Here is a 72,089-nt window from a genome sequence, read left to right as displayed (position 1 = left end):
TTGATGTTCATTTGTTACTAATTAGCTCCACTATGTCCTCCTCAGCCAAAGGTGCTATGTCTTTCATTTAGTTAATATGATGTATTTTCTTAGGCCAAACAGTATGCGTAATGCATGTGGTAAGAGTAGAATAACTGTTCACTGTTGTTAGGGAACATGATCTTTGAGGATGTCTGGAAATCAGATCTTCCTTCAGAATTTGACAAATCATTTAACAAATCATGATTGACAAATAATTTGAACTAAAGCGAGTACTATTTAAATGTAAATAACATGGAAACTCTATGTATTTGGCAAATTTCTCTATGCTATGACTAAAGGTGTATGTAGCTATTTAACTTGTTAATATTTGACCATATCATTGGTCAACATTGAGGCTTAAATTTCAGGCCCCTGACACTCTAAACACTTGGTAAGTGAGTGTTCTCCATCTTGCTTCCAGACCCCTACTTACATCACTAAAGAAATACCTTAATCTTTCATCTAGTATTCTTCTCTCTGCCTTCCTCCTTTCTCTCAAGAGTCCCCAGTGACTTCTTGGGAGATAATTATTCCTGTAGCTCAGGGATCTAAAGTAATCACCAGGCTTGGCATGAAAGGATGTTGGAATGCAAACTGAAGTGCCAGCAACAAAGACTCAGTACAGATATTATGAAAGGGGAGTGCATTACAGCAATTACTCAGTTGGCCTGAATTCTGCCAGCCTACAGGATGCAGCAAAGAGGCGAAAGCATAAACACCACCTAGTATTACTCATAATGACTCATTGAAATGTGCTATTCAGGACCCAGTGGAAGTCCTTGCACAAAGATCTGTGCTGTGGTAACAAAGCTTCCAGAAAAGAAAAACAAACCTTGCAGACTTTTTGGCTCTTATTCAGTACATGATCAACTCCTCTCTGTCTTCCTTTCAAGTTTGATGTTACTGTGAGAATCTCTGTTTAGAGAAGCTGAGTCATAAAGTATCATGTAAAGTCATGAAGTGCTGTTAGGATGAACAGTTAGCTCAGTTGATTAGAGTCTAATGCAGCTGAGAATGAGATTGCGAGTGTGATTGCTGAATGAGATTCTGGCATTCAGACTGTCACAGTCTATAACCCAAATCCCCACCAGCCACCTATTAATGTTTGCTCTTTATCACAGGAGCCAAATGAAATAGCACAGAATCATCAACATAACTTGAGTAATAATTCTAAATGCTCTAATAAGACAAAAACTGTCATAAAAATGCAGAATACATCATCAATAAGATTTGACAAAGGGGAAAAGAGGCAAAATTAAATTCTTTGAAGCAAGTTCCAGATTTCACAGGACTGTCCCCATTTGCCTAGAAAGGAGATGTACTATGCATTTCCCCCTCAGGTAAGTATTAATTTTGCTCTAAAATGTAAATAGTTTAGACAATAAATGATAGACTCATCCTTGCATTAATCCATTTGCATGACTCAAAAGTATCAGAAAGCAGATGCATTTTGAGCTTCCTTGATTCCTCTTGTAGTCCTACATGTGCTACTTACAGTATAAGCTGAATTATTTAAACAAAAGAATGCAGACATGTTGTATTGGATGCTGTCAATACACAGCAATGAATGTGCTTCATTACATGAAAGATTATTTGTAACTATTTTAATTCTAATTTTTAGTATGTTTCTAGAAATGTTTCATAAGATATACAAAGTTTATGGAAAAAGAGTTTTAGAAAGGAAACTTAGGGAATTTAAAAAAATCCTAAACTCTAAATGGGCCAAGTTGTTCCACTTGCTCCAATACTTAACATTCAGATGGATGAATGATGATCACCAAAATTATGAGATGAAGTGCCCATGTCCCAGTTGGCAACTTAAGGCACTGAATAATGGACTCCATTGAGTGCTAAATATATCAATTATCCAGTTAATTTAGGAAATTCATAGTCTATTATAATTGTTCTGAATTCAGGCAACTTCAACTCGAGAGCAAAGTTGTAGTATTAGCTAAGGTTATGAATTAAAAGACAATTGTTTCTGTTTTTTTTTTCCCGATAATATTGTGTGTGTGTGTGTGTGTGTGTGTGTGTGTGTGTGTGTGTGCTAGACATAGCATACATTTTGCTTGAGATGGTCTCCTTGGATAAGAAATTTAGTCAGACTCACTCATGGTTGCCAAATGTGACCAAAATATGTCATCTTCTCACTGATTACCAATTGTGAACAATCTGCATCTTAAGTGAAGTTAGGGACACATATTGGGGGGCAGTTTTTGGAGACAGAAACTTAAACCCTAAATAATTATTGTAATTAACACTTCCACTGCTGGTAATATCGGGTAATAAATCATTTGAAGAAACATGTAAATAGTTTTTCTTTACTTTCTATTGAACAATTCAGATTGGGACCAAGGGGTCTAGATTGCTAGTCTTCTTGGTTTAACCAATTACTCCATAAGAAACTAAATACGTTTGTACTTTGTATTCTCTATGTTAAGGTTGTTTATTATTAAATAACATTTAGCATGATCTGGAGCCATAAACCACCCAATTTAAATGAATGTGGTGTTTTGTTTTGTTTGTTTGTTTTTGCAATATGCAATAGTGTTGGTAACCTGTTACCACTCTGAACTTTTACTAAAGACAAACTCACTGGAGAAAAACTGAAATAACTTTCTTTGATTTGATTTACAGCTGGAGATCCTAATATATAAGAGAAGTGACTAAGATAAAATTTTTTCAATTATTTTTATTTTGAAACTTAAAATAAGCTGTTACAATGATTTTAAAACTGTTTTCTTCAAAACAAATGTAATCTTTGATTCAATTGGGCCAATTAGAAGCATTCTACAGGACTGGAAAATTAGGTCAGTTGAATGGTCCAATGGTGATAGTACTATATCATCCATGAATATTTTCAGTTACTTACTGTAATAATTTTCCACATAAATGAAACCCATGAAATAAACCTGAGAGCTGCTTGCATACTAAGTTATTTCACTTGCTACATATGGATATGGACTAAGGCAGCTTTACTATACATTTCAATGAAGAGGAAAGATCCAGACTTTATTCTAAAACACTTTTGATACTAATTAGGCCAATGAAGTCAATTGGGCACTCAATTCAGCAAGAAACATCATTCAAATTAAGAAATAAACTAACTGATGGTGCCCATAGACATTCAAGTCAAAACTAAATTAATGTTAATATTTCTAATATCACTTCATAACTTTTCAATATATCCAAATACATACATCAATTTTGATAATTTAGGCTTGAAATGTTAGTGTTTTTTTTTTAATGCTAATGTTCTTTTTCTTGTATATAATAATCATCCTATCCTCTATTTTATGTTATGTAGGCCCAGCATACTTTTATCAATAAAACAATAATTAATTCTCATATTTTAACATTTATGTAATATTTATTTATTTATTTATTTATTCATCAAAGGTTAATCAAGTGTCTACTGTATATTATCCCCAGCTTAGGGACTGAAGATAAAATGATGGACAGGATAAATCAAGATCCTGCACTGAATGTTTAGTCAGGCCAGGAAAATTGGCAGTTAAGGAAGGTGTAACATTAACTTCAAAGGCATTTTAACAATGGATGTCAAGGTTACATTGGGAGCACTAAGGGGCATCTCACCTAGTCTGGCTGGGGGAATTGGTAAGAGAAGGTTTCCTGGAGGAAATGACATTGAAGAGAGACTTGAAGGAGCTTGTCAGGGAATGTGAATGGAACAGAGCGGTACCTTGACACGGCTCCTCAATCGTTTATCTTAGATGGCCGCTCCCTCATCCCAGTTTCCTACATGCCAGGAATAACTTAAAAAAGAGTAAAACCTGGTATTCTCAAGTCAGGTCCAGCCTTGGTATAGGTGTGCTAGCCTATAGTATTGTTAATAATTAGATCAACTGCAATATTAAAAACTAGAAACAACTTTGGTTTCTCTTGAAAAAAATTGGAAACTCTGGCAATAGTGGGCTTGCCTTCCTCAGTAGCATTTAATCTCTTTAGACCAAATTTGAGCCACTCAGTACACCATAGGCCCTGTCATTGCTTACTAATCTCAGAATTGAGAGTGAGTGTCAACTAATATTTCGATTTTATCTAGTAACATAGGCTTAACATTACTACAGGTTCTGAGTCAAAGAAACACCTGCTATTTCATAGTCTTTTGGGTATTTGGTTAAGCTGGTCCTTCTTTACTGTGAGAGTATGTGTATGGATGTTGCCCATAATGTTTAACATTTAATTCACATTGCTAATATGCAGGAAACATCACCCTGGATATTTGTGCAGTTATTCTGTCTTTCTTGTTCAATCCTTGCCCATATATGCATTTATATACAATTCTGTTATTGTTCTCAATTGAACCACACACACTCAAGTATACAGTATTGTTTTTGTGTAAAGGAATATGCATGAGCAATAATGAAAGTAATACTTTAAAAAAGAATTTAATATATACTCAAACTTCACATATTTGTACTTTGTGAAGTACAAACCCAACTAAGCAAGTGAATTCATTGAAGAATTTGTTGAAGCAGATAGTAGAAACTCTCCTACTTGGATATGCAAATGACCAACATGAAGGACACTGCAAAAAAAACAGAACAATTTGGTAAAGGCATCTGGACAACACTTGGGGGTACATTCATATACAACTGAGAAAATAATAATAAGACAGTCTTAATGATCTCATTCACCATGCAGTATACTCTTTAGTGTCTTTTTGTGAGCCCTTACACTGCATATCAGACATTTGGAATTAAATTGAGAATCATGGTGTGAGAGAAGAGGGACTTTTAAAGCTTGCACTTTTTCTTGATTGTTTAATAAAAATGGAATAAGCAAGTGCTATCCAAGGGAGAACTATTTTCCTGTTGTCCAGGAACTCTGAGTTTGTTATCAAAGCTTTCCCTGCTTAGGTATCATGGAAGATATTTGACTTGACTGAAGTATGAAGCAGTAAATAAAGTAGGAGACAGTAACTGGGCAGCAAAGAGGAGTGTGTTGAAATTCAGGGTAAGGATGGGTGGAGGATGTACTTCCACCAGAATATGGTTCAGAGAAGGGTGGTTTTATAAATAGAGCACTTGGTTCAGGGAGGAGAGAGAAGTGAAGAAGAGAAGAAGCCCTCTCTTAGGTCCATGGGCTGGACATGGTTGTTGACATTTGGAATTTATTCCTACCTCCTTTCTAATTTCCTCCAACTTCTACAGAACTGGAAAGTTAAAATCTGCATTTCCTAGGCTCTCTACTAGTTTCTGGACAGGAGTAAGGTCTCCCTAATTTAATGCACCTTCAGAAGCTCTGAAAGATAAAGGTGAGAAAGAGGCTCTCTTCCTGGAGTTGATCAGGACACTCAGAAAGATCCTGGAACATTAGTGTTGAGGGGCATTTGCAAAGGGCAGCCTCAGCACTGCCCTGGCTTCCTGATGCCTGCATCACATCTATTAGGTCTGAAACCAAATAGTTTTAGAGCTGCTAATCTTGCTTCATGCTCTTCTATACTATTTCTGTAAGCCTCTTTTTGCTTAAAATACCTAATCTCTATTTTCTGTCCTGAACTTAGACAAATATGGTTTTATTTCCAGATTTTTCAGATAACAGATAGAAACATTCTAATTGGATAGTTGCCAAGAGGAGTTAGGATGATTTTAGTCATCCTATCTAATAAAAGAGTAATATGCAAATTGGCCGCACCTCTGCTACACTCACAAGCCACGCCCACCAGCCAATCAGGAGTGAGTATGCAAATTAACCCAACCAAGATGATTAAGGCCACAGAGAGCAGAAGGCTTGGTTTTCCCTGGTAATGGAGGAAGCCAAACTTTCCGCCTGCCCTAGTGGGCCCACGCCTCCACTCAAGGCTACAAAGTTTCAATTATAGAAGATAAACAAATCCCAGATGCCAGGGCCTCCACTTGGGTCACCAGGGGGCGTGGCCAGCCTGCAAACCACCACAAGTCCCTAGCCCAGGCAGCCCCACACCCCAAGGGAACCCCCACCCTGATCCGGGACACCCTTCAAGGCAAACCAGCCGGACCCCACCCATGGACCAGGCCTCTATCCTATCTAATAAAATAATAACATGCAAATTGACCGTCACTCCAACACACAAGATGGCTGCCCCATGTGGTCAAAGATGACTGCCCCCATGTGGACACAAGATGGCCATCACAAGATGGCCAGCAGGGGAGGGCTGTTGGGAGGGACCAGGCCTGCAAGGGAGGGCAGTTGGGGGTGTCCAGGCCGGCAGAGGAGGGAAGTTGGGGGTGACCGGGCCTGCAGGGAAAGGTAGTTGGGGGGGACCCAGGCCTGCAGGGGAGGCCAGTTAGAGGCAAACAGGCTGGCAGGGGAGCAGTTAGGCATTAATCAAGCTGGCAGGGGAGTGTTTAGGGGGTGATCAGTCTGGCAGGCAGAAACAGTTAGGGGCAATGGAGGAAGCCAAACTTTCCACTTGCCCTGGTGGGCCCAGGCCTCCACTCAAGGCTACAAAGTTTCAATTATAGAAGATAAATAAATCCCAACAAAAATGGCTGTGGCCACCGAGCGAGCAGGAGTCTTGGCTCCGCTCCAGGCTACAAAGTTTCTATTATAGAAGATAAACAAATCCCAGGAGAGGGTGCAGGCTGGGCTGAGGGACAACCCCCCCCCCATGCACGAATTTCATGCACTGGGCCTCTAGTTCTTTATAAAGATCTATCTGTAAACAGCATAATCCAGGCCATTGCTTTAGAGAAAGCTTCAGAGGAAGGGGCTGACAAAATAACGAAATATTGAAAGTTGTATCAGGAAAACATATAGATAGTTAAATAAATAAATAAATAAATAAATAAATAAATATAGGAAAAATTAGAATAAAGCATTATTCCCTTGCCTTAAATAATGGGTTGGCATTAAGATAAAGGGAAATTTATAATTTAGAAGCTTAGAACACAAACAAAGCTCTAGGTAGTACCTAGCATAAGATATTAGGGGACTCAATACAGTTGTCCTCCTTTATCTATGGTTATGCTTTCTGTAGTATCAGTTACCTGCTGCCAACCATAACCTGGAAATAGTAAGTGGAGAATTCTGGAGAAATGTAATTCATAAGTTTTAAACTGCATGCTGTTCTGAGTAACGTGATGACATTTCACACCCTCCTGCTTCATCCCACCCAGACATAAATCATCCCTTTGACCAGTGTCTCCACACTGAATATATTATCCCCCCAGTAGCCATTGTGGTTATCATTTCAATGAGTGTAGTATCACAGTGCTTGTGTTCAAGTAACTTACTTAATAATGTCTCATTCACCTCGCTTCATCTCATCACATAGACATTGTATCATCTCACATCATCACAAAAGTGTGAGCACAGTACAATAAGATATTTTGAGAGAGATCACATTCACATTAATTTTCTTATAATACATTATTATAATTGTTCTATTTATTATTAGTTATTGTTGTTAATACCCTCACTGTTCCTAATTTATAAATTAAATTTTATCATAGGTATATATGTATAGGAAAAAAACATAGTATATGTAAGGTTCACTGTTATCTGTCTTTACAGGCATTCACTGAAGGTCTTGAAACATATCCACCACAGATAAGGAGGGTAAAACCTATTTATACTGCTAGGCTCCAGATTACATATGTAGAAGCATGCCATAACTCCAGAAAAGTGAGCAACATATGACCTGACAAAAATAGGAGTGCTCAAGAATTAGAGCAGTACTAAGATTACAGTTAGAAAAAGCAATTTAGGAGGCTGCTTCTTAACCTTGCATACTCTATCCTATCTATAATGATAAAAGCATAATATGCAAATTGACCAAATGGCCAAACAATGGAATGACCTTCCAGACAACCTTCCAGATGAAGCTGGGGTTGCGGGGGCTGAGGCAGCAGCCGGGGCGGCTCCAAGGGCCGAGGCAGCCAGGGCTGCGAAGGCCTACACTTGTGTGAATTTCGTACATTGGGCCTCTAGTCCTATATAATAAAAAGGTAATATGCAAATTGACCCTAACAATGGAATGACCGGGAACGACCAGTTGCTATGAGGCACACTGACCACCAGGGGCAGACACTCAATGCAGGAACTTCCCCCTGGTGTTCAGTGCACTTCCACAGGGGGAGCACCACTCAGCCAGAAGCCAGCTCATGGCTGGCCAGATCAGCAGCAGTGGCGGGAGCCTCTCCTGCCTCCGTGGCAGTGCTAAGGATGTCCAACTAATGGCTTAGGCCTGCTCCATTCACCGAGGGCTCCTGGGCTGCCAGAGGGAAGTCTGACTGCCAGCTTAGGCCTGATCCCCTGGGAAGCGGGCTTAAGTCGGAAGGTGGACATCCCTTGAGGGCTCCTGGACTGTGAGAGGGCCCAGGCCAGGCTGAGGGACACCCCCCTAGTCACAAATTTTCATGCATCGGGCCTCTAGTTACAGTGATAAATCTGAAGAGACAGTGTGCAAGTCTGATATTTTAGAACAGTTAGAGTGGAATGGGCAAAGCAAGAGGTAAGGGATTACTGAAAGGAGAGGAACACTGGGAGAGGCTCTGGGGAGTAGGAAGAGGAGAAGATAGTATGGGAGGGCAAAGAAGATTACAATTTTTATTTTAAGAGAATCATTCAATTTTACAGCCAGAAGTCAACTGAAAAATTAAAAAATTGAGTGGCCCTACTCTCTATAACAAGAAAGAATGTCCTCCCAATTATTTATAAAGAACTGTGGTAAATATTTTGAAAGGATAAGTGTCTAAATTATAACCATCTGCAGAACAATTTTGCCTAAAATCTTTAAATATTATTATCATGTTACTTCCAACTTTAATAATTTACTAGAGACCCAGTGCATCGATTCGTGCAGTGGTGGGGTCCCTTGGCCTGGCCTTCACCCTCTCGCAATCCAGGACCCCTTGTGGGATGTTGGACTGACGGTTTTGAGCCGATCTCCGCAGGCCAGGCCAAGGGACCCCACCGATGCACCAATCCGTGCACCAGGTCTCTAGTATGCATATAAGATCTTTGGTTAATCTCTTCCTGCCCCCCTCCCTCACTCTTCCCTCTGAGATTCATCAGTCTTGTTCCATGTTTCCATGCCTGTGCATTGAGCATTGGCCCCCTGGTGGTCATTACATGTGATAGCTACTGGCCAGTAGGCCGGTCGGCTGGTCGCTTAGGCTTTTATATATATATAGATTATTTTGGAAGACATGACAAAAGAAGTTTTCAAGTACTGGGCATAAGCAGATAAAACTTCAAATTGAGGAAGCATGATGCAAGAAAAGATCCCAATAGAAAAATTAGTCTCTAGGCATTGTCACTATTAGTTTTGAATATTTGGACAATCAATTAAAGTTTTATGGCCTCTGAAATTTCTGATGCATAAGGAAGAGAGCTGGGATACATTACCTCTAAGATTAAATAAAGGTTGATTGTAAATTATATCTTTTAAATTTCTTTTTAAGTAAGCAACAAAATATATTAAATGATAATATTCATTTTTCTCAATGGTGCTAAGAAACTTACTCATATATTGTGATTGGTAATATAAATTTGTTCAAACTCTCTGGAAATCATTTACAATATATTCCAGGAGCCTTAAAAATGTATAATTTAAATAAGTGATGCTATATTGTGGAACTTACAGTAAGAACACCATATGATAAAAGTAGCCATCACATCATCCTATCTAATAATAGAGTAGTATGCAAATTAACCGTACCTCCGCGACAAAAATGGCGGCCCCCATAGCCACAAGATGGCGGCGACCAGTACGCTCATCCCGCCGGAGTTCCCCAGTCCAGGGAGGACTGCCGCTGAGAGCCGAGCAGCTCGGGGTGTCCGGCTGGGAGGCGTCTGCGCCCCCACGCCGCCAACCCCTCCGGGAGGCCGCCCGGAGACCGCCCGGAGTGTCCGGCTGGGAGGCGTCCGCGCCCCCACGCCGCCATCGCCGCCCGGAGGCCGCCCGGGGTGTCCGGATGGGAGGCGTCCGCGCCCCCAAGCCGCCATCGCCGCCCGGGGTGTCCGGATGGGAGGTGTCCGCGCCCCCACGCCGCCAACCCCTCCGGGAGGCCGCCCGGGGTGTCCGGATGGGAGGCGTTCGCGCCCCCAAGCCGCCATCGCCGCCCGGAGACCGCCCGGGGTGTCCGGATGGGAGGCGTCCGCGCCCCCACGCCGCCAACCCCTCCGGGAGGCCGCCCGGAGACCGCCCGGGGTGTCCGGCTGGGAGGCGTCCGCGCCCCCACGCCGCCATCGCCGCCCGGAGGCCGCCCGGGGTGTCCGGCTGGGAGGCGTCCGCGCCCCCAAGCCGCCATCGCCGCCCGGAGGCCGCCCGGGGTGTCCGGATGGGAGGCGTCCGCGCCCCCACGCCGCCATCGCCGCCCGGAGGCCGCCCGGGGTGTCCGGCTGGGAGGCGTCCGCACCCCCACGCCGCCAACCCCTCCGGGAGGCCGCCCGGGGTGTCCGGCTGGGAGGCTTCCCGACCCCACGCCTCCAAAGCCTCCCATAGGCAGCCTGGGGTGTCCTGATAGGAGGCGCCCAGGACCCCACGCTGCCATCCCCTCCCAGAGGCAGCACGGGGTGTCTGGATAGGAGGCGCCCAGGACCCCACACTGCCATCCCCTCCTGGAGGCAGCCGGGTGTGTCTGGCTGGGAGGCGTCCGCGACCCCACACCACCAACGCCTCCCAGAGGCAGCCTGGGGTGTCTGGATAGGAGGCGCCCAGGACCCCACACTGCCATCCCCTCCTGGAGGCAACCCGGGGTGTCTGGATGGGAGGCGCCCATGATCCCACACTGCCATCCCCTCCCAGAGGCAGCCAGGGGTGTCTGGATGGGAGGCGCCCTCAACCCCACCCCGCCAACCCCTCCCAGAGGCAGCCCGAGGTATCTGGCTGGGAGGCACCCGCGCCCCCCAGGGAGCGAGTCAAGTACTGATGATTCTTCCAAAGGAAAAGTTTAGAGAAAGAGAGGATAGAAAAGGAATAGAAGGAGAAAAGTAAGAAAGGACAAAAGATGAAACATCAAGAAAAAGAAAGAGAAGAAAAAAAGGAAGAAACAACCACAGGATATCACCTTTCCAAGTCTCATGAAATTCCTGTTGAAGGAGTTTATTTTATGATTCTTTTAGTCTGGGTTTACATTTTTACTGTTTTGTCAAGACCACAGCAGGTACACTGTCCAATATGTTTTTTTAAAATAAATTTTATTGATTTTTTACAGAGAGGAAGGGAAAAGGATAGAGACTAGAAACATCTATGAGAGAGAAACATCGATCAGCTGCCTCCTGCAGTATGTGCCCCCAACCAAGGTACATGCCCTTGACCAGAATCGAACCCAGGACCCTGAGTCTGCAGGCTGACACTCCATCCACTGAGCCAAACCAGTTAGAGCAGTCCAATATGTTAAAGAAAAAACCCTATCTAATAAAGAGAGAATATGCAGGGGAGGGCATTTGGGGGTGACCGGGCTGTCAGGGGAAAACAGTTGGAGATGATCTGGCTGGCAGGGGAGCAGTTAGGCGTCGATCAGGCTGGCAGGGGAGTGGTTAGGGCAGTGATGGCGAACCTATGACATGCGTGTCAGCACTGACACACGTAGCCATTTCTGATGACATGCGGCAGCATGTCGAGGATGAAACATTTGCTGCTCCTGAGGATGAAACATTTGCGACTAGAGTCTTGGAGTTAGTTTTTTCCTCAAAGTGACACGCTACCCGAGTTATGCTCAGTTTTTTGGCGAAGTTTGACACACTAAGCTCTAAAGGTTGCCCATCACTGGGTTAGGGGGTGATCAGGCTGGCAGGCAGAAGTGGTTAGGGGCAATCAGGCAGGCAGGCGAGCAGTTGGGAGCCAGCAGTCCCGGATTGTGAAAGGGATGTCTGACTGCCTCTTTAGGCCCGATCCCTGTCGGGCCTAAAGAGGCAGTCAGACATCCCCCGAGGGGTCCCAGATTGGAGACTGTGCAGGTTGGGCTGAGGGACACCCTCCCCCAGTGCACGAATTTCGTGCACCGGGCCTCTAGTTTTTAATATTAGAAAATACTAAATACAATTTAACTATTAAAAATACCAGGAGGCGACCAACTGATATTTTGCTCTCAACATTGATGTTTCTCTCTCTCTCCCTGTTCCTGCTGGTATATATTACCTAAGACCTATGAATAATTTGGTGAATACTCTTTACTGGAACATACTTCCCTACTTAATTCATGTTGAGAACTGATTCCAGTTATTGCTCTAGAATGAATAAAAGAAGATGGGGACAGGTCTTGATGACAAAGAGCAGTATTTGTGAGGCATCTACTCTTTGTGAGCTCTTTGTATCACTTCCCCGCAGAGTATGTCATTTCTATGATTCAGGTAATTCTGGGTATACACGATTCTCAAGTGCACTACCCAGTGTCTTTATCTTAGGTCTCAAGGTCCCTTTTCTTCCCCATTAGACTTGACTTTAATATGGTAAACCTGCTGGGATTATAAATTGAGTATACTTGTTAACACCACCATTGTAATGCTCAAATCTTGGCCCTGATTTCATTGTAGTCTGTTTTATAGGTTCAGGGTGAAGGTATCTTTAAACCTTGCCATGATGTCTTTTAAATTTCACAGTGTATTCTGAGCTAATAGTTAGACAAGCCTATTATTATTTGTATTAATATTTTTATTGCAATTAATAGAAGTCATGAACTCCATGTTTCTTATAATGACCATTTGTTACTGTTGTCCAAGTGCTGATTTATCCCCTTCACCTATACCCCATTGCATTTCAGCATACATGAGAGTTAGTAATTGTGACACAAGAGTTATCACCACCATAATTACCACAAGGATGAGTCACTTGCTGCCATCCTGTCCATGAGTGATTCAACTCCAAAATTTTAAATGTGAGAGTCTGATTTCTAGGGTACTAATATAAAGACTACCTTGTTTGTGTTTCCTCAACAGCAGATGTTAAGATAGGATTTTTTTCTCTGCAGTTTATTTAGGAAGTGCCACAGGAGGCATGGTGATGTAGCAAAAAAGTCAGGAAAGGAATGATGTGAGAATAAGGGGGTGATGCCTGGCCTGCATGGCTCAGTGATTGAGTATAGATCTATGAACCAGGAGTTCTCAGTTCCATTCCCAGTCAGGGCACATGCCCGGGTTGTGGGCTCAATCTCCAGTGTGGGGTGTGCAGGAGACAGTAAATCAATGATTCTCTCTCGTCATTGATGTCTCTATCTCTCTCTCCGTTTCCCTTCCTTTCTGAAATAAATAAAAATATATTTAAAAAAAGAATCAGAGGGTTACAACTATTGGAAACTAGACAACAACACAAAGACATTTTAAAAGGCTACATCTCAGATTCATCTCATGGAAGTCAAGGGAGCTGGCATGTTTATGTAGATGATCTCTCATTTGCTGAAGGCCACTCCTGGGGACATTGTGTTTCTGAAGCTTCTGGTTGCTTCCATGGCCAGAGAATGCTCTGGGATAGAAAAATGTAGGGAGCCATTGGCTTTGAATAGGACTGCCTGCAAGTGCCTTTGGGGGTTACCTAGAGGGAAATGGGTGGGGTATTAATAATGTCTTCTACAGCCAGGAATCTAATCATCAATGAAGAAAAATTACAGTCAACTATTATATATATAGAGAATTCTGTGGTGCTTCACAATATTTGACAATATAAAAGTTGCTTAGCTGATAAACTAAAGATATTTGGCATAATTCTAGCAATCCCTCCAAGGTTTTTCTTCATAATATGAACAACTTGAAGTATGGGGGAAATGAACGATAGTAAGAAGGTATTGAATTGGATCTTTGAATCACAGGATGTGAGGATGGGCTCTCGCTTAGAGACTATAGAATCACTGAGAAATGGATTAACTAAAAAGAGAGAAAGACAGGTAAATTCTGGTGGCAAAAAGAATGAATAAAAGTAGAGAAAATGAAGCCTTTTAATATGCTGTTTAAAATCCTACTTTTGCTGTTTTATATACATATCTCTAGTGTTTTTATGTGTATGTCAAACATATAAAACTGTACATGCATACATAATGCACATCTTTATTATAAAATCATTGATATATGTGTATTTCTTTACTTTTTATAAAAATTAATTTGTGTGTGCTTCTTATGAAACTCAGCCCAAACATGGTCTCAACTTTCCTTCCTTCTGATTTATGATCTGCTAAAGAAAATGGGATGAATAGGTGGATAGTTGGATAGATAAGCAGATACAAAAATGGAAGTTTTATAGTTATATATATCATTAAAATATAAAAAGGTCTTATGGCACTTCAGAAGGTAGTGAGATCACATGAATTTTAGCTGAGCATTGAAAGAACAATTAGAATTTAGCATGCAGAGATGGAAAAGATTGGGGAGGAGATACAGACTAGAAACTTCTTGTGCAGAAAGCAGCTTAAGCAATGAATTCAAAGAATATGCTAAGTAAAATATAACAATAACAACAACAAGCAGCTTTGTATTTCAAAACTGTTTACTTAAGAATTATTGTACAAAGTTGTAGCTGAAAGATGTCCCATGGTCAAATGCGTACTTCTGCTATTTCTTTGAGGCTCGGATGAGATAACAGATAATGTGTATAATTGTACATAATTACAGTAAAGTTTAGTGCTGGTGAAATGGCCACAAGGGGTATTAAAATAACAAATGGCTAAGTAATGTTTCCTTGCTCCTTCTGCCTGGTATACCTAGTTAGCTTTGGGGGTAAAAATAATCAGAGGCAAAGTGTTGTCTATTGCTGGTTGATGTCCCCTTCTGGCTGATTTCCCTTTTAGCCTTCTGGGGTTCAGACTGTTCCCAGGCTTCATTTGCACACCCTTTTCTGCTCTCTCCCTGGCTAAGCACTCAGTACTTCCACAGCAGATTAATGACAGCTAATAATATCTGATATATCTGGACATTGCCACATAATGAGTTGCAGTCCCACTGGGTCCCAGAAGTGTCACCACTAACAAATTCACCAGACCTGCACATAATTAGCATGTAAAGGGAGTGATCACACAGTAAATCTGTAGAGGAAGATGGATAGCCCAGGAGAGAAAATATAAGGAGAAAGAAACCCCTCTTTATCATGCCTTTCTAAATATATGTTTCTTGGCAAGAATATTTTCTTGATAACAAACTGTGGACAGGTTACCTTTACAGTAACATTATTCCTTCCATGGCTGATAGGCAGAATTTCATTATGTCACTGCTAATGTTTCAATATTTCTGCAAAATGTCACCATATGTAAATTAGGAGAGGTTAGGGTTTCCCTTGCAGTTTTCTTTAAAGATCCATGGTCCCCTTTCCATGGCGCCCTTGGAGCTCACTTGCACACTCTTTGACAGATGGGAATTTAGTGATGAAATGCACAGAAACTTTGCCTTTACCTTACCAAGACAAAACAAAAAGGCATATGTATTCATAGTCATTGCCCTAAATTAATGCAAGGTAAACTAAGAAGGGGGAGTAGAGGGGAGGAATCCAGAAATCCACAGCGTACCTAGTATAATTACCCAACTCAGAGCTGTATTTCTCACATGATAATGAGCATTTAAATCCACGAGGTCATTTTAGGATGTGTCTCATACAATCAAACACAAAATGGAAATGTTTCTGATTACCTTTGGCATGGCTTCAGGGCTTTGCCCTTGATCCTTCAACTCCAGCACACAAGTCCACACTGGAGTAAAGAATGCTACTTGAAGCTAACAAAAATATGGCTATGGAAATTAACCAATCAAGAGAGACACTTCTGAATTTTAGTCAGCATTTTCTTACAAGAATATTGTTATGACACCTTGATTTTTGAAAAACAAGCTAAAAAAAGAGCATCCGCACACAAAGCCTCAGGGAAAAGTGCACATGGAGGCTGTTTCCCTCCCGCTTACCTGTGATTTGGGGTGGGTGGGGGTGTCAGTCCTTGTATGTTGTATCTCACAATGCTTCCAGCAGCCTTAGGGGTGGGGGAAAGGAATCGTTTCTCAAACTGGCATTCTGGAAAGACAGTCTCAGGTGCTCAGGACAACATTGTAGGCAATCAGCAACATAATCTGATAATTACCCTGCAAGGTGATCAATAGGACCCTGAAGGCCAAGGCTCTTCTTTACCCCTCAACCCACTGTACTCAGGCTTGTGCCACTTACCTCACTGAAGTGTGATGTCGGTGACCTCCACAGTGGTGACTTTTAGTCTTTTTTTTTTTTAAATCTTCATCTTTATCTTCAATGAGGCAATGCCAATTGTGTACATGGCTTCAACTATCCTTATCCCTGTTAATTCCCCAAATGCACACTTTCAATCCATATCTTTCTCCTGAACTCAGACCCCTTTAACCATGGAACATTTACTCCTGAATGGCTCAAAGGCTTCTCAACCTTCACAAGTCTAAATTTAACATGTGCCAACCAGCACAGTCCAAGTCCAAGCCCTGCTCCTCTTATACTGAAAAATGTGATAGTACCTCAGAGTATCCAGTGTCCAAACCTGTTTTCTGTGTCATTCTCTCCCTCACCCTTGTTTCAATCAGGGACATATATGTATAATTTTTTAATTCCTTCTATTCTACATCCATCCCCTTTTCTTCAGGAATTTACTTTATTTCCCTTCATTTCTCTCCTGGAGTATAGAACATCAGCAGAATGGGTCCTTAATTCAAGTCTTATCTTTTACTCATCTTTCTCCACTTGCTATCAGAAAGAGCTTTCTAAACACAAACACAATAATGTTATTTATTTATTGTAAATTCTTCAGTGTCTCCCCATTGTCAAAATAATCAAACTAAAATCCTTAAAATAGCATGCACAGTTCTTCTAAGTGCAGAATCTTGGGTAGTAAGTACTTCATTGCTACTGCCTCAGAAGCTGCATTTGTAGAAGCTCTGAGGATGATTTGAGTTCATATTTAAAATCTGAGAAGCATTGATACAGTGCACTGGTTCTCAAACTTGGCTGAACACTGAAATTAAATGGGGATCGTTAAAAAAATAATGATGCTTAAGTTCTACTTCCAAAGACCCTAATTTAATGATTTCTTAGATAGGACACAAAAAAACATAACCATTAAGAAAAAAATTGACAATATTGCACTTTATCAAAATTAAAAACATTCGCTCTTTGAAAGACACTATTAAGAGAATAAAGACAAGTCACAGACTGGGAGAAAATATTTGTATATCACATATCTGATTTAATACTTGCATATTAGAATATGTAAAGGAGGTACAAAATCCAAAATCAAGTAGACAATATAATTTTAAAATATGGGCACATGGATGGACCTGGAGAACATTATGCAAGTGAAATAAGCCAGTCAGAGGAAGACAAATACTATATGATTTCACTTATATGTGGAATTTAATGAGCAACCTGAACTAACAGGCAAAACAGAGATGGACTCATAGACAGAGAGCAGGCAGACAGCTCTAGTGGAGGGGTGTTATAGAGTAGAGGCATTGAGCAAAAAAAAAAAAGAGAGAGAGAGAGAAAGAACTCATGATCAGAGACAGCAGTGTGGTGATTGTGGGGAGTAAGTGGGTGGGTGGAGGTAGAAGAGGGTAGAGGGGTGAAAAAGGGTGATTAAAAAATAAAATAAATGGAAAAATTAAGTGAATAAATGCAAAAAATAAAATCAATGTATATGAACTTATTGGATAATATATATATATATATATATATATATATATATATATATATATATATAGGCAAAAGATCTCCAGCAGACACTTCACCAAAATGACATATGAATGGCCAATAAGAACATAAAATGATGATCTTTGAGGAGCTTGGAGGGCTCTCTTCTTTATATCCTCCTATATGTATAATGCTAATGCCACGTCATTGAAGCCTTCATGCATCTGCCTCCTTTATTAGATGGTGAGCTTATTCTGGGAAGGAACTTGGCATGCTCAATTTAGGAGCTTATATTTGGCAGGTGCTATAAATGTCACTGAACAGAAATAAGTGGATTACATTAGCCTGAGCCACACCACTGTAAGTAAATAAACTGATAATGGCAACTGATGTGGGGTTGATGGTTAGGTTTCAGGATACCATAGGGTTCCCTTAAGTACTGACAGGCATTAAGAAGGGATGTTTTTGTGTTTCCTAGAACGTTTCTTGCCTCAAATCACTGAATAATAATCACTAAGTAATAACCACTTTTATACCCAATTCCCTTCTGCATCAAGTGCCCCCATCACTATGCATAAACACTAAGATAGGCAGCCTTTACAGCAAATATAATGCTCTGTACAGCCAATTTGATGTTTCTCTCTTATCTATGTTTCTATCTCTCTCTTCCTCTTCCTTTCTCAAATAAATAAATAAATAAGTAAATAAATAAATAAATAAATAACACACTGATGTTATGATGTCTGTTTCTCTTATTTTTCAAACAGAATACTCTACTCAAATGTCTCTGCATATGTAAATCTTAGATATATTTCAGGGCACAAAGCAAAGCCTACCTATTCCATAGAGCTCCCCTCTCTACTACTACCCATAATGATTTCTTCCTTCTCTTGGTTCTTTTGAGAAGTAATTACTAAAGAGCTTGATACATACAAATATCCTAATATATAAAAAGCCAGGGGCTGTCGTGACCTAAACAACCAGTCGTAAGACCAAACAGCAGGCGCGTGGGGTGATCAGACTGACAGGGGTGGTTAGTGAGGGATGACCAAATGGCTGAACAGCAGACTGCATGGGGTGACCAGGCCAGCAGGGGGGTTAGTGAGAGATGACCAAACGACTGAACAGCAGGCTGTGTGGGGCAACCAGGCTGGCAGGGGGGACAGTTGGGGGTGACCAGGCTGGCAGGGAGGGGCAGTTAGGAGCAATCAGGCAGGCAGGCAGATGAGCAGTTAGGAGTCAGCAGTCTCAGATTGTGAGAGGGATGTCCGACTGCCCTGGGATTGGGCCTAAACTGGCAGTCAGACAACCCCCGAGGGGTCCCGGATTGAAGAGGGTGCAGGCTGGGCTGAGGGGACCCCCTGTGCACAAAATTTGTGCACCAGGCCTGTAGTACAACTATATAAACAGCAATAGGAGACTAAATAGTTTCTCTAGCAAGATTGTAAGCTATTGATGTCAGGAGATATTTGTTTGTATTTTATCAAGCCATGACAGCACCAACTGCAATGCCTTGTACATAGCATTTTTGAAAAAATATAAAGGCAATAGTTTTTTGAAAATGTGTTCCTCTTTTAGTGTCATGTTAAAAAATACCTGATGTTGCTCAACCAGTATGGCTCAGTGGTTGAGTGTCTACCTATAACCAGGAGGTCACAATTAGATTCCTGGTCAGGGCATATGCCCCAGTTGTGAGCTCGATCCCCAGTAGGGGGCATGCAGGAGGCAGCCAATCAATGATTCTTTCTCATCGTTGATATTTCTATATCTCTCTCTGTAGGGGAGCACAGGAAACTTGGTTGGAAAGTTTGTAAGGAGGAAATTCTGACCTAGGGGAGTTGGCTGAGGTGGCTGCCCCTAATTGTTCCTTGACCTTTCCAAACAAGTCTGTGAATGCGCAGATCCTCGGGTGTTAACCAGAATCTTTATGCTGAATCTTTAGACGTCTTTGCTTAAAGGACACTGCAGATACATGTGTCCTCCCAAGAATGCTTACCCTACTGATTGTATCTAAAAGTTAAATCTTATCTGAAACTGCTGTTACAATAAAAGCCTGAAGAGGCAGGCAAATGAGGCTGTCTGGTTCCTATGGCCAAGCAGTCCCTTAGCTCTCTCTTTCACAGAAATGTGTGTCAGAGTAATCATTTATCCATTGCTCAGGGTCTGCTGGTCAGTCCCAGCATCTCTACCTCTTCTATCCTCTCTGAAAATCAATTTTATGATGCCTAAAATTGTTCAAGGAAAACAAGAACTTTTGAAAAATTCTAGATTAAAAAAAAAAAAGAATTTATACCCTTACTGTAAACAATAAGGGTGGCAGATAGATATATAAGCCATTTAGTAAATGCAACAATTGTAAGGTAAGATCATCTTTTTATTAGCCTGAATTCAGAAAAATAAACATGTAAACACCATAGTCTTTCTGGTATAGAAGAGAAACATTCACAGGAAGTTAATGAATTAGATAAATTTGCAGCTCTTGAGGTTATTTTGAATTATTTGTAAATTATCACCTTCAACCTATTATTGTTATTTTATAATACTAGTTATAATTTATTGAATGCTTATTTGTGTCAAATGTTATCATCACTTCTCCAAGATGGAAATTTGGGGTCAAACTTGACATCCTCCTCTATCTCATAAGTTAGTCCATTGCAAAGTCCTCTCATTTATACTTGCTATTTCCAATCTCTCTCTAGAATGTTCACTCCCCTCCCCCCATCTCTACACACCACCTCCCTAAGCCAGGCTGCCACTGGGACTCGGGATAGCCTCTCCTAAGTGTCATTTTCTTACACACTGTTCACCACTCTTCAGTCAGGTCTCAAAACAGCATCTTAAGTAGCCGTTTGTTCCCCAAATCACAAACATGACCACATTGTCTCTACTCAGCAGGGTGATGAACGATTGGAATTGGGAAAATATCCAGCAGTTTGCATAAAGGTCATTATCTTCATCATGTTGTTGGCAATGGCCTCAAAAAGGCTGCATTACAGAGATCATTTTGAAGCAACAAACAAAATGGTAAAGAAAAAGTGAACAGTACCATTCATCTCAGCAAATAATGAATAAACATTCCCATGATGGACATAATTATAGTTAATGTTTGCTGAGCACCAACAATGAATCAAGGCTTTCTTGAATTCACTTGTCAACAACCACATAATGCAGGTTCTCTTATTAACCTTATTTTATAGGTGAGGCCATTGTAGCTCTGATTTGTTAAGGGACTTGTCTAGGTTATATAGCTACCAAGAACTAAATTAAAACCCAGAAATAACATTCATTCCAAAACCTGCATGTATAGACCACAAGATGAGTGGTTCTCATCACCCCCTGATTCACACTCTATTTAATAATGGATGGCCCTAGCCAGTTTTGCTCAGTGGATAGTGCATCAGATAGCTCAGTGGATAGTGCAGACTGAAGGGTGCCATTTTTATTCCGGTCAAGGGCACATACCTTGGTTGCAGGCTCCTCTCTGGCCTGGACCCTGGTAGGGGTGCATGCAGGAGGCAACCAATCAACATGTCTATCTCACATCGATGTTTTTTTTTTCTCTCTGTCTCTCCCCCTCCCACTCTCTCTAAAAATCAATGGAAAAATATCCTTGGATGAGGATTTAAATAAATAAATAAGCAAATAATAATGGATATTTTTTAAATTTCTCTTTTACCATCTTGAAATAAAATTTATAGATAATGTAAGCTGCCTAAAATTGTAATGTGACAATTAGTCCAAAGCTAAAAGGAGTATAAAAATAAAGGAGAATTAAAATAAAATATTACAAATACAATTTGAAAGTGTATATTTTATTATGTAAATATTTGGGCACAGTGATGCCAAAAGACATAACAAAAAGTCAGATGTTTACAGCTGAAATGCCATAAATGCGACAGCTTTACCTATAGAACAATACAGATGGGCTATCTTGGTGCTGGGTGATGAAGAGTAGTAATGCAGTCAGTGACATGCTTTTCCAAAATGGTGAACAAATCATGGTGATTTCCAAACGAAGTGAAGTAACATCTTTGTCAATTTATGTGACAGTTGTATTTCTAGAACATTCAATGTAGATTGAAATTAAGTAAAAATAAATAAATAAAACAACACTGGCAACAGCTTTTTATTCCTAAGTGTTCTGATTTAGGCTCTACGTTCAGATAAACAGAACTTTATCTACAAGAAATTCCAGCAAGGTGAACAGAAGTCATGTGATGCATGGCAACTCCTTGTAGACCAGGACCACACCATGTAGTGATGTCTAAGTCCTCTGGCTTCTGCCCCTGGTGCTACCATCACCCTTCCCATCATCGTGGCAATCAGCAGTGCCCCCACAGCTATCCGAAACATCTCAAGGTGTTGAGTTGCTCCACTGAGAACCATTGCATTCCACAACATTCACTTTCATATACACTGGTGGAACATGTGCCTCTCTTGATAAACAAGAAACAAATTTCTTACTTTCAACTTGGAATCGTCGGCTCATTAATCATACAAACACAAGTATCATATTATTTGAATTTGAAGAGACTTTGCCTGTGTCCTAATATGTGATCTATCTTTGAAAATGTCCTGGGTGCACTTGAGAAGAATGTATATTCTGTAGCTATGGGGTGAAATGTTCTGAAGATGTCAATTAAATCCATCTGATCTAGTGAATCATTTAGGATTGCTGTTTCTTTGCTGATTTTTTGTTTAAAGGATTATCCAGTGGTGTCAAGGGGTATTAAAGTCCCCTACTATGATTGTATCCCTCCCTTGATATCTTCCAGACATTCTGTGTGTGTTTTCTTAATGTATTTAGGTGCTCCTGTATTGGGTGCATATGTGTTTACCAGAGTTATATCCACTTGTTGAATTGCTCACTTTGGTATTATGAAGTGGTCCGCCTTATCTCTTGTTATTGCCTTCACTTTGAGGTCTATTTTGTCAGATATAAATATTGTTACCCCAGCTTTTTTCTCATTTCTATTTGCCTGAAAAGTTTTTTCCATCCCTTAACTATCAGTCTGTGTGAGTCCTTTGTTCTGAGGTGGGTCTCTTGTGGACAGCAAATATATGGGTCATGTTTTCTTATCCATTCAGCTATCCTATGTCTTTTGATTGGAGCACTTAATCCATTTACCTTTAAGGTTATTATTGATAGGTATTTGTTTGTCACCATTTTTATTCTTTATGCCTGTACGCCTTCTTCCCTTTCTATTTCTTATTTCTACAGCAGTCTCTTTAGCATTTCTTATGATTTCACCTTCAGTTTTGAATGATAGCCTTGTTAGATATAGTATTCTTTAATTCAGTTCCTTGCTTTACATCACTTTGTATATTTCATTTCATTCCCTTCTGGCCTGATGTGTTTCTGTTGGGAAATCAGTTGATATTCTAATGGGAGACAATGAACAGCTACTGAATAAATAAAACTAACATCTACTGTATAAATGGAACTAACTAGAAATTGATACTATAAAAAAAAGTACCTCCACTACATTTGGGTTCCAAGAGGCTTCTTTGAAATAGAATTGATAACATCTAATAATCAACAGATATAAACAGCTAACAAGGATGGACAGGGTACTTGAAACTTTTTGGATGTCTTATGTATCCTATTAAATATAATTTTTGAACAAATGTGTAACTTTAAAAGGTTAATTATTTGAGGGTACTCTGCCATGCTTGACTGAACCAATATCATTTGGTGTTAGATCCACAGAAAATTTCATTTAGAAAAGTCATTTTTTCACAGGTCACATTTCTATATTTTCTAGCCTGAAAAGACATGTATCTACTGCTTTGAAAAGTAATGTTGTCTATTGTTTCTGTTTCATATTTATAAACACACGTGTATTTGTGTATATACTTATGTGTGTGTGTGTGTGTGTGTGTGTGTGTGTGTGTGTGTTTGTGTATGTAAGTATAACAAAAAGCCTTTGTAAATAATTCTGATTTTAGTGTACAGGAAAGGAATGCTAAAACCTATTAAATGCCAAGGAATTTTTTGTAATTGCTTCTTTTGATCTTTTTAACAGCCCTAAAACATGAATATTAGTCACTTCATTCCACAGAGGAAGGAACTGATACTTAGAGAAAGTAGATGGTTCTTCCAAGACCATGAAACAGGCAAATTCTAGTGCCAAGCCAGGCCTGGCTGACTTTAGAGCTTGTACCCTTTGTCCTAGGCCCTGTTGTTGCAAGCGTATCCAATAATGCTTAATTGGACTTGAAATATTAACTCAGCTCACCAAAGGCAACATTGTAAGAAATAGAACCATTACAGTGAACCCAAAACCCCATAAAAACAAAGGTGCTTGGATGGTGTCTAGCATCTACTATGTTCCAGCCTCTGTTCATACATCAAAACTGACTTACATCTCAGAAGAATGCTCAGAAGTTAGTGCTACTTTATTCATTTTGCAGATCCAGAATTGAGGCTTAATGTGGCTAATTATTTGCTGAAGGTAGCACAGCATAACAGAACTAGGGCCTGAATCCAACTCTGTTACTCCAAAGCTAATACTGAAAACCAGTTGAATTGCGGGCAATTCTCTTTCTCTGCACTACTATCTTGGTTTTAAAGAAAATTATATTACATTTCTAATTGAAGATGATTTATAACTAATGTTTTTTTTTTCATGTAAAGTAAAAAGAAACTATAACACCATACTTGACTTATAAGTCAATTACTTAGTTTCTACATGAAATCTAAAATAGAAGAATGCTATTGAATTTGTTTTATGCAGAAAGTTTATTCTCATTATTCTTAAAAAAAAAGTGGAATGGAAATCTGAATTTTTAAGTTGGCTAATAAAAAACAAATTTGTTTTACAAATGCTAATTAATAAATTCTCAATACTTAGAATAGTGCCTAGCTCATCATATGTACTTATAACTGCTAACTATACTATTTTGTAATTATGTAATGGGAGCTTAATTCGTTCTTCTTTTGGAGGATGACTTTCCTTAGTTGTTGGCTATTTCTTTTAATTTGAAGAAACCCTCTATGTCCTAAATATAACAATGATCCTTTAACAAATCCTAAATAGTCATATACTTTTAAGCTCAAAAGACAAACTCATGGGAAAATTATACCAAAAGCTTAATTTGTATTCTAGAAACAAAATGACCAGCTGGTTACGAGGCTATTTCAGAAAATTTTGGCAAGTAGCAAATTCTTTGGAAATAATTTTAAGATGGCTCTGTGATCACATAGTCCTGAAATACAAAAGCGCACAAAGTGGGTCTTTCTTCTGGGAAAAGCCACACATAAGAAATAGACACATGATAATATGCTTGGAATGTGACCCCATAGTGAAAATGCCTTCTTTCTATCTCCAGTTTGTAATTTTGAAAACAAAATGCATTATTTCACAACAGGAAACCACTAGGGATGATGATGGGCATAAAATATGCTCAGACAAATTAAGCTGGTTTAATATGTTTTGACTCTGCCATCTTTGTTTTCTTCTCTTGAACATGTATTCCTTTGTTTATAGCTGTTGCACATGAGAAAACTAGTTCCTTACATGCATGAGAGATCCATCATATGGTTTACCTGGAGGAAATTTAAATGATACGCAGTGTAATAAGGCAAATAGAATGTTAGGAAATTATTCAGCAAATCTGATTGGCCAACATTCAGGGCAGTAATTCCTTAGACATTCCATTCTCAGTATGATCTTGCACTACCCTCAGAGACACGAAAAAATATGCCCTTGTCTGTAGAACCCCCATGGGAAGTAAATGCAAATCAGTGCACTTCCTCTTGTTCTTGCTCTGCATAAAGAGCCGGAAGGGCAAAGAACAGGTGTCACAAAAGCACCTCAGGAGCATATCTCTATTATTACTAATAAGAATGAAATGCAACCTTTGCATTTATAAGTAAATCATCGGAGGTACGTATTTTTTTCCCAGCTTTTAAAATCAATAATACTGGTATGTATTATGGTACTTTCTTGGGATTAATCACTAGCTGAAGTTTTGTTACTTGGATATGAAACAAAGTTCAGTCATCAATCCTGAAGAAATTCTCTGCCTCTCAGTCCCTGATACGGACCACCCTTTGCATGGTTGCTCCCTCTCAAACTCAGGGGCGGTGCTACAAAGGCGCCACTCTAGGCAGAGTTTAAAGTACCAACAAAACAAAACGGGTGGAGGCCTCCTAGCCTTTCCTGGATTATTTATTAAAGTCAGAATTTAAACAGAATTTACCAAGTAATTCTATTGGTAAGTATATGGCAGTGCTTCTAGGTCCAACATTTTGTGAAGAGTACATTTGCATTTATCAACCTGCCCAGACACCTTTTGTTTCAGAAGTTTGCAAAACAATTCCCAGAGGAGCAAAAGCAAGCAGTATTACTTGACTCTCTTCCAATGCCGTAGGCAGTGGTGTAGCCACTGGTACTAACCCTCACCTACAGGGGAAAAAAATATGTTAGGGAGGAGCTTAGTATCAGTAACAGTCTTTCCTGTGGGGTGAACATAGCAAGTTTGTGAGTGTTTACTAATCAGAATAAGGCTGTGGTGGAAGAAGAGTGATAATTTCAGATAATGGCTAAATATGAAGTTTAATGAGAATACTTAGTAGTCATTGAATATGACATTAGGCATGGGAATTAAAGGTTGGTGTTTCCATGTGATAAATACATTCATTATTTTATTTCTAATTGCATATATCTATATTACTAAAATCACAGAGATATTTTTAGTAATTCAGATACATTTAAGGATTAATGAATTAGCATTTGTATTATTTTCCTGTTACATTGAGGGAACAGATAATTTGGTGTTTGGAAGTAACTATTAAATGAAGATGTAATATAAAGAACTTTCACAGAAATATACTGAGCTCACTCTAGAATCTGTGATTCCCCTCCCCAAATTTCACCAGCCTTTGCCTCATAGAAGTTTCTCTTTTTGGATTAACACATCCAGACACAAGTCCATAAAGGAGTCAAACACCAATAATGAGAATAGATCCAAAAGTTGAAATTGTTGAAGGTTTGATTCCTGGTCAGGGCACATATCCAGGTTGTGGGTTAGATCTCCAGTTAGGGCATGTGCAGAGGGAGCAGATTGATGTATCTTTTTCACATCAATGTTTCTCTCTCTCACCCTTCCTCCCTCTCTAAAAATCAATAAAAATGTTTTTAAAAAAATTCTCTTTAGACACTAATCCTATAATGAAAGCATAAAAGGAGGGGATCAGTTCATGAAAGTTTGTAGAAGAGAAATATTATCTTTTTATACATTTTCAAAGAAAATTGGAAGTCTTATGTAAGAACAAAATGATAGACTCATAATTGACTTACAAGTTGAAAAGTGCTTAATAACTGATCTAAACCATAACTATGACTTAGATGGGCAAAGGAGGAGGCAATGGGGGACATCTGTAATAGTGTCAACAACTTAAAAACACACACTAGTTCAGAGTTCACTTCTATCATTCTATTTTGCTTTTATAAATTCTCCTTCTGATTTTCTACTCTAATTTGAGTTTTTGAGGAAACTAAATGTCTTTATCATTGAATTTATTTATGGTTTTTAAGATGTATAATGTGAACATTATATAAAATTTTACTTTTAAAAACAAATTTCTCTTACTTTCCACTGACTAAATTCTGAGTTAAGATTTTCATTCTTACTAATAGGCGTTCATATGAAAAAGTCAGTAAATACAGTGAGTAGAACTTTTGCATCTTGGAAAGAGTAATATATAATATCTTGTATCCTAATTAGGTAGAACAAATATGCTACAATTTGTAATTATTATAGCTATTACCATTATTTTTAATGAATCCATTCTTGAATTAAGGTTCTCTTTGGTTTATTCACAGTATTGTAAGGATTGTTATAAAAAATGAGCAAGGCTTTCAGCCATTTATAATAAAAGCTGAATGACTAAACAGATCTACATTTTTTTATTTGCATTAATGAGTTCATCCCCAAATATATATGCAATAATATATAAAATTAAGTTATAAATGTAGGGACGTGCTCCAAGTCACCATGAAAATCTGCATGCAAATGCATAATAATCACAAATCTACAATATTACGATATTAAAAAATACCCACAATTAAATTATCATGTGGAAATAATCATAATGTTATTGGAAACTCAATTATTGTGGCAACCCTTGTCAGGGAATTAGCAGAGTATGGCAAAAGCAAGTCAGACCTGAATTCATCAAATATATATTATCACAATATTACATGTTCACTTCGATTCCATGCAAAGACAAACATCCTCCCTCACTAGTATCTGCTCAATGCATTTGTATTATTCATGAACAACTCTGTGATCTATTATACATACAAAACTGATTGTATGCTTCTTGCCGCAGGCTATGGTGCGGAGACACAGAATTAATTTTATTATATACACATGCATGATAATTGTGAAGGATTCGGTCAAATACCAAACTCTGCTCTTGTGCCCCATTATTCTACTTTCCAAAAAAAGAGGTCTAAGGTCAGAAGCAATTTCTCTTTGTGACAGTGAAACTCTTTGTCATTTAGAGTAGAAAGTTCCTGGATACTAATGACCCCCAACTGTGAAAAATAGTCTATATACTTCTCTCTACCAAAGCAAATAGTTAAGTTCCTTTTGTAGATACCCTAAAACCTTTCATCAAGCAACCTCACACTAAGGACTGTTTAGGAATTGCTGGATGTGGCCACCTTGTATCTGGCCAGTTCCTCCGCAGGGACAGCTGGGTGAGATTTTACACTGACCAGGGCTAAAGCAGGATTTAAAGGGAACATCAATTTGCAACTTGAAGGCAGGCTACTGGGCTGCTTCCTTCCTCAGCAAGTGTCCTTCCTTGTTTCACCACTTCCTCTCTTGAACTCATTATAAATGTTTCTGTTTATTTTCCTAAATTGTAATATCCTTGGAAAGCCTTCCTTATTTTGATGTTTTTCATCCTACTGTCCCCTTGCCTTGCAGAGTGTTATGACATAAGAGAAAATAAATGCTTTTTTATAAGTTTAAGGTATTACTCCAGTACTGCTATCTATCATAATCTTATTTCCTGGATTATTCTATATCAGGTCTGTTCAATAGAAATATAATGTAAGCCCAGTGCAATTTTAAATTTTCTAGTAGCTATATTTTATAAAATGTAAAATAAAGATACAATTAATATTAATAATATTTTATTTAGCCCCATATATCTAAATTATTATTATTTCAACACATATTCAATATGAAAAATTACAAATGAGATGATTTAATTTTGCTGTGTATTACATACTTACTAGCATGTCTAACTTAGGACTACAATGTACTAGTGGTTGCATATAGGACTGAGCAGGTCTCCACTGGTAAATTCACTAAAACCAGTGAAATTAGGGGAACCAATTCAGGTGTCTATTCTGGATGCATCAATTATCAACTGCTTTCACTTTTTAATTGGTTTTCTACGTGTCATGTGGGTATGATATCAGATTCAGAGAACATTTTTATAATTAGAGCCAATAAAATAACTAAAAATAAAATAATTTTGGAAAAGGCACTATGTTGTATCTGTCATAGACAAACCTTCTAGAAGTAGTAGATGGGAATGCTAGTCTTATGCACACACCCTTTTTATACTATTTGAATATAATATATATGAAAAAAGGTGATATTAGATAAAATGAGCATAATTTGGAGTCAGACAAATCTAGGACAAAATCATATGTCTCTGCCCCTGACGCCATATTTCTGAGCTTTGGGTTCCAAATCTATAAAGTGAGGCAACAGTATCCAGCTGTTGGGTATGTTGTGAGAAATAAATGCGATATAAATTGTGTAGCACAGTATCTATCATATTTTAGACACCCAGTAAATGTTAACTATTACTATTTTTATCATTGTTTTTATGATTATTTAATGACCCCTAAATTTTCAAGTCTTCATAAAAAATGTGAATGTCCAGTCCTTCTGGACCCAGCTGGACAGATGAACCGTCAAGTTGGGTAAACTCTATATGGACGATCCATAAAGCACCCCATGCAAAGTGTCTTTCCAGTGGTTTCTTATCCTGATGGTAAGATAGAGAACAAACTGATGTCTAGCAGATGGGAGGGGATTAGGAAATGAGTGAAAAAGGTGAAGCGATTGAGAAGTAGAAATTGGTAGTTACAAAATAGTCACTGGGATCTACAGTACAGCATAGGTGATATAGTCAATAATATTGTAATAAATATGGTGCCAGGTGGGTACCTGAAATATTGGGGAACCGCTTTGTAAAGTATATGATTGTCTAACCACTATGTACACCTGAAACTAATACAAAATAATGTTGAATGAAAACTGTAATTGAAAAAAAATTAAGTGGAAATAAAAGCAGATGACTGTGTGAGAGTTTCTTGGAAATTTTAATAGGGAAGTACGAATAGCAGTAACTTACAAAACATGTCTTTAAAGAGGGTTTGTTCAAATTAAACACCTTTATCATTTTTTAATCTCCTTTAGAGTATGAGCCTGTCACCCGTCCTTTCCTAAACTTTTGGCTCTCCTGTGTACCTAAAACAATTTGCATTTGGAAAAATACTGTCCGCAGGAGTAGAGAGAGGTGAAGGGGCACAGTGGCCAATGCTAAAATATGTTTAAAATCATAAATTCAAGTGTTGTAAAGTCACAGCTATTTTTCCTGAGTTTCATATAGGCATATGTTTCAACAGGCTCCACCATGGTTTGCTGTGAAGCATTTATAACAGCATGCTCTAAAACGCTGCCGATATAATGAAGCTTTTCTCAACAAGCAGCAACACGATCGTGGCAAAGGTGAGGCTCAGGGAGGAGGTTTTAGGAGAACTTTCCTGAAACTTAAGCGTTTCATAACCTTCTGACAGGCTTGTTTGCTGCTTCTCTAACTTTCCACAAACTTCGGATGTATTAAGAGACCCTGCCAATATACTTTTTTTCATTTTGCTTTTACCTTTGGTTCTATAAATTAATGGAATTCAGAAGCTTCCATAGCTTCCCCGCCAATTACCTTGTGTGCCAGGTGTGCACTCTCTAGTGTCTTTCTAAACTCCTTTTAGTCTATGAGCAAGTTATTTTCAAGTTAACCTTGAATAACCTAAACTTCATATTAGCTCCAGACACTTAGATGTTCAGCAAGAGGACACTCCTCAAGGTGCATGACAGATTCCTGTCAGAGAGGTCAGGCAGCTAATGATATATTCGTATCTGTTGAATGATGTTTGGAAACCCTGTGTCCAGAATGTGGCTGTATTTTGAATAATGTGCTATAATACTCCTAGAAAAGCTTTTTTGAGTTTGTTTCTTGTTTCCTGGTTTCACAACATGCTATTGTCACACACTGATGCTTCCACTCCCTATTTCTATTTAGTCTTCTTACTAACAGTCCCTTCCATATACAGTGGGCTAGGGGAAACAGAAAAGAGAATTAAAATACACTTTTATTGTTGGCCAGTTTTCCTCTTTTCTCCTAGACCTCTAGCCCGGCGCTGTCCATAGAAATGTAATGAGTCACAAAGGTGAACCATATGTAATTTGAAAATTTCTAGTATCTACATTACAAAAAGAAAAAGGGAACAGGTTAAATACCTCTATTTTATTTAACCAAATGTATATTAAATATTATAATTGTAACATGACCAATATGACAAATATTGATGAAATAGTTTTCACTCCTTTTTTGTGTGTACTAAATCTTTGAAATCCCATTGTGTCTTACACTTCTGTACTTCTCACTTCAGACTTGTCACTTTTCACGTGCTCATTGGCATGTGTGGCTACCATATTGGACAGGCAGATCTAACCCAGCTCTTGGCCTTTCTCAGCCTGAACTGCAGAATACTGCTACCAATAAACGAAACAAAAGCTTTCTTTTCACAAAGCCCAACTGCTGAATACCGACTGACATTTGAACAAAGAAAATGTCCTTATATTTAAGCATCAGAACTATTACTTTTCCAATAATGCACAACCCGTGGGTCACTTCGGGCCATTTCTCATGATTTGCATTAGGTGTTCTTTGAGACACAACATTAATCCAGTAATAATTAAAATGATATACTGTACTATTAACATTCTCAAATCTTTAAAGCAAAGTGATCTATGCCTGCAGCACTGCCCAGACTGGCTAATTAAACAGCATACAGTTGTAAATGGCTATTGTAAGCATTTCCCTATTTAAAAATACAGCTTTGGGAAGTGCAGTTTATAGTGACAGGGGTGCTACCAGGATTGATCAGCTTTAAACAGAAGCCGATGCAGCACAAATATCAAGTTTTACTTGAGAGACTGGTATCTTGTTTTACTGCTAGTATGGGGGCTTTGGCCAAAAATGGGCCTCCTGTTGGCTGGCAGGCCAGGGGCCAGCGTAAGCCAGACAGTGCGGCTGAGGTTGCAGGATGGCAGTGCTCTAGGCGTGGACTCCTCCAGGTGTTCTTCCACAGGTGAGTCAGCATTCCAGGGAGACATACCAAACATCCCAGCAGGAGCAACACAGCTTCCATCCACCCAGCAACCTCTAATCTGCCGTGATCTGTCCCCACCCAAGGGATTTGGGTGTGTATACTGTAAAAAGACTTGTCTTCATTCTCTCTCTGTTTCTCTCTTTCTCCTGAAATTAGAGCTGAACTGTTTGCTTCTTGTTCCACCACTAATCAAAGTTAGTCACTTCTCAGGTTTTTTTTTTACACTGCCTTTTTTTTTTTAGCTTTGAAGAGCTGGCCTTATTTGAGTGTCTTTAATTTCTTGAAATGGAGCTAAAAATAGGGAGGCAGCCACATCAACAGAGAGGGAGTGGCAACCTCTTTTGTACATTTCACCTCCTTTCAGGACCTCACAGAGGAAGCCTCAGATTAACTTTATTAGCCCCAGGTAAACCCTGGAAGTAAACTCAGTGACACTGCCTTCTCTATTTCCATGTGCCAATCACCTGTAATGATCTTTATGTCATCAAATATCATTTTCCCTGCATCAGGAAAAATGCTCTGATTAGAATCACAGCAGCTGGCAAAGAGTTAGTGCTCAAAGAATGAATGAAAAATGAGTGAGTGAATGAGTAAGTTACTCAAAGTCAGACTATCTGCTGACTTCTGAGTCTTAAGTTTGAATGTGGACATTTTACATATTATATCAAAATATGTAAGGAAACTTAAGTTGTAGAAATGAGGTTCCTCTAAGTTCCTACTTTGGCTCTTTCTCCACGTTCCCAAGATTGAAGGTCAAGTGAAAGTATATTTTCCTAGATCAAGTCTAAAGTAGAATTAAGAATAAAGTACTGCTATACCAGAAAAAGGATCAGGACTGTGGTTCAGAATGAAATTGTTGAAAAGGCAATATTGCTGTTTGCTCAGGATAATTCTTCTTGCTATCGAGGCATTCAGAAAAGCTATTTTTAAAACATGTATCTGGATAAGTAGAGGTTTTGAGTTATCCCTTTTGCCTTACAATCCAAAAGCTTATATTTACCTAAGGTTTCCATTGAAACGGAATAGTGTAATAGAATAACACATATTCCATGCAAGAGTATTACGTGGTAGGCAAAGCACTAAATCTTGGGAGTGTTACACACAGCTCTCTAACGCCTCAACTTGCCTAAAAGGAAGAGTGAGTTGTTCACCAAACAGATGTCTGCAGTAATTAGATGAGTAATACAGATCAAACTCCAACTATATTTTATAAATACTTCTGGATGATCCTTTTTGATCAGTGTTTCTAATTGCAATTGTTCACCCTTACAGAACTGTTATGGTGGCCACATTAAATACCAGAGGATATTGTCAAATCTGGAAGTGACATTGATTGTAGCATATCCTCTTAGAATGGATTTTTACTAACAGGTAATTTGCACAGTTTCGCAACGGGAATCAGGAAGTTCCACTTGGCTTCAGCCATCCTGAGGCAGATTGAGATTACTGTTTAAAATACAATTTAAGGCAACAGTTAACAGCTGAGGAGTAAAAAAAACTGAGAAATCATATTTGGGGACTAGGGTAATGAAGCACTGAGTGATTCATTTCCTATTAAGATCTTCTCTAGAATACTCTGTTTGGTGTTGTCAATTCTGAAGGACACATAAAACTATCATATATGTAATAATATGTATAGATAGATAATACATAGATATAGAGGTTTAAAACATTAGGCACACTATTTTTATATGAATCACTTAGCCCAGTGACTAAATAAATACTTCATTTTTCAAAGGATATATTCTCATATCATACAGACATGAAAAATCCAAAATAAAGCAGAATGTATGCATTACAGTGCTCTAGACTATTAAGATACTTCCTGATTGGAGTGATACTTTGAAACTGTGTAAGCAAGTTAATCATATTCTAACTATCACCTCCCCTAATTTATATATAATAGCATTTATGTGCACTGGTTCTAAACTGTTATTCATCTTCTTTGTGCAGTTAGTTTTTACTAAGGCATAAATAAAATTAACATCTGTCAAATTAGTACACTAAGGGAAATGCCAAACTGCCATTTCCTTGGACAGCAGATGAAACAAAATTTAAAAGTTTATATATATACTGTCATAGGTACAATTAGTAAGTGATATGCACAATCATAGGAATAGGAATTGTACTTTACTGTTATCCAATTACCTACATTTCTGATGATATTCAATGATCTGTCAGTTATCAATGCTTGCCCCACTTCACCCCTTTTCAAATATCAAGTATACCATATTCAGATTTTGCTTATTTTACTCAATAGAAGCTCCTCTAAAACTTATTGTTTTTTTCCTGCATGAGAATTTGAGCCTGTAGCAACAAGTAAACCCACTTGGAGATAGAGGGTGTCCCAAAAATATGTATACACACCCTTTGAAGAATTATAAAGACAGTGTTTATTAAAATACATTTAATTTTCAAAATTCAGCTGTCAGCTGTTAAAATGTATATCCATGTTTTTGGGACACCCTGTATATTCTTAACCATGACTAAATGCAGTGATATATTTTAAGTAAACCAAAGTTCAAAATAATCTCAATATTCCACACTCTTACCATTTTCTCAATAAAAACAGATTAAACAAAAACAGTATAGCCCTAACCGGTTTGGCTCATTGGATAGAACGTTGGCCTGCAGACTGAAAGGTCCCAGGTTTGATTCTGGTCAAGAGCATATACCTTGGTTGCGGGCACATCCCCAATAGGAGGTGCGCAGGAGGCAGCTGATTGATGTTTCTCTCTCATCAATGTTTCTGACTCTCTAACCCTCTCCCTTCCTCTCTGTAAAAAATCAATAAAATATATTTTAAAAAAAGAAAAGAAAAACAGTATAGTAGAACAACAAACATAAACACTGAGACTTCATCTGTAGATGGTTGGTTGTTATAAATATAACAGCTACCATATATAAAGAGGAATACTGAAAATAGTTATTTTTGTAATAAGTACAATGCTTCCTGTGAGAAAGGTAAATTGACTGTTAAAAATATATTATTAGATTAAAATCACCACAATAAAGTGACTTCATAAGTGTCTTATACTTCCAAGTTTGTATTGAAGAAGAAAATGTCCTTTTGAGTGATTGAACTAAAAATCCAATGGGCATGACAGATGCTTGATTATATCCAAATGACATCAAATTCTAGGGTCTACTTAATCCAGAATTCAGCTAACTAAATATTTTATGTACATGAGAGAAAGAAAATCGAAACATGAAGTGAATTGATTGGATGTTTTGGAAAAATATAGACCAGAACATTGTTGTGATTGGTTATCCATTTTGGCTCTAAGACAGGGCTGCATCAAAGCCATAGCCTTATTGCCATAGAAACAGAAATCTCACTATTCTTTCACAAAACTTCTACAGTATCAGCCTGTTATTGTTCTGCATGCATTTCATCTCTTTTATCTTCAGGTGACAAATCTGCAATTTGTCAAGAATATGAGTCATATCCTTAAATACCACATATTTATGAATCAATCTTCAGAAAGTTAGTTAACTTGACATTGAGTTATTTTTCTATGAGCCGTATTTGATCTCCTCCAACTCCTGAAATCCTTTCTTAGAGACTTGCACTAAAAATATCAAAGGTTTTAGCTTAATAAATAAACAAAGGCAGGGTAGAAGAATTAACTACCCAGGCCCAAGGTGGCAAATTTTGTGATACTTAATCATAGAGGCCTGATGGTTATGAGGCCTCTTGATGTCCTTGGGTGATGGTGACTTCATTCTCCCATCCCCATAGCCACTCTCAGCCTCTATCCATCTTGTGAGACTTCCTATATAATATACAGACTTACTAGATCAGTGGAATTTCCCATTTCTGTCGCTTCATAATTTGTATCTCCGCTTGGCTACTTTATTCAGTTCTCCATCCAAGTCATATAATTTCATATGATAAAGGTAAGAAAGGAAGAATATTAAAATAAGCACTTCCTTTAAATCAGAATCATAGAATGATTTTAACACATATTACCTCTCTTGATTCTCACCACAACCATGAGTATTATTATAAACTCATTTATATATATATATATATATATATATATATTTATATATATATATAAACTTGTGGGGTATACTAATCTTAAAGGAATTTTGTTTTGATCTTTCACATCCTGTTCTTTCTCTATTCCTATGGCTGTGGTGATGAGGAGGTAGCTAACTCTCCCCTTCCCCCTGCCTTATACTTTTCCTCTTCTTCCCCATCCTGCTGAGGTGGGTGTCTGACCCTCAGGACAGATCAGTCAAGGATAGAGGGAGAAGGTTGGGTGAAGGGAAAAAAGCAGAAAGGTCTTATCAGATAAGCACTGTAGTGAGGTTGTGTTAATTCTCACCGAATTTGGCAAATGGTTTGTGGGACTCCAGGACCAATTTTAATCTATCCCCTACTTTGTTGTCGATTTCTATCAGCAGTTCCCTTGATTTAGGAAAATGCATCCCTTCCGGCAGGTCACTTGGCTACTTCCCCAAAATGTGGGAATATATTATCTTCTCACCACTGGACACTGGACTGACCTCCTACATCAAACCCTGTCGTACCCATTACTGAACTTGAATCATCACACTCAATAAAGTGACACTAATCACCTAAGTGAGAGGTATCCCTTGAGTACACAACCCCATGGAATCTGATGCCTAATGCCAGCATAGCATTTATACAGCATTGCCAGTAACCACTCTTTGCTTCTCTCAAATAGAATATAAGGCAATCTAAGCCCAGCTCACCCAGCTAAACAGCCCACTTTTGGGAGAAGGAGTATAGCTCACAGGATCCAAGTTGTAATCCATGATTATCTTCATTCTCTTTTTCTTATGACAGATCCAGATGGTCAGAAAGATACCTTAAACTTGTTTCCCCACTTTTTTTTTTAGAAATCTCACTTTTTTGGCCCTACACATTGCTTTGGTATGTATCATTTATTAACTGGAATTATAACTAAAATCATTTCCTTTTAACAACCTATTATCTTTTCAAACATCATGAACAAATTAAATATTTAGCAGTTTTAGAAGTGACAATATTTTTCTAACTTTTGTCTGACAAAACAAAACTGTGGTTTTTGGAACATAATTCCCTTATTGAAAATCATCACTGTTTTATGACTATTGTTTCCCTCTTTCAAAAAATATCTTTTAACTTGTTACATCTTCAAAGAATTTGAAACACAATATTTCATTTTAATAACAAACTGGACAAAACAGCAGTAAGTCCCAGCTTGCATAAATGAAGAGACCATTGTCTGCTGGAGGTTAAGAAGTGCCAGTAGCCTGTTATTTCCTCAAATATGAGATTCTCCATCAATTCAGCAAACTATAATCACAAATGTGATTTAGCTTTAAAAAAATATTTTTTAAAACTTTGAACATATTTTTACATTTCTTAGAACTCAATTGAAGAAAATGACAAAACTCTAATTAGTTTTGGGTACTTGACTTGAGAATATGTAGGCATTACTTTATTAACACTGTATTTATATTTCATATATTCAGTTTTAGGAACATGGGTGAATAACTATGTTTAGGTATGTGTGCATGTGTGTATTGAGTGTCATGTAACAAATCTAACATATACACTGACGATTCACATCAACTTGAAAATGAAGAATATAATCAACATCAGAACAAAAGAAATGTAACTATATGAAAACTAAGTGGACAAGTAAAGTTTCAAACGTAAGTGACAATAAATGTGATAAATAAATACTAATTAATACTAATAAACAAGAAAAACTAAGATCAACAAGAAAATAAACATCTCCATGGCAAGAAAAAAAAACATGTATCTTCCTTTCCTTCCTGAAAACTTCCATCTCAAAGCACTCAGATGGGGCTGAGCAACACTGGTGTCCATGCCTGGCATTGGGTGGGGAGGGGTGACACAGGGTGTCAGGGTCAGAGCAGAGTGAGAAAAGAGGAGACATGGGGCAGGGAAAGGGGAATGGGCAGCTCAGGAATGAGGTACAAGTACCCTAGGAGGGTGAGAAGACTCAAGCAGAGTAAGGGGCCCACATGGGGCAGTGGGGGTCTCAGGGAAGAGTGTGTTGGGGATGGTGTCTGCCTTGGATGACTATGGGAGATGGTTATATTCACAGGAATTGACCAAATCAGTAAACCTAGCACTTCTAATAGAAGATATTTCTCACTGTTAGAAAATAGTTATGAACATGGAAAAAGAAGGCAAGGATAAACCTCGTTGCTTGGACTTAGAAAGGGAGCTATAGTTACGGTTTTCTAGATAGACTGATGAATATAATAAATATGTTCATATTTCTACCAGGGTTTGATAAGAGAAAAGAGGTACATATACTAGAAAGAATATGCAAAAAGAATTTCTTGTAGAGATTAAATCTTATACAACCATGACTTTAGTTATGCAGTTTACAAATGGCTATGGCTTCTGCCTCTGGTGCTGGGCCAGAAGTCAGCAGAGCAGGCCGTGGGGAAGGAAATGTGCCTGTGAAGTGGGGAGTGAAAGGAAAAACTGTAAGCCATGAGGATGAGCCCATGTCTGTCTTTCTCTGCCTCCAACATGGATGCTGAAGTGACCTGCAGGAGAGGCTGATGACCCTGAACATGGAGCTAATGAACATGCACCTGCCATCATTCCAGCAGGAGTAGGAGGAGCTGGGCATTCTGGTGCTGGCTCATGTCAACCAGAAGAGAAACCAGACTTTCCAGAAAGATCATGAACTCTCATAGCACTTGACACTCCACTGACCTTCCGATCATAAATGTGGCTACCATTTTCTTTCTGCCCTTCAGACCTCACTCAGATTTCTCCAGCAGAAGGAATTCTGGGAATCAAAGTTCATGCTTAGCTAAGGTGAAGCCATACAAAGCCATCACAATCACAAAACAACAACAACAAAAAATCACTTTAATCAAGTTACTATTGTGAACATCAGAAGTAGTAAGATAAATTGAAATATATATTTTTTATTGATTTCAGAGAGGAAGGGAGATGGAGAGAGATAGAAACATCAATACTGAGAGAGAATCATTGATTGGCTGCCTCCTACATGTCCCTTACTGGGGATTGAGCCTTGACCAGAATTGAACCCATGACTTTTCTGTCCATAGGCTGACACTCTATCCACTGAACCAAACCATCTAGAGCTGGTGGGCCATCTTGATAAGATGCAATAAGCAGTATCTCTACTGAAATATTCCTGTAAAGGATTTGTAACCTGAATCAATTTGTGAGGCAACTTCGGACAAATCCAAATTAAGGGATAGTCTTCAAAATATTTGGCCTATAAAGTTAAAAAGTGTCAAGGATATAAAAATTATGAAAGGAGTCAGGAACTGTTTCTGAATGAAAGAGACTTCAAATATATCACAAATAAATGCAACTCATGAGTTTGAACTAAATTTTTTGCTGCAAAGGACATTTTATAACTATTAGGAATACCTGAATGGGGTCTGAGGTTCAGAGTAGTAATATCTCAATGTTAATTTTCTAATATTGATGACTGTGTTATGGTCATGTAGCAACATGTCTGTTTATAAAAATATACAGTAAAGTCTTGTGGCATCAAGTTGGGCAGATGCTCTCAAATGGGTCAAGAAAAAATCCTTGGCATTCTGCTGTTGCCACTTTTGGATAAATTTAAGATTGCTTCCAGATTCAATTAATAAAAGGGGTAAAAGAAAAGAACTAATAACAATAGCGAACATCTATTTTATGTTTGTCATATTCCAAACACTGTCCTAATCCCTTTATCTGTATTACAGTATTTTATTTTTATGACCTGCATAACCTAGAAACAATTGTTATTACACGTTTACACTAAGATATTAGTGTTCAGTAATTTCAGTGTCATATAACTAATGAGTCCATAGTAAAATCTGAACCCAGTTTGTCATCAGAGTGAGCTTTTAATCATTCACAAAACTCATGTTTCATGTATGTAAAATGATTGAAAGGGATTGCCACAATTACATCCTCAATGAGAAATGTATTTTAGTAGCAGGGAAAATGACCAAAAATATAGGATAAAAGAAACAATAGTAAACAGATAAACTGATAGAATAAATTGACAAACATAATTAGCTATGTACTGTGAAGGAAAACATTAAAGAAAAACTAAATAACAAGATTGAGATTTTGAAGATTTTATATGAGTAAGGAATACTAAATACTTCTGATATAAGAAGGGAATAAAAATACTGAAAACACAAATGTTTTGTAGAAAAATTGATGCTTAGGCATGAATATCAAAATCTAATAAAGCTTTAAAACAAAAAAATATATAGCCCGGCCAGCATGGCTCAGTGGTTGAGTGTGGACCTATGAACCAGGAGGTCACAGTTTGATTCAGGGCCAGAGCACATGCCTAGGTTGCCATCTCAATCCCCTGTGTGGGCATGCAGGAGGCAGCTGATCAATGATTCTCTCTCATCATTGCTGTTTCTATTTCTCTTTCCCTCTCCCTTCTTCTCTAAAATCAATAAAAATATATTAAAATAATTTTAAAATACAAAAATACAATCTATAACTTTGGGAATGCCAAATGGAAAAACAAATATTAAAACTTAACCAATGTAAAAAAAAGGCAGCAAATGAGAAAAGAAAAAAAAAGGATATCAATAAGAAAACTAATACAAAATGGTAAAAATAAGTCCAAATATATTTATTATCTAATACATTTAGACAGGTTAAACTCACTCAGTTAACAGCAAATGTTTTATAATGGGTTTTAAAAATGTAGCTCTCTATATGCTGCTTATAAGAGATATACTTAATATACCTACTTAAAGTTTGAACACAAAGAAATGGAAAGAGAAACACCAGATAAATTTCAAACAAAAGATAGACAGTAAAGCAAGATTATTACAGGATAATGAAATTCAAGGAAAGAGGTTTGATAGTCACAGAAAAACTAGATAACTGAAAACATGAGTTATAATAGCCATAATCTAGTAAGCACTCACAAAAATGCCTCCAACACATAGAGCAAAGCTGACTAAAGGACTAAATTCTCAATTATAGTGATGTGGAAGCATGAGACTTGGTTGGAAAGTTTGTAAGGAGGACATTCCAAGAAAAGGGAAGTATGCGGAAAGCCACCCACCCTGTTTATCGGAATTCTGATGTAGGGGAGTGTTGAAGGTGACACCCCTAATTATTCCTTGACCTTTCCAAACAAGTTGTGCACGTGCAGACCCCTGGGTGTTTACTGAAATCCTTATGCTTAATCTTTGAGTGTCCTTGCTTAAAGGACACTATTAACACATGTATCCTCCTAATATTACTTACCCTACTGATTGTATCTAAAAGATAAACTTTATCTCCAACTGCTGTTACAATAAAAGCCTAATGAGGCAGGCAATCTAGGTTGTCTGGTTCCTTTAGCCAGGTGGTCCCTTAGTCCTCTCTTTCACAGCAAACATTGTGTCAGAGTAATCCATTCATTTGTAGCTTGGGGTCTTCTGGTCAGCCCTGGCATAGTGAGAAATTTTACACATGATTCTCAGAAATTATAGTTTAAGTAGATTTAAAAATGGTACAGAAACAAAAAATTTGAACAAAAATACATTTAGTCATATGTATGATTATACATTATGTGTATATGTACATATAAAACAAATATCAGTTATTTATTCTTTTTAAGTGCATATAAAACAGTTATAAAATTAATCAGGTATAGGCCACACTAAAGTCTTTTGAATTTTTTAAACATTTATTTTTTATTACAGTTGACATACAATATTATATTAGTTTCAGGTGTACAACATAGCAATTAAATATTTATATACCTTAGGAAATCTTCACTCCAATAAATCTAATACCCATCTGGCACACAATGAAGCATTAAAATATTTTAAATAATTATTATAGAAGGACAATAGTGTGATTAATTTAAAAACAAAAGTGTTAAAATAGTGTAAACGTTGATAATGTTGAAACGTTTTCAGATGCACTTCTAGTTAACTTATAGATTAAGGTGGAAATGTCGAGGATTCAAATATTTTGAAGTTAACAATAATGAAAGTGAAATATAACAAAGCTAAAAGATCAGTGAAAGTGTGGTTTATTGTTTGTTTTCTATCTTAAACATAATTTAAAAAAAAAAGAAAGTAAGAGATTGAAAAAATGTATTTTGAAAATGCTATAAGAGAAAATAAATGATGGACCTAAGGTGAGGAGAAAAAAGGAAATGGAAGCAAGTGTTAAAGTTTACAAAAATGAAAAACACAACAGGATCTATTTTTTTTTAAAGTAATGAAACAGACACATTTTAAGCAAAACTAACAAAAAGTGAAAATCTCAAACACACAATAGTACAACAAAAAAGAAAATGTTAGCAATATATTCAATAGCTTTAAACAGTATGCCAATAAATATAACTTTTACACTAAATTGGATAAGGTCAGTCAAAGAAAAATATAGAAACCACTCTCTTTTATAAAATATAAGCAGAAATCCTGAATAAAAAAAATACTAGCAAATCAAAGTCAGCAGTGCTTGAAAATAAAAGTATTGTAATTCACTAAAGTTTATTCCCAATATGAAAAGATGACTCAGTCCCACAGAATCTATAATAATATAGCATATTAACAAAATTAAGGAGGAAGAAACACAATTACCTCCAAGTTGCAGGAACACTTTTATTCATGATAAAAATGCTTTAAATATATAAATAGGAATGAACTTCTTAAATAATAAGAAATCATCTACATAAACTACAACAAGATAATGTTTTTTTAAGACATGTTGTAAGCATGCCCACTGAAGGTAGGAGTCATGGGATTCTTCCATGTCCCTGGTATTAAAGGTGCTAAGCAATACATTGAGGGCCAAAATGGAGAATAAGAATTGGAAAAGAGAAGACAAAATTATATAAGGATAGTATATTTTTCTATACAAATCCAAGGGAATGTATATGCAAACATTGAGAACTACTAAGAAAGTTAAACAGGTGGCTAAAAGCAACTAAAAATAAGAGCATTTCTAAACATCCTAATGAGTTATTGTGAAGCATACTAGGAAAAAACAGTTCATTCTCAGTAGCGGAGGGTGTGGGGAGAAGGGGGAGGAGATTATAAGATATATAGGAATAAGCCTAACAAAATATACTTAATATCTTTATGCAGAAAATTATAAAATATTATTGGAAGACAAAAATCTGTCTTTATGAATGTAGAAATATACTATTTTAGTGGTAGGCAAGACTTAATATAAGATGTCATAATTCCCATATTAATCTCCAAATTAAACTAAAGCTGATAAAATGTCAAAAAAAAAAGTTTTCATGGCGTTTAACACTCTGCTATTTAAAGTAGGATAGTGGCAAGAGATGAAAATGGCCACCGCAGTCAAAACACTCCCTCTGACAAAGTTTTCATGGACAGCCTCAGTGCAGAATCATCAGCGTGGCTATCTTGACATCCTGAGAGACTTGTCCTCTTTGTACCTCACTCAAGTTTAATACAAATGTCTCAATAAAGTTTTGGTTTCCAAGTGTGCATGAGTTGTAGACAAATAAATGAATAAACAACTTATCAAAAAATCATAAAAGAATAGCAAGGTGTGAGAAATTTTTGAAGACATATATCGAAGGCATAGTGTTTAAAAGACTATACTTTTAACTCAATATTAAACAAAAACTGCCCTGGAAGAGAACTGAAACTGTAGAAACAAACACCAGTACATGTATTTGCATACATATGTACATGCACACACATGTATACACATATATATGTATACTAGAGGCCCAGTGCACAAAATTTGTGCACAGGTAGGATCCCAAGGTCTGGCCAGTGATCAGGGCCGGAGATGGGGTCTTCCAGCTGCTGGCCGGGGCCTTCCTTTGTTCTGCACCACCTCCTGATGGTCAGCACACATCATAGCGAGTAATTAAACTCCCAGTCTCCTGGTCAAACCCCCAAGGGGATAATTTGCATATTAGCCTTTTATATATATTTATAGATACACATGTATGTGTGTGTGTGTATATAGATATATATATATATATATATATATATATATATATATATATACTGTATATACTAGAGGCCCTATGCACGAAAATTCGTGCACTCAGGAGGGTCCCTCAGCCCGGCCTGCACCCTCTCACAATCTGGGACCTCTCGGGTAGGGTCCCTAGGCCTGGCCTGAGATCAGGGCCTATCGGGGTTTTCCTTCCCAGGACTGTAGTCAGCTGGCCCCACCCCCGCCGCTGCCACTGCTTGCCATCTGTGCAGCACTGCCCCCCCCTCCCCTGCCACTGGTGGCCTCCCTCTGCAGGCGACAGGCTGGGTTGCAATGGCTTGGCTGGCCTGGGCCTCCCTCTTTCTTTGCTGGGGGGTGGGGCCAGCCCTGCGAGGGGCTGTCTGCCTACCTGATCGCCCCTAACTGCTCGCCTACCTACCTGATCACCCCTAATTGCTGGTCTGCCTACCTGATCACCCCTAACCACTCTGCCTGCCTTCCTGATTGCCCCTAACTGCTTGCTTGGGGGTGGGTCCAGCCCAGCGAGGGGTAGTCTGCCTACCTGAATATCCCTAACTGCTGGCCTGCCTACCTGATCTCCCCTAACCACTTGTCTGCCTACCTGATCACCCCTAACTGCTGGTCTACCTACCTGATCACCCCTAACCCCACTGCCTGCCTACCTGATCTCCCCTAACCACTTGTCTGCCTACCTGATCACCCCTAACTGCTGGTCTACCTACCTGATCACCCCTAACCCCACTGCCTGCCTGCCTGATTGGCCCTAACCACTTGCTTGGGGGTGGGTACAGCCCGGCAAGGGGTCCTCTGCCTATTTGATCTCCTCTAACCACTGGCCTGACTACCTGATCACCCCTAACTCCTCTGCCTGCCTGCCTGATTGTCCCTTACCACTTGCTTGGGGGCAGGGCCAGCACTGACTTCCGGTTGGTCAGCCTGTGGTCGTTACTGGTCATTACAACCCAGGGTTTTTATGTGTTAGGATATATATATGTACTATGTATACTATGTCTCTCTGTATCCTATATAATAAAAGCCTAATATGCTATGTGTTCAGTCGGCCCATAGTCCATTCAACCAATCAAAGTGCAATATGCTAATGATATGCTAAGGCCACCCAACCACTCGCTATGACGTGCACTGACCACCAGGGGGTCAGTTAGCTTGCTGCTGGGGTCCAGCCGATCGGGACTGAGTGAGATGGGCTGGACATGCCCTGGATCCCTCCCGCGGTCCCTCTCTGGCTGGCCAACCCCCCGCATCCCTCCTTGGCCCCAATCATGCACTGGTGGGGTCCTTTGGCCTGGCCTGCACCCTCTTGAAATCTGGGACCCCTCAGGGGATGTCAGAGAGCTGGTTTTGGCCTGCTTCCACAGGCCAGACCAAGGGACCCCACTGGTGCATGAATTCGTGCACCGGGCCTCTAGTATTTATATAATACATATCTATACTGTATATGTATAATCAAGCATACACATTTACTCACAGCATCTTATATAATAAAAGCCCAATGACTGAAACAGCAGAACGACCAGAATGACCAGAGACCAGTACCCTCGCCCAGGCCGGCCCCACCCCACAGCAGGGACCCCATCCCGATCAGGGGCATGGCTGGCCAACAAACCAACCCTGGCTCCTCACCCTGGCCGGCCCCACCCCCCAGCTGGGACCCCCCCACCCTGATTAGGGGCGTGGCCAGCCTGTAAACCACCCCTGGCCCCTCGCCCTCCAGCAGGGACCCCCACCTTGACCTGGGGAATTGGCAGCCCCCAGCCCCTGCCAGCCCCACCCCCCAGTGGGGACCCCCACTCCAATCCAAAGCCCCCATCAACAGGCCAGCCAGCCCCAACTGGTGCACCGGGCCTCTATCCTATATAATAAAAAGGGTAATATACAAATTGACCCTAATGGTGGAATGACTAAAATGACAGTTCAACCATTCACTATAAGGCGCATTGACCACCTCTCGGTCCCTTTCCCTGGCCAGCAGGCTCTGATCACCCGATGGCGAACAGGGAATCAGGGGTGGGTGGCGGGGGACGTGGGTGGTGCCTGGCCAAGGCCCCTGCCCCATCGGTCACCCCACACACAGAGGGCAACCTGCGGCAGGGGCAGGGCTTGTGAGCAGGTGGGAATGGCCGATCTATTGGTCCCTTCCCCCAGCCATCAGGCTCCAATCGCCTGATGCTGAACAGGAACCAGGGTGGGTTGCGGCGGGGGGCGTGGCTGGCGAGCAGGTGGAACGGCTGACCTCTCAGTTCCTCCCCCTTGCCAGCAGGCTCCGATCACCTGATGGTGAACAGGGAACCGGGGGTGGGTGGTGGCAGGGGGTGGGGCCTGCTGCGGGTAGCCAGGAATGATGGCACTGACCATAGGCCAGGCCTAGGCACAGTACCCGCACACAAATTTCGTGTGCTGGGCCTCTAGTATAATCCTATACTATATATATGTACTATAAAGTACATGCTTATGTACAGTACATGCCATTTAGATAGATATTATACCTCTGTATCTATACATACTAGTATGTACTCTACATATATCTGTAGGTGTATACATATGTAGAGACAGGTAATTATTTCTGTAGTTTCTGTGGTATTCCTATGTTCTCTTTATGTCTGCACATATACATTTATGCCTATATGAAAAGGTGGTCAATTTAACCACTCATAAAGGAGTTATGAATTAAAAAATAAACCTTCTATTTTTATCCAAGTCGTAAAAGTCACATGGTTAAAAAGAGAATGCCAAAAGTGGTGTGTGTTTTTTAAGTAGGAGTCGTGCAATACAAGTGGAAAAATAAATGGGTATGTCTACATTGGGGAGCAGTCCATAATGCACATGTGCAGAAGGAGGCAACTCATTATTGAGAGCAGAATGTCCCAGACATTGTGAAATGAATGGAATACTCTCTTCAAAAATGAAATGCTGACTATGTGGGTTGACTCTCTGGAGCAAGTTTTGGATGCTGGCTCATTTCTGCATCCTTCCATGGCAGCCAGTGGGGATGGTATAGATACTTTGAACCTCTGGTTGAGTCACTAAATCTATACATCAGGTAGATCTATATAAGATAACCAGATGCAAGCCAGGTACTCAGCAAGCCACATGGTTGTTTCCAAATAGACTTTTGTTTGCTGGGGTGAAGTTGTACACCAGGCTATTTCAACACATGTGGTAGCAGAATATCAAAACCAGTCTTGCCTTGACATTTGGCCAGTGATGAGAGGTGGGATTTAAATGTGGAAACTTGATTGAAGTAAGTTTCATCATTGCTATTTTGTTTTGATATTTTAAGTACAAGTGGAAAACAGCAGAGGGTATTGTTTCCTTGGAAGTAGCACTCATGATTCAATATGTTATATGCTCTCTGACACCTTGAAGTTTTCCCTTTGTGACAATTTCTCACTCTCTAACAGGCAAGGTATTTACTGAGCTCTTGTTGCAACAGCCCACTGACAGAAACTTCCTTCCCATTAAAAACATTTGCTGTTGAGTATTGTAATTCTCATGTGTGTCCATTTAGTTCACACTAATTTCTGAGTTTGTTTTCAGGTATGCCTTTTGTGGGAGTGATTTTATTATTATGAACGTATATGAAGTGTTATATCATTATTTGAGTCAAACATTCATGTTTCAATCACAAATTTTATTGAGTGCCAACAGGTAACCTGTATTGACCCTCATGCTGGATATAATAATGGCCAGCAGTTATTGAACATTTACTATGTGCCAGGCATTGTTTTGACAGCTTTATGTGAATTACTTCATTTATTCTTCCCTAAAAACTCTATGAGATAGATATTGTTATTCTCCCATTTTACAGGTGAAGAAACAGTTGCAAAGGGAACTTAAATGATTCATTCTAGAGCCTCAGCTGGCAAGTGAGAAAACCAAGATTAAACCTTGATTGCCTGGCTTTAGAGAATATACTTCTAGAATCTATGTGGTTCTGCCTCTTGTAATAAACAATCATATTCCATACTATCAATGTCTAAAAACAAAAGAAAGCCTGATAAATTTTTAACCTATAACAACTTAAATAAATACACCATTTTCATAGTTAGAGTTTAGCAAAATTAATAAAATTTTTGCTTCTGTTTAACCTCTTTTGAGTTCAGTTTTAAAAAAAATGGTTCTAGAGATTAACTAAAAAATGACAGATGTATGGGTCTTGACAATGTCAGACTTATGGGTCTTGGCAATAAGTTGTGGAGGTTTCAGAAAGTGGGGACACTGAATCGGATGCTTCCCAACAGGGAATTGGCTGAGGTTCAGATGGGTGCACTTTTGCATCACAGAAGCAGGTAGCCTGGAATAAGGCATGGATGGAGGGATTCTGTCATGTAGTAAAATACCAAGGTTCAGTGACTGTGTCCCCTTCCTCAGTCCTTGCTTGCTACACCAGTTCCTTTAGGACTGGGATTTGGTTTCTGCTCCTGTTCTTGCAGGGACCAGCATAAGATTGCTCAAGGATCTTTTGCTTCATTTGTGTTACCTCATTTTATCCTTATTGTTTTGAATGGTAAGAAGCAGAGATGGTTTTCATTTTTTTGAAGAGCACTCTGTGCTTCAGAGATGTTATCAAACTTGTTAACAAAGTCAAGCGCAGAGAAGAAGCATGTAAGCTAGGTGTGTGAACTATGCGACTCTGGATCATCCCATCTTTAAAGGGAGACACCAATACAGGACCTACATTGGAACTGCTCCCACTCTCACTTTTGGACCTTTGTCTGTCTTCACACCTTATCTTTCACTTATTATTTTTAAGATTGAGCTTTAATCACCATACCCAATAATATGAATCCACAGTATGAATATGTCCCTAACAGTCTGTTATAGCCTCTCCTACATTCACAGCCCCAAAGAATCTCAGGCCTACTGCCATCATAGCAATTATCACACATTTTATTTCATTTTTTCTTAATATATTTTTATTGATTTCAGAGAGGAAGGGAGAGGGAGAGAGAGAGAGATAAAAACATCGATGATGAGAGAGAATCATTGATCAGCTGCCTCCTGCAAGTCCCACACTGGGGATCGAGCCCACAAGCCAGGCATGTGCCCTGACCTAGAATTGAACTGCGACCTCCTGGTTTATAGGTTGATGCTCATCCACTGGGTCAGGATGGCCAGGCACTCAGCATTTTATTTTTTATTCTTTTTAATAATCCTGAACCAAAGTTCTTTCAGGGCACAGATGATGATGACAATGATTACTTTTTTAATTATTACTTTTATCCCCAGGGTATAGTAGCGTTCCTGTTATACAGAAGTTGCTCACCAACTATTTGTGGAAAAATTCATAATTTTTAGTTTGAAAATGAATTAAAATATTGTATTTGACCTTCAGCATGTTGTGATGAAGAGCTACTTCCCCTCCTGAGCCCTGGTTCTTTCAGTAGCATTCAAGGGGGGCTGTTCACATAAAAACACATGAGTATCTTTGGCAAGGTTGGTGCCGTTGTCTGAGTAACAGCTGCATTACTGAGAGGTGGGAGAATTGAAACTGATGATTTCAATACAAGTAGATTGAAACAACCCTCTGCAAATAGTGTATAAAGTGCAATGCTGTGTGATGTATCGCTGATGATTTTCAATATTTTTAAGGATGCAGAAAAAAAAGTATTTCATTAGAGAAGAGTTTAAATTATTAATATGATGTAACTATGCTTTTTCACAAAATGTTGACAGTTTTAACATTTAAATAAAGTAACTGAAATACCTAATAAATAAAAGGAAATCTAGAGAAAGCATATTACTCTTTCCTAATAACACATATTTTGAATAAAGAGCAATGAACATTATTTTTTAAAAAGGAAGAAATAATGTAGACCAAGAACATAACACAATAGTACAAACATGCAAATAATAATTAGTTCTCTGATTTATTGGGAAGTTAACATATACTTTTAAATTGAAAATTAATTTTAATGTTTATTTGGTGGTTAGTTATCTAAATAAAGTTACCTAAAATAACAAATAAATGACAATTATTTAAAATACATGACAATTATTAAAATAAACATTTATAGAAAACATTGTTAGATCTTATGACTCTAATTATAGAAAAAATAAAACCTAACCTACCCCCAAAAAGATTTGCTATTAAAGTGTCTTCAAGGAAATCCAGATTTTAAAGTTTGGTTTTGGACAGAGAATCTTATGTAGAGTGTGTGTATACACTCTTTGTTGTTCTGTCTAGCTACTTGGTGTGTGTGGGTGAATGTGTCTGTGAGTGGGTGTGCTTGTGTGTAAGCATGTGTTTATATTATCACTAGAGGTCTGGTGCACGGATCCATGCACCGTGAGGTCCCTCAGCCTTTCCTGCGGGGATCAGTGGACCTCCGCACCACTGCAGCCTGGCCTTACCCGCCAGCTGCTCGGGCTTCAGCCCGCTGTCTGCGTTGATCCCAACAGCACCAAGTAGTGTGCGAAGCAGCAGGCAGCCAGGGAGGAGCCCGAGCCAGGGCTGGGAAATGCACTGCTCCTGCTCATCCTGCCCTGCTGCAGCTGCCGCCGCTGCTTGGGCACATAGGGGGACTGCCCACGGGAGAGGCTTGTGCCGCCGCAGCTATGCTTGCCAGCCGTGAGCCCGGAGGCGTCTGGCACCCTTGGGTCAGCTGAGCAGCGCTCCTGCTGTGGGAGCGCACTGATCACCAGGGGGTAGCTCCGGCATTGAGCATCTGCCCCCTGGTGGTCAGTGCGCATCATAGTGACCAGCCGGTCGTCTGGTCGTCCAGTCGTCTGGTCATCTGGTTGCTTAGGCTTTTATATGTACTAGTATAGATATCTGTGTTGAGAATTTCCTACTGTTGCCAATGGAAGTGAGGTTCTTTAAGTGTCGTGAGTAAAAGCATTTTCTTGGACCCACAAAAGGATGAGGTCTGCCCTAACTGGTTTGGCTCAGTGGATAGAACATCAGCCTGCAGACTGAAGGGTCCCAGGTTTGATTCCGGTCAAGGGCATGTACCTTGGTTGCGGGCACATCCCCAGTAGGGAGTGTGCAGGAGGCAGCTGATCAATGTTTCTCTCTCAACTCTCTATCCCTCTCCCTTCCTCTCAGTAAAAAATCAATAAAATGTATTATTAAAAAGAAAGGATGAGGTCTGGTGGCAAATTTTATTTGAGAAACAGATTAAAGAAGTTCCCCAATGTACCATGTCTGGCCCTCTCACCATGGAAAATCAGAGCCAGAAATAGTGTCAATGCCCAGAGATCCTGCACCATATTAAAGCTCAGTCCCAATGCAGAACCAGCTAGCTTAGTTTGTGTTCCCACCTGCAATCTGGTGCTTTGCTGCTCTATCCAGGCTCCAATCTAGAGCCCGTGTTTCCAGTCCATGTAGCCAGTGACCACGTGGCTGCTAAGGCCACATGGCTATGGAATAGGTGATGGCACTAGGCAAGTTTGGGTCACAAGCCAGGGAGGGAGAGCTTCTTTGTTTACCTGGAATTGTGCATTCTCAGGTTTGAGAGGAACCAGAAGCTTTTTCAAAATAGTCAATCAGCTCCCCAAACTTTCCCAGGCTTAGATGGACTCCATCCCTCTAGCCAATGTCATACTGCCAGGTTAGACTGACCAGCCTCTATAGTAAAGCATGTCCCTCTGCACCATTATGACTTACTGCACTTGTCCTAACCTCCCCCTACTGCCCCCCCCCCACACAGTCAGGTGTTTGGGGGTGTTATCCCCTGGGAGGGACAATGCTGCGATTTCCTGGGGTGTGAAGCTATAGCTTCCTGGTGAAGCAAACATGCTCAGTGTCCCCAGCTAATCATGCTTAACAATGGCTGACTCTCCTTTTGTTTCCTTTCCTTTTGTGTCTCCTTTTTTTCCCCCGTTGACATTGCCTCTCCTACCCGCTAGCATATGTCTTCACCCTCCCCGCCATGTGTCTTCTGTCCATTGGTTATGCTTATATGCATGCATACAAGGCCTTCAGTTGATCTCTTACCTCCCACCGCCCCCCTGCAACCCTCCCAGCATTCCCGCTGTAATTTGACAGTCTGTTTGATGCCTCTCTGCCGCTGTATCTATTTTTGTTCATCAGTTTATAATGTTCTTTATTATCCATAAATGAGTGAGATCATGTGGTATTTTTCTTTCTCTGACTGGCTTATTTCACTTAACATAATGCTCTCCAGTTCCATCCATGCTGTTGCAAATGGTAAGAATTCCTTCTTTTTTACAGCAGCGTAGTATTCCATTGTGTAGATGTACCACTGTTTTCTAATCCATTCCTCAAACATTTACAGGGAACTCATACAACTTAACAAAAGGAAGATAAACAATCCAATCAAAAAATGGGCAAAGGACCTAAATAGACACTTTTCGAAAGAGGACATTCAGAAAGCCAAGAGACATATAAAAACATGCTCAAAGACACTAATCATCTGAGAGATGTAAATCAAAATGACAATGAGGTATCATCGCACACCTGTCAGAATGGCTACCATCAACAAATGAACAAACGACAAGTGCTGGAGAGGATGCGGAGAAAAAAGAACCCTCCTTCACTGCTGGTGGGAATGCAGACTGGTGCAGCCACTGTGGAAAACAGTATGGCGTTTCCTCAAAAAATTAAAAATGGAACTGCCATTTGACCCAGTAATACTGCTTCTAGGAATATATCCCAAGAAAATAGAAACACCAATCAGAAAGGACATATGCACCCCTATGTTCATAGCAGCACAATTTACCATAGCTAAGATTTGGAAACAGCCTAAGTGCCCATCAGCAGATGAGTGGATTAGAAAACTGCTTCCTTTCCTTTTAATAACTAGCTAACAGTAACACTACAGGGCAGATACAAGGCAAAAGACATATGGGAAGTGTTTATTTGAAATGTAACTCAGCCATTCATTTCTTAACTTGTGCTCATTATAAATTATCAGCCTCTCTGAACCTCAGTTTCTCCATATGTAAAATGTGAAAACATAAAAATTAGCAATAGCACATATGCTATTATATATGTATATATATTACATATATATATATTACATATATATATATTACATATATATATATATATATATATATATATCTGATAGCTATTCAGGTTAGGGAAATATATTCCTTAACTAGAGGTAGACACTTTACTTACTTCTAAGATTCCATACTTAATAGAGTGTCTAGAATATAAGAGAAGTTCAGTAAATGTTTGTTAACATGACTTGGATTTCTTTGAGCCGAAGTGCTCGGTGCAAATGAGGGAGAGGGAGACATGATCAAAAAGTTCACAAAAATTATTTTCACTTGGTCCATGGTGGTAATAAATTTGTGATTATTACATCCCCTTCTCTACATGGCAAACTCGAAATATCATCATGCATTCAGGATATAAAGCACAGTGTACTAAACTATGACTAATTGCGTTGCGGGGAGGGTTTGGGGCAAAAAGGCAGAGATAAGGAAATTCATTTCCTGTTTGAGCAAGAAATATCTGTTGCAAACATTAATCCAAAAATAATCAGCTCATTTCACTAAAATGGGTTACATCATTGAAATGATGGGTTCAATTCAATCAAAAGGGCCCATACTGTATCCTTGGATAGGCACAGCTCTGAGTTTTGTATATGCTAATTAATGTAATGTTTTTCTTTTCATGCATTACTCACACCTGATAATCTTCTAAGTAGATACATTACAGCTGCTCAATAATACAATACAGCCCTGTATTTCTGGTGACAGCACCTTGAATTTATTTTGAGGTGGGAGTTGCTGCATTTTATGAAATACCTCAGAATGAGTTGCAAGTGATATCAGGTGTAGGATCTGTGGGTGTGCCAGTTTGGTGGATAAGGAAACTGATGTGACACACAAGTGCTTTGTGGTTGGTTAGACACACACCTTTCAGTTTATTGAGCTTCAGGGGTTGGGTCTGGGAAGATTTAGATGAAGACCCATGAGGTAGAAAGATCGGCCCATGAGGAACTAGTCATGGCCTCCAGAGTTAGTACCAAGCACTTCTATTAAACCTTCCCAGGCCCCACTGCTTTGTGTGTAGTCTGCAGTGATTTTCCTCAGGAAGAGAGTTTTTATTATCAGAGGGAAAGTATGATGCAGCGACAAGAAGTACATACTGGAATCAAAAATTCCGCCTCCTAGATCTTCCCGTGCCACTGATGAAATGAAGGTCCTTAATCAAGTCACAGAGTTTTTTCCGGGCTTCAGTTCCCCATCTTCAAAAGGAGTGCTTGGCATAAAGCATGCCTAAGGATTTTCGTGTTCCTGATGACACTCCCTGATCCACTGTCTACAAATATGTGTCATCTTTCTGTGGTAAGTGCAGGTGTGTGGAAACTTCCTCCCCACTGCTAGCAGAAGGAGGAGAATCTACCACTACCCAAAAATCTTTTAAATCAAAGGCTGCTTCTGAACTTTCCCTCTTCTACCCAAACTTCATTGTGCAATGTTGCTCTGATCCTCTTCTGATTTTAAGCAACCTCAGCTGTCCTGAAAATCAAGACGCTGGCAGTTTTCAGAGGTCTGAGGGGTTGGAGAATTGTTAAGTAAAAAGTCAGCTTTATTAACTGCAATTATATGTAACTTTACTTAAGAAAGTTCTTTACTTAATCTGCTAGAAAGGTTCCACATCCACATTAGAATTCATTAAGAAATTATTGCATAGTTGGAAATTTACCAAAAAAGATTTTAAAGGTAAAGGTGGAAACTTTTCTCAATTGCACTCTCCGGTAGGAGTGAGAATTGTAACATTTTCCTAACTAGTCTGTGCAACGAACCGTGGCTGGAAGATCAGACATGTAAATGTAAATACCGTGCTCAGGAGGGGAGAGGGCAGTCAGAACAGGATGTTCTAACAGAACCCAAACACAGGCAGACAAAGAGGGACCTATTCACCAAGGATAGGAAAGAAATGCTTTAAACACCAAGGAAATCATAGGAAAGGGCACCCATCCATGCCTTGGCTAGGGCTCATAGACTTCCTGTTAATGATTAAGTAGGAGGAATCTATGGAACACGGGGCCTCAGTGACTTCTCAAATCCCAGAATGAAGCCTTTGCCAGGTGACTTGAAGGTCTGTTAATGATCACTGAAGGTAAAACCTACTTGTTGACAGCTTCCTACTTTTTCTTGAGAAATTATTTAGCTCCTCTGGGATAACTATACAGAGCTTTTGATAAAAAATATTAAAATTCTATTTAGATGTACAATGGTTTAATGCAAATTTTTAACCATAAAAACCAAACGCTCCATTCACTTAAATTAATAGAATTACAAAAAGATGTAATGATAGCAATTAAGTCTTGAAAATGCAAATTTTATAGTCAAGGACAATTACCTCATTTATAGTATATTGGAATGGTGCCAGATGAAGGTAATTTAGATCCCCCCAGCTCACAGTTACATCATGATGGATATCTTCATTTCATTAGTACAACAAAGATGGGTGAGGAGTTAGACAATACATTAAAAAAAGAACTAAAGAGTATTTGACCTTTATAGTATAACTAGAACCAGAATTCATTCACTAATTTATCAAGTATTTAATTAGGACCAATTATTTAAAATATTAGTGATACAATTTTCTCTGCCTTAGAGGAAAAAAACATATCTTTATTTTCAGCACCAACGAAACACTGGTTTCTAGAGCGATCCGATTTCCTCAGAAAAAGGACAGGTTTTGGTGCTTGGTGTGCATCTCTATGCACTGTGCAGATGACCTGATTTCGTGTTGATTGGAGCGACACCAAGGCTCCCTGCAAAATAACAATGGATTTTTCACTAATTATCTTCTCTTTTATTTGAGCATGCTTAAAGTAATTTTTGGTGTCTTCAAATCATACAGCTGTGAAATTGCACTACCTAAATGATTATTTTTGACATTTTGATATTTTACTGTGTATTTTCTAATGCTCTTTATTTTAATATTATCATCTTGGCTGCAGTTCATTTGCCCAGGGAGAGAGATAGAGAGATAGAGATGAGAGAGAGAGAGAGAGAGAGAGAGAGAGAGAGAGAGAGAGAGAGAGAGAGAGAGAGATTCAATAATAGGAGTATAATTTTTTCAAATTAAGGAGTTTAATTTTTTTTCAAAATATGTCCATGTTTTCTTAATGCAGTTTTTCTGCTTATATTTATAAAACAAACCTACATGACCCATAATCTCCTCTTTTCCCCCCTAGAGGGCACTAGTTCACACTCCTACTGATTAGGAATCAAATCTAAGCCCTACTTGCTGCTGTTAAAATTTTCCCCTTGACTCATTACCTCTGGAGAGAAAATTACTTCTGTAAAAAGGAGCCAATACTATGAGGAGCAGGAGGTTTACCCCTTGCTGCATAGCTCCTGGACAGAGGGAAATCAATGTGCTCAGGATGTCAGAGTGATGGAGGTGGTTAATAGGTACCTTTGAAGACAGACTGCCCAAGTTCAAATATGGCTCAGGCACTTCCTGGATATGTAATGTTGGGCAAATAATTTAATCATCTCTGCCCTAATTTCCTAATCTCTAATATGAAGGTAGTATCACCCTCTCTATAGTGTGGTTATGAGAATTGAAAGTAATAGTACATGTAAAATAGAACAGGGACTGCCTATAGCAAGCACTCAATAAATTTTAGTTATTACTATTTTTTTTTCTTTTTTGGGGACCTAATCCCTAATAAAGATTATGTACTCCTGCCTCTAAGATTTATTATTTAAATCCTGATGACTCAAATGGGCAAGGCTTTATTCTGACTCTGAGATAAATACACAACTCCCTTATACAGAATAGATATTTGCCCAAAGTACTTTTAAAGAAGCTTATGCTACTGATGTAATAGATATCATAACAGAAGGTAAATCTCTTTAAATTCAGGGTGACACAATAACTGTATAGTTTTACTTTCTTTGTCACTTTTAGGGCATAAACTCCAAACAACTAGAGTTTATTGCAATGAAAGATTATCTGAACATATACAAAAATGAATATAGATGGTAGAAATATAGCCTTTCCTCAGTACATAGTTTTCTGTTTGTTTGTTTTCTCTATGTTTTTTAAATGCCATATAATGTAGGACTCACTAAGGATTTCCCCACTTAAAACTTACTAGCTAGAAGAGCCAATATGCTTTTGTAAGGATCAATCTTTTTTCTAGTGATGATGCCCAAGTTTTTGTAGGTTCACTTTCTTAGTTAATTTAGCAAGTAGCATTTTTTTGTAATTATATGAGATGATGGATTTTGACTAAACTTATTATGACAATTATTTTGCAATATATGTATGTCAAGTCATCAGACTGTACACCTTAAACTTATACAATTACATCTCAATTAAACTGGAAGAAAAAATAGCTAGTAGCATTAAAGTTTTCCCCAAATATTAATCTTCGTGATGGTGGTGGTGGTAATATTCTATCTTCTTTCTCCTCCTGATATTTTTTTAGATAAAAGTATCAAATTTCTTTCCTAACGTTCAAAAAAGAGCTGATTAAGTAATTTCCAAAAGACATAATAAACCCCTAAAACATGACTTACCCAGAAACAATGTAGGAGGTCTTATACATTTTTGGTTATTTAAGTGTTCAAATAAATATTTAAAAGAACCTTTTCTTGGTGCTCTCAGCAGTGATAGGAATTCATGAGTGAACCAACTGGTATTCTGTGCCATAACTGTTAATAAACCTGATTTTGCCCTGGAAGCACATTTAGGCTAAAGTCAGCAGACAACCCTTCACCTGGATTGCATTTCAAAAACTGTTAGTTTTTCAAGTGCCTTATAAACATTTCAAATATATGTATTGATTTACAGAGCTGGTTTGGTCAGTACTAATGAACTAATCAATTATTTTAATAACTGCTTAGATAGCCAGTTAGTGCAGCTTAATAATAAAATCAGCTCGACATGTGAATATCTCTTAGCATTCTTGTGGTCTGATCCATGGGCAGGATGGCACCAATTTTTATAGATCCATTCAGAATGTATAGACTAGATGAAAGGTGATTTATATATGTATTTTTATTCTTTATAATGAATGTCTGTATGTGGTAATGACGCCCAATACACCCTTATTCTCTTGACATCTCTTGATATAATTAAAAGCTAAAATTCCATTATCCTGTTCAAAAAGATACATGAACTAATGTCCTTAGTTAAAATCATTTTCTAGGCAAAATTTCTGACATTAGAGAAAACAAAGATATGTCTTATACCTAGCATCTGTGTCTCAGTTGTAAAATTCCCATCTGTGATCATAATAGGATATTGATTAGTTTGGATGCCATACAAAGCTGAATTGCATTTCTTGGTGGAGCACTAAAGGTCACTGTTTGATTACTCAATAACTTTTCAAATACAAGAAATGCTATTTAAGAGTATGCTTGAATGACTGAGCTGTGTTATAAGAGAGATAGGAAAGGGAATGGTACTTCTTTCATAAAGATAGGTGGTGGTTCCTTCATAAGGATCAATATTAAATTTGCATATCATCTTTTATTTACTTATGCTTGATAGTCTAATAATTTATATGCTAGAAACATAAAACATTAAATTAAATTATTAATGCAATTTTACATTATATGATCTATGATATATATAACTTATGAAGCATGTAATTCAGTTGATTTTTCAGGTATTACTTGAGTTTGTCACTGGGGCCATTTTATATTTAATAACATTTATTTTCTGTATTCAGAAATTGAAGTAATTTTGTATTACATTATAGAAAATACTGAATATATAGAAATATGTAAAGAGGCTAATATAGTCTATAATTCTGATATTCTAATATTTAATATTTTATTAAATTTACTAGAGGCCTGGTGCATAAAATTCATGCACTGGGGGGGCGGTTGTCCCTCAACCCAGCCTGCACCCTCTCCAATCTGGGACCCCTCGGGGGATGTCCGACTTCCAGTTTAGGCCTGATCTCACAGGAAGTTGGACATCCCTCACAATCCAGGACTGCTGGCTCCCAACCACTCGCCTGCCTGTGAGCCTGATCACCCCCTAACCACTCCACTGCCAGCCTGATCAACGCCTAACTGCTCCCCTGCCGGCCTGATTGCCCACAACTACCCTCCCCTGCTGGCCATCTTTGACCACATGGGGGTGGCCATCTTATGCCAGGGCGTGAGGGTCAATTTGCATATTACCTCTTTATTATATAGGATTGGCGTGACATATATATATATATATATATATATATATATATATCTATATATATAAAAGGCTAAGTGACTGACTGTCCGTCCATCCAACCGTCCAACTGACCGACTGGCCAGTACATATGATGCACACTGGCAATTTAAAACTAAATGTTTATTTATCAGTCATTTTTTTTATCAATGTTGTTTTTATATTATGTCTTTGTTGTTGTTATATCATGTTGTTGTTTATTTATGAATAATGTATCAATCATTGTTTTTATCAATGTTGTTTTTATATCATGGTTTGTTATTTTATAAGATGTTTTTGTTTTTTTATATCATGTTGTTATTATTTATTAATCAATTTATATATTATTTTCATATACATTTTACTAATTTTCTTTCATCTCTGACACTTCTATTATAGAGAAAGGGTGAATAACAATATTAAAATATTTTGTATTTTAATTTTATTATACTATATTATATATACTATTTTGACATGTAATTGTTTGCAGTAATGTAATTACCATACGAATCTTCTAATTAATTTCCTTTCAATGTGTATGAATCCGTGCACCAGGCCAGGTAGTTGGTTAATAAAATTATATAGGTTTCAAGTGAGCAAGCCTATGATATAGCATCTGTATATTGCATTGTGTGTCCCAAAGTCAAATCTTCTTTCATATATTTGAGTTCCTTGACCCTTTATTACCCCCTACACCCCTCTTTCTGGTAACCACCGTACTATTATCTGTGTCTGTGAGTTTTCATCGTCTTATTTGTTCATTTGTTGCTTTCAGTTTTGTATTCTACATATGAGTGAAATCATATGGCTCTTGACTTTTTCTGTCTGACTTATTTCACTTAGCATGATATTCTCAAGATCCGTCTATGCTGTTAAAAAGACAGTATTTTATATTTTCTTATGGCTGAGTAGTATCCCATTGTATATAGGTACCACATCTCCTTTATCCGGTCATCTATTAAAGGACACTGGTTGTTTCCATGTCTTGGCCACCATGAATAATACTGCAACAAACATAGGGTACATATATTTTGTTAATAAATGTTTTGAAATCTTTTGGGTACATACCCAGATGAGTGGTTGCTGGGTCATATCGTAGCTATATTCTTAATTTTTTAGGAATCTTCATACTGTTTTCCATGGTGGCTATACCACTTTACATTTCCACCAGTAGTGAATAAAGGCTCCATTTCCTCCACAGCTTCTTCAACACTTGTTATTACTTGTCTTGTTGATAATAGCCATTCTAACAAGTGTAAGGTTGTATCTCATTGTAGTTTTGATTTGCTAATAGCTAATGAAGTCGAACATCTTTTCATATGTTTTTCTTGGCCATTGGTCATCTTCATTTTTTTATTTCTACTTGGGAGAAGAGTCTGTTCAGGTCCTCTGCCCATTCTTTTTTTTTTTTTTTTTTATGCTGAGTTGCATGACTTCTTTACATATTTTGGATATTAACCTCTTGTTGGAATTGTTGTTTGCAAATATTTTCTCCTATTCAGTTGGTTGCCTTTTTGTTTTGTTGGAAGCTTCTTTTGCTATGCAGAAGCTTTTTAGTTTGATATAGTACCATTCATTTATTTTTGCTTTGACTTTTCTTGCTTTTGTTGTCAAATTCATAAAATCCTCTCTAAGACCATGGTCCATAAGTTTAGTATCAATTTTTTCTTCTATGTAATTTATTGTTTCAGATCTTCTATTTAGGTCTTTGATTCATTTTGAGTTAATTTTTGCATATGGGGTTTAACAGTAGTCTAGTTTCATTATTTTGCATGTGGTTTTTCTTCAGATCACATAAGTCTTTCACCTTTCCTCTTTCTTTTTAATTTGCAGAGATATGTAAAGTTTATTTACATGACAAAATAATATCCTCTTTTGGTAAGAGAGTTGCAAAAAGTTAATGTTCTTATACATTTTTATACTAAATATTAATGCTGGACTGGTTAATTTCTATTTTTCTATATTTATAAAAACAATATAAAACAATATTTATTATATTTACTACAAATTATAAAATTATGATCATCTTATGCTAACATTTAATGATTTTCCCTTTATATTACATTGGAAATTTATTCCTATGGATATTAAATATTATTAGAAAATTGGTTTTACTGGCTGTATAATATACCAAACTATGGATACAACATATTATATTTAACTTGTTAGTGTGTGCACATAACCCCCTCTTCAATTGTCCTGTTCATATGACCTATTGTTTGGTAAGAATATTGTATGATGTAGAGTGATATTATCTTTGGTGGCCCCATTACTCTTTTTCACATATTCATTCACATATTCTTTCACCCACTTTTCTTGGCATTCCTGTTTTTTTTCTAATAATTGGCATCTTTGCCTCAGCCTTACTCTCACTATTTGCCCAAACAAGTATCCATCTTTGATGGGTTGAATGACTTTGATCTGATTTGGCAACATAAAGGCATCATTGAGTGTACTGCAGGGTTAGGCTCACAGTACTACAGAATCTTGCTAGAATTCAAAACATATTTACTGAATACATAGATGACTGAATGGTAGGAAGCAGGCCTGAGAAAGTGAAAAGCAGTGTAGGTAGAAAGAATGGAGAGTTTTAATAGTAGATTATGAAGAAAGAAGAATATGGTGGTGATATAGAAATAAGAAGAATGCCACAGGTATGGACATGTGCAGTAGAAATAGGATGGAACACATGAGAATGGGGTGTTGGGGAAAAAAGGCAGTGTGAGGATTAATTGGCACGCTCTGTAGCACAAACCTGTTTCAATGATGGCCAACACAGCAAAAGCGTCATGAATGATTATCACTGGCCTGTATAACCATCCATTGAGATAAAAGAGACTGTTTTCACATTCAGTGTTTTATTTAGGATACCAATAGTATTCCACACCTACTAATATAGACCATATGCACCTTTGAGACATTGATAGAATTGTAGCATCTACAATGGGGGAGCTGATGGATCTGTTTTTTATGTGCAATAAGAATCTCCTTAAGCATTTTACTCAGGTCTAAAGGTAAATTTTTTAAAAGGGAAACGGACACTGGTGGAAACGTACCCTATAGGATGAATAGCTCAGTGAAGGGAACCTAAAATAGAATCACCCAAAAAGAGGTTAAAAGAAATTTTGGAGAAGACATGATCTTAGAGCACTTAACAGATGACTCCTTTTGGAGAATGTCAAATAGAAGAGAATCAGAGTGGTTCTGTTTGGATGCAAGTAGAAGATGCACGGGGACAATGTACAGGCTTTTCAAGAAGACAGATTTTGATTTGTTCAAGGAAAACCCACTAAGTAGTGGCAGTGCTTGAAGTTGTGATTTGTTTACGTTTGGAGAAGCGGGTCCTTTAGTATTGGAGGTGTTGAGGTACATATTAGTGAGCAGTTGTTGGGGATTTTGTTGTAAAGAATCAATTTTTACGTAGCTCTCTATGTAGACAGAATTTTTTAAAAATGCAAATTTTCGTTTATATGGTCTAAAATGCCTTATCAAAAGTTTGTATTTTTGAACCACCTTAGGTGTTTTTTCTTTAATTTTATCATTTAAAAAAATGTTAAAGTATAATTAGCATATAATAGTATATTAGATTCAGGTATACAATATTGTGGAGTGCCAACAGCCTGCAGAACAACAGGCCGAAGTTTTATTGTTTCTACTGCGATCCATACCTCACCCATGACTCTCCACCTGTGAGAAAGACACACTGCAGTGGTAGGAAACACAAAGGGGATGTGAAAGACGACTGTCTGAAATGGATGGGAGAGCAGGCTCAGAGCCGATGGACAAAACCACCGCAGCATTTCAGCAAGGAAACATACCTCCTACTCCATTCTCAGCTCCCCCTCCTGCAGGGGCGATGATCCCAATTCCCTGCAACTTCCCCATATGGGGGGCCCTCCCATGATGCCAATGATGGGTCCTCCTCCTCCTGGGATGATGCCAGTGGGACCTGCTCCTGGAATGAGGCCGCTTATGGGGGGCACATGCCAGTGATGCCTGGGCCCCCAATGATGAGACCTCCTGCCCGTCCCATGATGGTGCCCACTTGGCTGGAATGCCTCAACCAGCCAGATAAGGAGGAAGGGGAGCCTCTTTCTGTCAGGCTTCTGTTACTTGTTCTACTTCACAGGAGATCGAGGTGCTGTGACCCTGGGTGTTTTCTAACAGCAGACAAGGAAGACTCACTCCCTCTTCCTATCTAAGAGAGAATCGTTTCTGAGGGGAGTAGTGGGACAAAAAAAAAAAAAGAAATTTTTATTTGTATTGTGAAATGGGAAAATAAAATTGTCAACTCTTTTCATAAAAAAACACACAAATAAAACAAAACAAACAAAAAAACATTTATATACCTTACTATGTGATCACCACACTAAGTCTACTAACCATTTGTCACCGTGCAAAATAATTAAAATATTATTGACTATATATTTACTGTGCTGTCCACTTCATCTTTGTGGCTTATTTTGTAACTGAAAGTTTTAGTTTTAATACCATCAACATTTTACTTTGATCTTTCATAAGAATACACCTGTAACAATCAGCACATCATTTTAAAAATGTCACCTATAGTTTTAGTCTGAGTATATTTCATCAGTTTTCTGGAAAAAAATCTTGCTTCCTAAGTTCCAAGATATATCATTGAAAATGGCCCTACTCTTCAGTTGCTCATACATGTAATGCATTTAGAATGTAGAAAGAACCTGCAAGGGCCGCTTTGAAAGCACATGAAGGGAGACCTACTGGAGCCCAGAGAAGGAAGAGTTTATGGTGGAGTTGTCCCCAGAGTTGCATCTTAAAAGCATGAATAAGAACTAACTGAATGAAAAAGAGTGAGGTAATAGAATACTTTCAAGGTAGAAATAAGAAGCTGTAGAAAGTTTTCACATATCTGTAACTAGGTTAGTGAAGCTAAGACATATTTGAGGTAGGTATAAAAGTTGTTGAGGACAACGGAAGATTCAGTCAGATAGAAGAGGGCTTTTAACGCTAGTCTGAGAAACTTGAATTGTATACTATTGGTACTGGGAAGGTAATGACATAAGTCAGGCAGATCTGATTTTAGCTCAGGCATTGGTATTGTGTAAGGATCATGATATATAGATTAACATGGACTAAGAATAAAGACAAAGAAATAATAAAAGGCTACTGTAATAGCCTAAGAAAGGTCTTAAAAGTCTAAGTTTGACAGTGGTAATAGGTATAGAAAGTGAAAGAATTAAAAACTATTTTAAAAATAATAATTGATTACTAATATTGAATACTAAACATCAGAATATGTATGTGTCAATAATGACTCCAAATTTCTTACTTGGGTGACCTTGTTAGAACCACCAAGACAGAGAGCACAAGACTAAGAACATGTTTTGAGGGAGGGAGTTGAGGTATTTCGTTTTAAACTCATTAGTTTTAAAATTCTTTGGAGTTCTTTGAGTAGTTATATCAGGCAGGCACATGGATATAAAGGTTCTCATCTCAGGAGATTTTTTTTTTTTTTGCCAAGGGTATAAATCAAGTTTTGTCTACCTATAAATAATAGCTAAAGTCATGAATTTGTCCAGGGGAAAAAATGGGAAAAGAAAAAGGCTTAGGGAAAAAAGAAATACCATATTTAAAATGGTGAGCAAAAAGGAGACTCACAAAGGAATAAGGGAAGAAGTTGTGGGAGAAGTAAGAGAATAAAAGTATAAAATCAAGAGAACAGTTCCAAAGAGAACTAATCAGTAGCAGTAGATGAAATCACCAAACTAACAAGAGCTAAAAGTGCCTGCTACATTTGAGAATATAAGGAGATCAATTTACATGGAGTAGAGAGCAGAAGAAACTTTGCTGTGTTGACATCATATGGGGAGCAAAAAATTAAGGGCCTTAAGTGTAGACTATTCTTTTCATAGGAAGAGATTCTCCTCTTCTGTGTTTGAGAAGTTTAGATCAGATAAAGAACAGAGAAACAGCATAGGTTGAAATGAATACAGGCCAGAGGAATAGCAGTATTTTCTATTGCTTTGATTGGTTTTAGGATGGGAAGTATTTCAGCCTGGTTGTCCATCCTTAAGAGTAAGATTTAATGTGCTCGTCCATAAACGTGTTACCAAATCTCTTTCTTTAAACCAACTGTTACAATGTTGACCTGTTTTCTCAAAAACAAAACACTCTTCTAGTTGCATCTAAATAAGTAATTTTTGTAAGTAAACTGATGACAAAGATGCTGAACAACATATGATAAATATCCTATAATAGAAAATTTTAGTGTTAGTTTAAATATTTGTGTAATTGAGATAACTCTTCAATTTGGACAACCTTTCCCCTTTTGTTTAATTAAATGTTTTCTAATTATCCTTTACTGAGACACTACTATCTTTTCCTGAGCAGCCCAAAACCATGTGTACATCTTTTAGTGGTAACATTACCACATTGCTTAATAAATAATGCTTATCAATGTATCTTTTCAACTAGACAGTGAACTCCACAGGAACAGGAATTGTATTTTATTCACATTTGTCTATCCATCATCTAGCTAACTGATAATGTTTAATCACTACCTCTCTACCTCCTTAGGATTCCAATTCAGGACTAGTTCCACTGTGGAACCCTGATAGCTGAGAATAAATGGGGCCATGGAACAACCAACAACGGCCAGAGCGAAATTGAACCAGAACACAAGGGTCATCTAAGTTCAGGGACAAATGAGAATTAAATCCAGAGAGAACACATATCTGTTTGTCAATTGCAAAGGAAAAGTGTGGAAATAATAACAGGAGACAAAACATGAGGCCAAAAACCTGGTAAATGCACAAGACTATGATGAAATGCGGAGGACAGATAAAGGGAGAGAGTCAGGAAATGTGAATGTCTAATGCTGGGCCACTTGGAGGTTGATTTGGGGACACTACTTCCACATGGTATTATTTTAGGTGGAAACAAGAATAATCACATATGCAGGCACACATACACACATACAAAAGAAGTGTAGGTATGGAGGAAGCTCTGATGTCTTACTTATGTTAAGACTAGAGGCCCAGCACACAAAATTGTGCAGATAGGGTCCCTAGGCCTAGCCTCAGATCAGGACCATCTTCTGCCTGTTTGCCAATCCCCAGGCTGGGACAGATAGGTCGCGGGCGAGCCCTGCAGCTTCCGTCAGTGCCACAAGCCCCAGCAGCTGCAGTGGCCGTTGTGGTGCCCGGTTCTGCGGCCCCGAGGGGCAACACATCCCATCAGCAGCCGGCCTGGTGCACGCACATGGAGGTGAAGTCAGCAGCACCTGCTTTCCTGCCAGCCTGAGCCCCTGAGCAGCCAGGGATGAGCTGGGGATCCCAACAGCCTGACAGCCAGCCTGGTCCTTCCGCCACCCACCCGGGTTCCCCTGTTCACCATCACTGATCCATCGGAGCCTGTGGGCTGGGAGGAGGGACCAAGAGGTCAGCCATTCAGCCCGCTCGCCAGTCCCCAGTCCCTCCCCACAGCCACCCACCTGCTTCTGTGTGGTTCCCTGTTCATCTGTGGTTGGGGGTGGAGGGATGGGGGAGGTGGGGGAGGGGGGGGGAGGGACCAAGAGGTGGTCAATGCACCTCATGGTGACTGGTCGAGTGGTCATTCAGGTTGTTATGCTTATTGTCCTTGGCCTTTTATTATATAGGATATGTAAGACCAATTGGCAGAATTTTCAGGATCTTTCATTGCTATTCTTTGTCTGATCCAAGTCCAGGACACCAGGACTTGATGGTGCTGGGAACAATAGCAATAACTATGATATAAGCCTATTTGCTCAAGATGCTATAAAAATTATGTATAAATCTAGTAATATTTAACATTAATTTTGATAGCAGTGCCTTTCAGATAAGAGTATTGATTTGATTTAAAAAATAAGAAAGTGTTAACAAACATATAAATAAAAGAACATCAACAAATACATAAAATATATGAGTAAGCAGAATATTTGCAAAGGCACATGTAGAGGTAATGCATTTATTAGTCTGAGGCATGAAGAGACAGCCATGTGAGTGGCATGTCTGTCACCAGCCAGAGAACTGCCATCACTCTCCCTGTCACTTCATCAGGAAGGCTACAGAGCATTTGTGAATTCTTCTAGATTGATTTATTTAAGATTTTATGGAGAAAGCGGGTGGAATTCAGGAATGGTTCGAAGGATGGGTGGGAGAGTTTGCAGAACAAGGGTGTGTTTCACAATTGAAACACAGAGAGCAGAGGTGGGAGTGGGAAGAACATAAAGAAGACCTCACCTAAAAGGAATGGAGACGATGGATAGGGGAGTAGGCAATTCCGTATAAGGTTTAAATATATAAGATGGTTTTATTATACCAAGACAATGAAGAATGACAGCTGGCTGCCTGCAGATGTTTATGATTAGCTCAGTACTCTGTTCTCATTGTCCTGAATCATGCTCTATTCCAAGTAAACCTGGATTGTTTTCATTCTAATCAGCATTCTTATTATATAACTTATTCACATTGAGGAGCTTACTAAGCAATTTAGATAGATGTTACTTCTAGATGTAATATGGTCTGAGTCATTTGCATATTGTAAGGATTTGATGTTACCTAACTAGGTAATGGTATTACCATATTCTGAAATGGTCCCATTGGGACAATCCTTATGTTGTTTCCTGTTTCCTGTCAGTATGGTTTAACCTATACATTGAAGAGAAGAGTTGCAGCAGGTTTAAATGTTTCAAAGTAAAGCTTGTTTGAGTTGCATAAAGTAATTGCTACCTGAAGCCAAGAAAACACCAGGCATACTTTTTTGTTTTGTTTTGTTTGAAAATCTGGGTTTTGTCACTTGTTCCTATCATTTTTTTAAATGTGTTTCAAATGGATGTAGTCTATAAAGTCCTGAGAAACTTAATTCACATTTGTGGAGAGGACACAAACTAGGCTTCCTGTCCTACTTCTGTTTGCTGGGCCTTGTTTTTTCATCTTTTTGCAGTACTTTAATGAGCAGGGAATTATTCACAATTAATGATAGCCAATTACTACAGTGGGGAATATACACTTATAAAATTATGACAAATAGTCACACACCCTGTGATCAGAGTATACAAATTATACCATAAGCAGAAAGTAGTTATGCTTGATTGAAGCAATTAAATGTTTTCTTAAAAAAAAAAAACAACAAAACTCCAGTGAGAATATTTTAGAAAATGGCTTTTTAATCATCTGTAGAACTGCTAAAATTACTGTCTCATAATAGTTTTAAAGTCCGTCATGTTTAGAATTAACTGTAATTCCTTTGCATAGCCATGGGAGTCTTCCTCCAGAAACCTGTTTACATGAAACTTATTTTTAATCACAGATTCAGCATCAACTCATTCTACTCCTAAATGAAATCACAATACTTTCTAGGACTAGAAAATAAGACACTTGGTTTCTGTGAACAAATAAGTATTTCCCACTCTGTACAGCCAGATTAGGGAGAAGAAAATCCTAACAAATATGTTTTGTCACCTTGCAGCTGGACTGTCTCCCGCAGATTGGAACTTGACTGAGGGTGAGAGAAAGTTCTGCAGAGCTTTGACAGAGAAGCTGTTATTCTACAGTCACTCTAGAAAGGAAGCCAAGAGGCCAGGTGGTCACATCTGAGAATGTGTCCTGGAACCTGAGAAGCCTGTGAGGAAAGGGGGCCTGGGGAAGAGGAAATGTCCCAGTTTGCTTTTATTGTTTTCTTTTTTGTTTGTCATGGAGCAGAGAGAAGAAAGGAAAGGGAGAGCTAAGGTCCTAAACAGGTGAGAGATGGGACACCTGTTTCACACATACCAGGATCCAGAAACAAGGTGGAAGCTCTATTGAGATTGGGTCAATCTCCTTTTATCTGCCCAGCTTTGCACCCTGGGGAAGCCTAGAGAATCTGCCTGAGTAGATTCCATGTTCCTGGTGAACTGTTGAAGCACATTGAGAAGAAAAGCTATTTGGGCAGTAGAGACCTGGTCCCATAGGCATCTAGTAAGAGAGAGAGGGAAAGTACCCACAAGGTGCACATTTGATTCTAACCATAAATGAGGTCATCCCAAGGATTTCCAGACATAACCATTGAAACTTTGCAAGGGTTCTGGATGTCTTTATCAAATGGATGCATAATACTAGCAATATTTAGCTAACAGTGTTAGGGATATCTTATTCATAGCCATGGGCTGATAAAGTCTGAGAATATTTGTTTGTTTTCTCTGTTTTTTTTTGGTTTTTGTTTTAATTTAACGTGTGTTACAAAATGTGTACCTGTAACAATACATGTTTTCTAGTACAGCCCATAGGTCTACCTAAATAAACTGAATATAGAAAGAACTTTTGGAATACACGTGCCCGAGGCTTTTATATTAGAATGCTGGCCACCTACACCATGTGCCTTCTGAAGTATCCAGTTTAGACAATCAGATAATAAGAACTACATATTTTTGAGGATCTACTAACTTATAGGCACTGTGTTTGCTATGTTCTAACACATTTAATCTTTATAACAACTATGTTTAAAGGAGCTTTCAAAGTAAGGAAACTAACGTTTAGAGAGATAAAATGACTTGGCCATGATAACAAATCTAATAATGTTAGATAGCATCTAGACTGATAGATCCTCCCTTCCCCCAACTGATGGACAGAGTATGACGTAACCTGTACCTGCAGCACAGACATTCCTGAGCACCTAACCAGGCACCCTATATGGACTGTACATTGAACCACCAATCAGCACTTGCCAAATACCCTAAGCCCCCAATTCCTAAGTCCCTAAGTGCCTAATCATGTGCCTTATATGAAACCACCAATCAGCGTGTGCCGAGTGCCCTAAGCCCCATCCCTTCCCTTTCCTCCCCTCAAAAGGCGCCTTCACCCCTGCACGTGTGCTCTCTTCCTTTGGGAGGCAGCCTGGCAGGGGTCCTTCTCCTCTAATAAAGCCTGTGTCCTGGTCTTCGGCCCTCTGTCTCATCTTTCATAGACAGAAACAAGATGTATCTGATTTCAGATGTCAAATTTGTAATAAGAAAACACTTCTGGTTTCATATAATAGTGTAACATTTTCTGTAAGTTATGGGAAAATGTTAGCACAGATGTAAAATTTAAGTGAAAAAAAAATACATTTAATTAACTTTATATTAATAGCACACTCAACAAAATTTAAACTTTTTTCTCATTGTCTTACCATCACTATAGTTTAAACCCTTAATTTGGCTTGTATGCTTTTTTAGATCTTTTATATTTACTTACAACACACTGATTCAATTTTATAACCTGATTTTTCATGTGATATTAAATTACAAGAATTTTCATAATTTGACTTACGTTTTATGGTAGCACTTAAGTGTTTGCATAATTCATTTAATTAAACAACTACCAAGAGAGAAATGTATCTTACCTATGCCTAAAAACATACCTTCCCTTGGTTATTTTGGAAGTTTTCACATTTTTTCCTGATTTTTATTTCTTGACTCTTGTCTAGATGTTCACATGAAGATTCATTTTCTCAAATACTCCATAAGGCACAGCCACCTGCTACCTCCCACAGCCCACTCAGGGTCACACAGCTGCTGGGGAAAATCTAGAGTGGCCTTATCATACCAATCCTTTCCCCTGACTTTTCATATAATCCTTACCTTTCACGGGCAAATGGCTTAAAGAGATGTGTTTTGTAGAGCTACCAACCTTATTCAAGATGCACGAAGGGAAATATATCATCAAAAATATATCTAAACATAATCATTTAGGAGGGAAAGAAAATTGCAAGGCTTTACCTTTACACAGTGCTGTCCCTAAAGCTATGAGCAAGGAATTGGGCCAACACTCTGGATTATAAAAATGTGTTGCCCTTTTTTGGTTCCTTCACTTTCACCATCTTTACAGCTTTTAGGTTTCCAAATTAAGTGCTGCTCCTCATATTATATTTAAATAGTAAGCTATTCATTTAGCCAAATTAAATTGGGTCTGTGACTTGAAGGAAAACTAGAAAAATCTCCCAAATTAGATAACATCTACCAAGCTGAATAAAAATACTTGATCACATTAAGTAAATGTAATTCCCTTATCCACTGAAAACCCTGGAATTTAAACCCCAGGTAGATTCTGCTGTTCAGAAGCCAAAACTTAGATTTTATAAGATAGCAAAAGGCCAAATATTCTATAAATTATCAACTCTCTCAGTTCTCATTAGCATATTTAATTGTTTCCAATAAGATCTCTTTGCAGCAGAAACAGAAAGACATGTATCAGTGCACTGATGTGTAGTATCATTTGAAATCCACACAGAATCCTTATCTACCTGTGCTTAATTTCAGTATACATTTCTGTGATTGATTTTGTTTTCCTTCAGTGTATCAAAATGTTGTAAGTCATTCATGTTTATGCATCTTGTGCTGTAGATTAAAGTGGACTTATGGTTTCTAAGAACTTAGCTGTTTTAAAATTAGAATTCTAAATATTCTCTATTACAGAAACTATAGAGACTGATCTCCCCCCCCCCGAACCTCCCTGAGATTTAAAGTCATACACATGAAAAAAATAAAAAAATAAAATAAATAAATAAAGTCACACACATGTACAACCCCAGAATCCCTCAAGAGAATTCCTTGAGTCTGTGAACCTGGATGGGAAAACGTACTCCTTGATTTTTATCAGTATGTGACAAAAACTTTTTGCATTTCCTTTTATTTTTAATATAGTTAACAAACAATGGTAGTATTAGCAGTACTTGTGATATTGTCTCCGGCGGCAATCACAGATGTATTCACATTGTTACAGATGTCATGGGATATGGTTGATGTTCACCACTCCTTGGACATTGTGGTGGTTATAGACCCTCCACTTGACCTCGTTATTTAGTAAATGATGAAAAAATATGTGCATTACTATATCAAAGTCCTTTAAATTTTGTTAACATTATTTTAGTATAATCTGTTTTCTTTGTAATCTTGAGTATTTTATTTTGTACATTTAAAAATGTTATTCTAAGAATGGATTCCCAAGGCTTCATTACTTTGCCCCAAAAAAC

At 38.4% G+C, this 72,089-nt stretch overlaps 1 pseudogene; it reads left to right on the top strand.

Annotated features, from left to right (window-relative positions):
• Positions 1 to 31,870: 31,870 nt before the first annotated feature.
• On the top strand, positions 31,871 to 63,304 carry LOC114233202 (U1 small nuclear ribonucleoprotein C-like; annotated as a pseudogene).
• The last annotated feature ends 8,785 nt before the right edge of the window (positions 63,305 to 72,089 follow it).

This window comes from Eptesicus fuscus, chromosome 9, assembly GCF_027574615.1.
Source record: "Eptesicus fuscus isolate TK198812 chromosome 9, DD_ASM_mEF_20220401, whole genome shotgun sequence".
NCBI classification, from domain to species: Eukaryota; Metazoa; Chordata; class Mammalia; order Chiroptera; family Vespertilionidae; genus Eptesicus; species Eptesicus fuscus.
The sequence above is the reverse complement of the archived record's forward strand: the minus strand, read 5'-3'. Positions and strand labels throughout refer to the sequence as shown.